The 63,975-nt window shown below is 56.2% G+C and overlaps 3 protein-coding genes across 9 annotated transcripts in view; all 3 read left to right on the top strand.

Moving 5' to 3' along the window:
• Positions 1 to 3,746: 3,746 nt before the first annotated feature.
• On the top strand, positions 3,747 to 14,458 carry KLC2 (kinesin light chain 2). Of its 6 annotated transcripts, none has more exons than XM_073351608.1 (16): positions 3,747 to 3,855; positions 6,630 to 6,831; positions 7,551 to 7,781; positions 8,013 to 8,085; positions 8,172 to 8,394; positions 8,919 to 9,006; positions 9,503 to 9,604; positions 10,716 to 10,889; positions 11,345 to 11,444; positions 11,675 to 11,724; positions 11,835 to 11,902; positions 12,242 to 12,350; positions 12,734 to 12,889; positions 13,269 to 13,393; positions 13,631 to 13,688; positions 14,293 to 14,458. In XM_073351608.1, the coding sequence occupies exons 2-16, from the start codon at positions 6,640 to 6,642 to the stop codon at positions 14,374 to 14,376; spliced, it is 1,833 nt and encodes a 610-aa protein (XP_073207709.1). In that variant the 5' UTR covers positions 3,747 to 3,855; positions 6,630 to 6,639; the 3' UTR covers positions 14,377 to 14,458. The 6 variants fall into 6 exon arrangements, with proteins under 6 accessions (XP_073207709.1, XP_073207708.1, XP_073207711.1 ...); XM_073351607.1 differs by having other exon boundaries at positions 6,630 to 6,879; XM_073351611.1 differs by lacking the exon at positions 3,747 to 3,855 and adding an exon at positions 4,893 to 4,968 and having other exon boundaries at positions 6,630 to 6,879.
• A 4,011-nt stretch (positions 14,459 to 18,469) lies between these two features.
• RAB1B (RAB1B, member RAS oncogene family) lies at positions 18,470 to 40,140 on the top strand. Its single transcript, XM_073351615.1, has 6 exons — positions 18,470 to 18,573; positions 31,947 to 32,019; positions 33,065 to 33,160; positions 33,401 to 33,496; positions 34,419 to 34,550; positions 35,470 to 40,140. The coding sequence occupies exons 1-6, from the start codon at positions 18,560 to 18,562 to the stop codon at positions 35,662 to 35,664; spliced, it is 606 nt and encodes a 201-aa protein (XP_073207716.1). The 5' UTR covers positions 18,470 to 18,559; the 3' UTR covers positions 35,665 to 40,140.
• A 7,851-nt stretch (positions 40,141 to 47,991) lies between these two features.
• CNIH2 (cornichon family AMPA receptor auxiliary protein 2) overlaps positions 47,992 to 63,975 on the top strand; it is a 19,499-nt gene continuing 3,515 nt past the window's right edge. The window contains exons 1-2 of one of the 2 annotated variants that reach the window (XM_073351616.1): positions 47,994 to 48,562; positions 55,048 to 55,116. In XM_073351616.1, coding sequence (XP_073207717.1) covers positions 48,482 to 48,562; positions 55,048 to 55,116 — 150 coding nt within the window. In that variant the 5' untranslated portion in view covers positions 47,994 to 48,481. Of the gene's footprint in view, positions 48,563 to 55,047; positions 55,117 to 63,975 lie in introns of both variants that reach the window. The other variant, XM_073351617.1, reaches the window with a different exon arrangement.

The raw sequence follows: 63,975 nt of genomic DNA, 5'->3' as shown, positions 1-63,975 counted from the left end.
GTTGGCAACTAGCTCTATAAACACCCTGCTGGGTGCACCAGCAATGCCACTGAAGTTCAGGAAGCTACATCAGGGATGTAACTGTCCCTAGCCACTGCAGCCAGAGGCCTAGATCTTCGCTCCCATGCACACGTACACACACACACAACTGTATCCTGGACAGCGGCGAGCATGGGAGCAGAGTGGACAAACCAATGCTGTGGCAGAACAGGCCAGTGCGACCCATGGCATGAGTAGGAGCAGGGAGGGGATTTTACTGTGTCTATGGCACTGGTGAGACCCACCCTGTAACAGTGCGTCCAGTTCTTGGGACCACATTTTGAAAAGGATGTTGAATAATTGCAGAGGATGCAAAAAAGAGCCGCAAAAAAATCTAGCGGGCTGGAGAAAATACCCGCCTGAGGATTTAGAGCTCAGTCTGTGATTGAGAGGTGACTTGGTTATGGGATATAAACACCTTCCTGGGAGAAGACACTGGGAACTAAAGGGTTCTTTAACCTAGCAGAGAAAAGCAGAACAAGAACCAATGGCTGGAAGCTGAAGGCAGACACATTAGAAATAAGGAACCAGAGGCTGATTAACGGAGTGAGTGGTGGATTCGTAATCTCTTGGTGTCTTCAAATCCAGACTGTACCCCTTTCTGGAAGAGGCTTTAGTCAAACACAAGTGATTGGGCTGAATACAGGGTTAACGGTGAAATTCTCTGGTGAAAACGGTGAAATTTGTGCTGTACATGAGGTCAGACTAGATCAGGGATGGGCAAACTTTTTGGCCTGGGCCACACTGGGGTATGGAAATGGTATGGCAGGCCATGAATACTCATGAAATTGGGCTGGGGTGCGGGAGGGGAATGAGGGCTCCGGCTGGGGGTGCGGGCTCTGGGATGGGGCCAGAAATAAGGAGTTTCAGGGTGTGTGGGGGCATGAGGGGGTTGGGATGCAGGAGGGAGCTCCAGGCTGGGACCGAGGGGTTCGGAGGGTGGTAGGGTGATCAGGGCTGGGGCAGGCGGGTTAGGTACAGAGGAGGGGTGTGAGGGCTCCAGCTGGGGTGTGGGCTCTGGGATGGAGCCAAACATGAGGAGTTCGGGGTGGGGGGGTGAGGGCTCTGGGGTGGGGCTGGGAATGAGGGGTTTGGGGTGCAGGAGGGGGCTCTGGGCTGGGACTGAGGGGTTCAGAGGGTGGGAGGTGGATCAGATGGGACAGGCTGTTGGGGCACAGGGAGGCTCGGGTGCAGGCTCTGGGCGGCGCTTACAGCAAGCAGCTCCCAGAAGCATGTCCCCCCTCTGGCTCTGAGGCGCGCCCAGGCGGCTCTGTGCGCTGCCCCGTCCACAGATGCCACCCCTGCAGCTCCCATTGGCTGGGAACCATGGCCAATGGGAGCTGCGGGGCAGTGCCTGCGGACAGGGCAGTGCGCAGAGCCATCTTGCCATGCCTCTGCGTACTACGTGGGAACTGGAGCGGGGTCATGGCGGCTGCTTCTTGGGAGCTGCACGGAGAGGGGCAAACCTCTGAACCTGCTCTCCGGCTGGAGTGGGGCAAACTCCTGACCCCGCTCCCCAGCGGGAGCTGAGGGCTGGGTTAAATGGTCTTACAGGCTGGATGTGGCTCGCGGGCCATAGTTTGCCCTCCCCTAGACTAGATGGTGATGGGGTCCTCAGTGACTGACCAAGGAGGTAGCAGGGAGGGGGTAGCAAACTCTGTTTTAGCCATGTTGAGCTAGACAGCCACAAGGTGATGGCAGAGACAGGCTGGGATTTCAGTGTGGACAGGAGGAGACAGGTCTGGAGCAGAGAGGCAGATCTGTGAGTCAGCAGCATACAGATGGTAGCTGAGATTTGTGTTTGCGGATGAGATTACCCAGAACTAAGGGGAAGAGGGAGGAGAGAAGAGGACCAAGGGCAGAGCCCTATTGCCCACAGAAAGCAGGAGAGGTGGGGTGGGGGGGATCTTCTGAAGGACAAACTAAAGGAATGATTAGAGAGTTAGGAGGGGAACCAGGAGAGGACAAGATTTCAAGAAGAGGCGCATGGCCAATGGTGTTGAAGGGTGATGAGGATGGAGTACTGGTTCTGAGCTTTGGCTGAGAGGGGGTCGTTAGAGACCAGGTGAGAGTGGTTTCATTGGAGTAGATGGGGTGCTATGGGGTTGCAGTAGGGCTAGGATGGAACTGGAGAGGAACTCTGCATGGTGAAATGTGGCCAGGGGCTGGCCTGTGTGCCAGGGCTGTGCTTTCTGCCATCCCTTCGAAGTCTGCCCAAATTTGGCCAGGTTATAAACCTTTGAAGAATTGCAGTTTGCACAGTAAACTTGCTAGAAGCTTTCCAGCTACATTCTGGGCAGATTCAGTCCACCCTGAGCAGGCTCCAGCCTGGGGGTGCAGGGCTTTCCCCATAATTGCTGCTCTGGGCTGCTGCAGGCTGGGTGCTGGAATTGAGAGCAGGGGCCCTGTCTTTCGTGTGCTCTCCATGACCTCCCTGCTCCCGCACCTGTCTGCCCAGACACCACAGAGGAGGAAGCTGCCTGATTCAAATGCAGAGGGGGCCAAGAGTTGGAGCGGGGGTGGGGTAGAGAGCAGGAAGTAGTACACTGGCCCAATGAGCTGGGGTGGTCGGGAGGAGGCTGAGGCTGGGAGGATGAAGACTGGGACTTGGACTGGCCTAGCCTGGCACCACAGGGTTATGACTCCTGCTTTTGATGCCACCATGCTGGGGCAAATGAAAATGCAACCAGGGGCTGTGGGTTGTGACGGGGACTAGGAAAGGAAGTCTGATAACTAGAGCCTGGGTCTGGCTCGCTGAGAAGAATGGTAGGGGGATGATGACCCAAGGCTGGGAAAGAGACAGGCCTGGGGCAGTTTGGAGGGGATGAGGCAGAAGTCTGTGCCCACTGAAGTACCCACCTCTTCAGAGCCCAGAAGGGAACCCGAGATCCGTGCACATTAATTTGTCTTCCCAAGACCCTGCTGAGGTGAGAGGGGGGTATTATCCCTGTGTACCACAGGGCAAGCTGAGGCCCAGACAGATGAAAGGCAAAAATTGCCACTAATTTGGAGTGCCCACTGGAGACAGCTAGCGCCTGGTTCAGCATTACTTGGCATTTGTGTGTGCAAAGCTCAGCTCCCGTGGACTTCTGGTGCAGCGGTGAGTGCTCGGCACTTCTGCAGATCAGACCCCAGGGGCTCAAGCCACACGGCCAGAGAACGAACACCACACCATTAGTGATCACTAAAGTCTGGATGAAGTGACTGGCCCAGCAGCCCACAGGAACTCGATGGCAGAGGCAGGGGCAGACTCCACCTGCCTGAATCATGAGCCCCTCCTTCCTCTCCCTGCAGCCCCCTGCCCCCTCCACTGCTCTGGCCAACTGCTGCAGCAAGGGGGGCACTGCCCCCCCCGGCCATCGTGCGCCTGGGTGGCGCTAGCCCGGTCCCGTAGGTAGAACCCAGGAGTCCTGGCCCGGCCTGGCTCCCTGAAACCCCCCCCCCCGCTCTAACCACTAGACCCCACTCCCTGCCCAGCGCTGGGGACGAACCTAGGCGTCCGGGCCCCCAGCCCCTTTCTACCCAGCTCCATCTTTCTTAACTGTGCACCGCCCCCCTCCGGACACCTCCCCTTTACCGCCCCCTCCCTTTAGCGCTCTGCTCCTCCCCTTTAAGGTGCTGGCTTTCTGCTCACCAGACACTAAATCGCCGCCAGCCGCTTCCCCTTTACAGCAGGCAGTGTGGGGGATCATGTGGTACGGCCGCGGAGGCTGCTGGGTAGCGATGGGGCGGGGCGGGATGGGGCTGGCGGCGGCTGCAGGTCGGAGCTGAGACCGGAGGGGAGAGAGAGAGAGAAGGGGGCGGAGCCTGCAGCAGGTAGGGGCGGGGCTACACGGGGCAGGACTCGGGTGTGTGTGGGGGGGTATGTCTAGCAGGGCGCTGGGGTCAGCCCTTGTTTGTCGGGCTGGGGGGGCTCTGGGTCCAGCGGGGACCGGGTGTGTGTGTTCCTGTGAGTCCACGGGCTGGACAATGGGGGGGCTCTGGGTGTGTGTGAGTCCACGGGGGACCTGGAAGGGCTGGGCATTGGGGGGGCTCTGGTTGTGTGAGAGTCCACGGGGGACCTGGAAGGGCTGGGCACTGGGGGGGGCTCTGGGTGTGTGTGAGTCCACTGGGGACCTGGAAGGGCTGGGCACTGGGGGGGGCTCTGGGTGTGTGTGAGTCCACGGGGGACCTGGAAGGGCTGGACATTGGGGAGGGGCTCTGGTTGTGTGAGAGTCCACGGGGGACCTGGAAGGGCTGGGAGGGGGACACATCTGGAATGGTCCCGGGCGGGGGTATTGCGGAATTTGTTCGTCTAGCGTGGTGGAGAGGGGCTGGGGGTCATCGCCTCTGGGATGGGCCTGGGTGGTGCGGGGAGGGGACTATGACATTTAGGGTTGGGGAAAGGGGACTCCACATCTGGAATGACTTCGCCAGTGCGGGGAGGGCGGTATTGGGGGATTTCTTCCAGATCTGGAATGACCCGATGTGGTACGGAGGGTGTTGCTCTCAGATCTGGAGTGGCCCCGGCTCTGGGGTATGTGTTGAGGGGAGAAGTGTCTGGCAGGGCAGAGGGGCTGGGGGGATTACACCATCTCTGGCCTGGCCCCGAGCCCTGTGGGGTGGCTTCTCCTCATCTGGAAGGGACCCAGAGATATGAGAGTGCAGTGGGGGAGGGTTACTGCACATCTGGAACGGCCCTTAGTGGTTTGGGAGGGGTGTTGGGATTACTGCACATCTGGAATGGTCTCAGGTGGTTTGGGGGTACTGGGGTGAGTTCCCCCACATCTGGAGGGTCTCCGGGCGATGCGCGGGGCGGGGGGGGGGGTTGTGTCTGCCCGGCCAGTGCCGAGGCCGCCGCTCCCCTCGCTCCGGCTGCAGGGGAGGCGGGGCAGCGGCACGGAGGGCGCATTGCGGACCAAGCGCGTCGGGTTGGGCAGCCGGGGGCAGGTGAAGGACGCGGGCGGGGCCGGGGCTGGGGCTGGGGCCGGGGGAGCGAGGGGGGCGCCCAGGGCGCGGCGGGTGGAGGTGCAGAGGGGCCCGGGGGAATTGCACGGGGCGCTGAGGTATAAGGAGGGTGGGAGGGGCAATCTCAGGGCCAGGGGAGCATGTCCTGGGGGGGCTGCGAGGTCCTCCGGGGTGGGTCCGGGGCGAGTCTCAGAATGACACCGGGGTGTGTGTAGGGGGGAGCTTGTCCCGCCGGGAAGCTCCAGAGTGCGCTGGGCGTGGTGATGGGGACTATGCAAGGTGTGGTGGGCAGAGAGATGCGGGATGTGCTGGGGCAGTTTCAGGGTGTAGTGGGGGTCGGGGGAGATGAGGGGAGCAGTGGGGGAAGTTTCAAGGTGCAGTGGGGTCGGGGGAGATGAGGGGAGCAGTGGGGGGTTCGGGGGGGATGGGGGGAGCAGTGGGGCAGTTTCAAGGTGCAGTGGGGTCGGGGCAGATGAGGGGAGCAGTGGGGGGTTCGGGGGGGATGAGGGGAGCAGTGGGGCAGTTTCAAGGTGCAGTGGGGTCGGGGCAGATGAGGGGAGCAGTGGGGGGTTCGGGGGAGATGAGGGGAGCAGTGGGGCAGTTTCGGGGAGCAGTGGGGGGTTCGGGGGAGATGCGGGGTGCGCTGGGGAGGGGTACCGTAACAATTTGGACAGTGAGGGTGCTGAGAGACATTGAACCAAACTAAACCCTCTGTATGATAGAAAAAACTTCAAGCCTGGGGGTGCAGTAGCACCCCCCCTCCCTAGTTCTAGCACCTAAAGTGCTGGGACAGTTTCCAGGTGCAGTGGGGAGTCGGGAGGGGAGATGGTGGGGGCAGCTGGGGGGAAGGTGGGGGCAGAGAACGATCTCTGTCTCTCCCTCCCCGAGGGGGGTGACTGGGGTCCCATTTTACCCCAGAGCTGTGCAGGGAGCTGCTGGCTGAGCAGCGCGTGCGGCCTGCACCGCATTGCGTCGCTATCGTCTGGGCCGCCGGCCCCCTGCTGGGGGAGGCTGGAACTGCAGCCGCGGAACCAGGGGTCATTCCAGAAAGATGAGGGAGCCCATGTACCATGATCACACTCCCCTCCCCAGCTGAGTGAGGCTAGAAATTAAAGGGACACAAGGGGCATCTAAGGAAGTTAAAGGGACATGGGGGGCATCAAGGAGTGGCATCTATTGGTTACATTTGGGAGTACAGGGGGTCAGGGTGGGAGTCAGGACTAGGGTTCTAGTCTAGCTTTAGGAGGGGAGTGAGGTCTAGTAGTTAGAGCAGGGAGGCTGGGAGCCAGGATTCCTGGGTTCTGTTTCCTGGTCGGGGCGGGGTCTACTTACTGGTTAGAGCGGGAGGGTTGGGAGCCAGGATTCCTGGGTTCTATTGCCAGGTCTGGGGAGCAGGGTGCGGGGCTGATGTCTACTGGTTAGAGCGGGGGGGCGTGGGAGGGGGCTGGGAGCCAGGACTCCTGGGTTCTGTTTCCATGTCAGGGGGTGGGGCGGAGAGAGTGGGGTTTAGTGGTTAGAGCAGAAGGGTTGGGAGCCAGGACTCCTGGGTTCCGTTCTGAGGGGTGGTTGTGCCAAGCCCCTGAATGCGTGTTGTGGGGAGTGTAGTTGGGCCAGGTCCCTGTCTCATAGCCCACTCCCCGCAGGAGCCCGGCCATGGCGACCATGGTGTACCCGCGAGAGGAGAAGCTGAGCCAGGACGAGATCGTGCTGGGCACCAAGGCAGTGATCCAAGGCCTGGAGACGCTGCGCAGCGAGCACCACTCCATCCTGGCCACCCTGCTGGACACCAGGAACTGCCTGGACAAGCAGCACGAGGCCAGTGCTGTGCAGGAGAAGTCCAGCCTGGTGCGCAAGTCCTTGGAGGCCATTGAGCTGGGGCTGGGGGAGGCCCAGGTGAGGCCTCCAGGGGCCCTGGCTTCCTGCCCCAGCTCAGGGATGTGAATTGGTTATAGTTGTTGGGGGTGGGGGTGCTGAGAGCCAGGATTCCTGGGTTCTGTACCCAGTTCTGGGACCTAGTGGGTTAGGGCTGGGGCTTTGAACCAGGACTCCTGGGTTCTAGTGCCAGATATGTCACTGGCAGAATGACCGTGGAGGCAAGTCCAGTTTCTCTCTGAAAAGAGACAGTCGTCCCATCCCATCCTGTCCCCCCGGATCAGATGTGGCCTGTGGGTAGTGTCAGGGCTCTTGGGGAGTTGTGATGGGGGGGGCAGTGGAGCCTGTGGGGTGGAGGAGGACAAGGGGTTCCTGTGGGGGAGAGGGAGGCTGGTGGTGGGGCAAGGGGAGTGGGGAGGGTGAGGGGGGGTGGAGGCTGGGGAATGCAGGTAGGCAGTGGCAGGTGTGGGGGCAGTGGGTGCCTGTCAGGGGGTGTGGAGGGGAAGCGGGAGGGCTGTAGTCGTGGGAGGCAGTGGATGCCGGGGGAGGGCTGTAGTTGTGGGGGGCAGGGGGAAGGGGGAGGGCTGTAGTCACAGTGGGCAGTGGATGCCGGGGGATAAGGGGAGGGCTGTGGTTGTGGGGGGCAGGCTGTGGTTGCCTCGGGGGCTTGTCCCCATCTCACATCCCCCCAGGTGATCATCGCTCTGTCGAGCCACCTGAGCGCGGTGGAGTCTGAGAAGCAGAAGCTGCGGGCCCAGGTGCGGCGCCTGGTGCAGGAGAACCAGTGGCTGCGGGACGAGCTGGCGGGCACCCAGCAGAAGCTGCAGCGTAGCGAGCAGGCCGTGGCACAACTGGAGGAGGAGAAGAAGCACCTGGAGTTCATGAACCAGATTAAGAAGTTTGATGACGACATCTCCCCCTCGGTGCGTCCCCCAGAGCCAGGACTCCTGAGTTCTCTCCCAGCTCTGGGGCAGGAGTGGAGTCTAGTGGGTTAGAGCAGGGTGGGCAGGAAACCAGGATTCCTGGGTTCTCTCAGCGGTTCTGTGAGGGCAGCAAGGTCTAGTGATTAGAGTAGCAGCGTGGGGCTAGGCTCCCACATGCTCCCCAGGCTGGCCTGGGAAAGCTCCAGCCCTGATAGCCTTCTTCCTGCCCAGGAGGAGAAGAATGGAGAGGCAGCCAAGGACTCGCTAGATGACCTGTTCCCCAGCGATGACGACCAGGGCCAAGGTGAGCTGCCCGGCTGCCAAGGTGAGCACTGCAGGGCAGGGGCTGGCTCTCTGCCCACGGGCCCTCACGGCCTCTCTCTCCTGCAGGGCCGACGCCCGGCAGTGGGGAGGCTGCGGCCCAGCATGGGGGCTATGAGATCCCAGCGCGGTTACGCACGCTGCACAACCTGGTGATCCAGTACGCCTCGCAGGGGCGCTACGAGGTGGCCGTGCCGCTCTGCAAGCAGGCACTGGAGGACCTGGAGAAGACCTCGGGCCACGATCACCCCGATGTGGCCACCATGCTCAACATCCTGGCGTTGGTGTACAGGTGGGGAATGGGACACAGGGCCTTTCACCTCTACGGGGCACCAGTTCTGACCTGGTGCCAGGGGGCAGGGATTGGGACATGGGGCCTTTCCCTTCTGGGTTGCACTGGCTTTGATCTGGTGCCAGAGGGCAGGGCCTGGCTGAGTCTGGGGAATGGAATATGGGGCCATTCCCTTCTAGGGGGCGCCAGCTCTGATCTGGCACCAGGGGGCAGGGACTGGCTGGCTTACAGGGGCAAGGAATGGGACAGGAGGTCTTTCCCCTCTAGAGGCACCAGCTCTGATCTGGCGCCAGTGAGAAAGTCCGCCCCGCCCAGTCTGACTGGAGTTTGGGTGGTCTCGGTTCCTGGCAGTACCCATCCCCTTTGGCCATAAATGGGTGGGCCTTGGAAATGGGGGTCTCTGCTAGGTTTGGACAGTGAGAGCCTCCCCCACCCCAGGGCTATGCTCAGGGCCCCTAGCCTCAGGGCCAGGCCTGGATGCCCGTAGCACATGGTTCTGACCAGGGACCATCCCCCCACCACAGGGACCAGAACAAGTACAAGGAGGCTGCTCATCTTCTCAACGACGCGCTGGCCATCCGGGAAAAGACCCTGGGCAAGGACCACCCCGCTGTGAGTGTGCCATGGCTGGTGGCTGGGAGTCACGGCGTCTGGGTTCTATCCCCAGCTGACAGAGGGGAGTCAGGCCTAATGGCTTAAACAGAGGGAGCTGGGACTCCTCCGGGGTTCTGTCGCCAGCCCTGGGAGGGGAATGGGGTGTAGTGGTTAGAGTGGAGGCTGGGAGCCAGGACCCCTGGGTTCTCTCCCTGGCTGGGATGGCGGGAGTGGGGTGTAGTGATTCGAGCAGAGGGGGCTGGGAGCCAGGATTCCTGGGTTCTGTCCCTGGCTGAGGGAGTGAAGTTTGGTGGCTAGAGCAGGAGGGCTGGGTGTTGTAGGTGGGTGGCTCAGGTCTGCACTGCGCTGTTACCCCAGACTCATCCCAGGGGCTGGGGGGCTGAAAGTGCCACAGAGCTTGAACTTTCCCTAAGCCGCACAGGGACCCTCTGGGGGGAGCTGTGGCCAGGAGCTGCTGTGCAGGGTGGATGATGACACTCCTCTGCCCCCGCAGGTGGCTGCCACCCTGAACAACCTGGCTGTGCTGTACGGCAAGAGGGGCAAGTACAAGGAGGCCGAGCCGCTGTGCAAGAGAGCGCTGGAGATTCGCGAGAAGGTGGGGGTGGTGCTGGGGGACGGCTGTGAAGGATGGGCTGCAGATCAGTAAGGTGGGATGGATGGAGGCTGGTGGGGGCTGGCAAGTGGGCGTGGCCATTGGGTGGGTCTGCGAGAGGGGATACAGTTGAGGGTGGGGTCAATGAGGGGGCTTGGAGGGACAGGCTGGGGGTCAGTGATAGGGTGGTGTCATGGGGCCGGAGGGTGGTACGGGCAGGGCAGCAGGCTGGGGAACCCAGGAGCAGGTGCAGTTGGGGGGATGGCAGGGCGGTGCAGCGTGATCTGGGCAGGGGCAGGGCAGGGGATCCCGTGTGAGTTGGGGGCAGAGCTGGGTGAGTCCTCAGGTTGCTTTTTGATCCCCTATCCCGGATCTACAGGATCTGGGCTGCACCCACAGCTCTTGAACAGTCTCTTGGAGAAACCCTTTAGCATGCCAGAGCCCAGGGGCCTCACTCTTCCTCCAGGGCATGCCATGCGGCCTCCCTGCCTGCCTGCTGAGACAGGCCCTCAGCTCCCCTGCTCCTGGTGGAGACTTGCCCACTCTACAGGGGTTAATGCACTGACATCATGGGTTCATGGTCTCCGGGATGCAGTGTGGGAAGCCCCCAGGTTAGCACAGGGAAAGGAAAGTAACGCCTGATGGTCAGCCCAGAGCCCAGCCAGGCTGCAGCGACCCCATTGCCAGGCTCTGTCGCTCTCCGACAGTCAGTCCTCAGGGGAGAGCGCCCAAGCCCCGTCCAGCAGCCAGCCTGTCTCCTCCCAGCCCTCCGGTCTCCAGCTGGGGTCTCTGCTCCTGCTTCTCTGCTGAGAGGCAGGGGACCCCTCCCTTGGTTGCTGGGGGTCAGTGTCCTGGCGATTGGGTTTGCCATTGTCTTGTTGGGTTTTCCCCTGGTTGATCTTTCATGGCCCTTTTAATGACCCATTCACTCCACTCGGACAGCTAGGTGATGAACACCCACCCCTGTGTCTCTTAGCCTGCCCTGAGAGCCAGCTTCATCCCTTCCCCTCACCCCGGGTAGCCAGGGAAAGGGCAGGGGAAACTGAGGCACACATAGGCTTTGTCAAATCTATTGCCAAAACTTCCCTCTTCATCATCGTCCCCCCGCCCCCAGGTGCTGGGCCGGTTCCACCCCGATGTGGCAAAGCAGCTGAACAACCTGGCGCTGCTGTGCCAGAACCAGGGCAAGGCGGAGGAAGTGCAGTACTACTATGGGCGGGCGCTGGAGATCTACGAGAGCCGCCTGGGCCCCGACGACCCCAACGTTGCCAAGACCAAGAACAACCTGGTGAGAGCTGGTGCCGAGGGCAGGCAGGCAGGCAGCCACCGCACACGCACGCTGGGCGGGGTAGGGGAGCCCGGACTCCTGGGTTCTAGCCCCTCCTTTGACTAGGTGGGATCATGTCCCATCCTTTCGGGTGCCTATGTTTCCCCCTGCAGATGGGGAAGGGCAGCATCTGCCCTTCCCCAGGGCTGAATGTGGGCTCTGGGCTTCTCAAGGGATGAGGGCAAAGGCCCCGTGGGAAGGCAGAGAATGCTGCCCCCACCTCGGAGACTGCCTGGCCCAGCCTCGCCCCCTTGTGTCCAGACTGGGCAGTGCAGGCCAGAGCTGGGTAGCCCAGAGGAACCACCAGGTGTGTCTGTGCCCAGCAGCTTGGACAGAGACAGCCCTCCATGCCCAGCCCTTCCTGCCCTCAGGGTCCCTGAGTAGACGCCCATGCTGACCCTGGCTCTGCCCTACAGGCATCCTGCTACCTGAAACAGGGCAAGTACAAAGAGGCCGAGGCGCTGTACAAGGAGATCCTGACTCGGGCGCACGAGAAGGAGTTTGGCTCAGTCAATGGTGAGTTGGGGGGGCTGGGGGGGGCACGCTCCCCTCGCAGTCAGGGTTGGTCCCAATGCCCCAGTATGGCACTAGGGGGCGCTGTGCTGCAGGGAGTGGGATGGGGCTCAGTTGGGGGGTCTCCTCTTGCAGTCCCATTCCAGAGGCAGCTGTGTCCCAGTGCTGGGCAGGAATTGATGGAGCGCTACTATAACCCGCCCCCCCCCCCCCTCCTCCGTCTGTCCCTGCAGGAGAGAACAAGCCAATCTGGATGCATGCAGAGGAACGCGAGGAGAGCAAGGTACCTGGGCATGGGAGTGCAGGGCTGTCGTGGGGACTGGGGGGACCCTGCCCTGGTTGCTCCCCCTGCACAGTGACTGGGACTATCCTGTGTGTCTGTGCCCCCCACAGGACAGGAGCAAGGACAGTGTCCCCTACAGGGAGTATGGCAGCTGGTACAAGGCCTGCAAGGTGGACAGGTGAGTTCAGCTTCCGGGGGGGCAACATCCAAAGCCCCATTGGAGGGTGGCAGTGCTCTCCTACACCCTGCCCAGCAGTCAGGCTCTGCCCCCTCACAGCAACTGTCTGGGAATTAGAGGAAGGGGGACTGGGAGCCAGGACTCCTGGCTTCTATCCCTGCTCTGGGGGTCAGTGGGAGTCTAGTGGGTTGGAACAGGTGAGGTGAGAGCCAGGAGTCCTGGCTGCTATCCCCAGCTCTGTCCCTGTTTTATGTTGATTGAGCCGTTTCCTCTGTGCACACAGTCTGCTCAGCACACTGTTACTTACTGCTCCCTTTGGGTCCCCTCTCCTGCCCACAGCCCCACAGTGAACACGACCTTGAAGAGCCTAGGGGCTCTGTACCGGCGCCAGGGCAAGCTGGAGGCCGCCGAGACACTGGAGGAGTGTGCCATGAAAACCCGCAAGCAGGTATCACCAGGTCCGGGGGAAGAGGGGACTGAACTGGTTTCCTCTAATTCCCTTCCCCACCCCACTTGGGAAGGAAGGGGACGTGTAGTGGGTTAGAGCAGGGAGCTGGGAGCCAGGACCCCTGGATTCTCTCTGTGTTGCAGTGTTCTGATCTCTGTCTCCCTCACAGTGGAATGATTTTAATTATTATTGAAATCAGGAAGCAGGAAACTCCCATCTCAGAGCTATGGATGGAACCCAGGAGTCCTAGCTCCCAGTCCCCTCCCACCCTTAACACAGGTTGCCAGGATGTCAAATGTCATTTTAAGGGGGTTCATTTTTAAAAAAAGAAGAGTGTCTTTCATTTCCCTGAGAACAATCGGGTGCTGCTGGTCTCCCCACAGGGCATGCACGCCATCAGCCAGACCAGGGTGGTGGAGCTGCTGAAGGATGGGGGCCGGTCGGAGCGCCGGCCCAGCCGGGAGAGCCTGAGCAACAGTGCTGCCAAGGCTGAGAACGGGCCCGAGCCCGCAGACGGGATGGGCACGGAATGGGCTGGGGTGAGAAACACGGCTGCAGCGGCAGGGATCAACAGGAAGGGCCACAATGCCAGGGACCACTTAGCATGGTATCTCCACCAGGCATCTTCCCCATCCCCTCCTCTCCCCAGTCAGCCCCACGGGGCCCAGCCCCCACCAGGCATCTCCCCCACCCCCAGGTCAGCCCCAGGGGCTCAATCGCCCCACCTCCTCTCACCCCAAGCAGAGCCATGGGGGGGAAATCAGGGGTGTTTGGGATAAGGGGGGAATCACATGGGGATACCCCCCACAGAACTCATCTCCCACCCCAGGGCCAGCTCCAGAGCCCTGCCCCAGATGGGGTGTACTGGCAGGGGAGTATCTGTCGGGGTGTCCCCGTGTGACTCGTCCTGCCCCCCAGGATGGCTCTGGAGTCCTGCGCCGGAGCGGCTCCTTTGGGAAGCTGCGGGACGCCCTGCGCCGGAGCAGCGAGATGCTGGTGAAGAAGCTGCAGGGGAGCAGCCCCCAGGAGCCCAGGAACCTGGGGTGAGTTCAACCCCACTATGCCGCCGCCCAGCTGTCTGTGTGTGTCTTGGGCGTCCCCTTTCCTCCCAGCCCTCCCTATTGGACTCTACCCCTCGCCAGCCTCTGCCCATGTGTGCCTTGGGGGGTGAGGGCAGGACTCCTGGGTTCTATCTCTGGGAGGATAGGTGGGGGAACTAGAGCCCAGACTCCTGGGTTCTCTTCCTGACTTTACTGGGACTCTGTTCTCTTCCTCTTCAGGATGAAACGGGCCAGTTCCCTGAACTTCCTCAACAAGAGCGTGGAAGAGTCGAGCCTGGTGAGAAGTGGGCAGGGGCAGAAGGGGGGACGAGCAGCTTGGGCCCCTCCCCTCTAGTTTGCCACCCTCCTCGTGCCCCCGCCTGCTGCCCCCAAACATTGTTGCAGCCCTGTCCCCTGGGGGCAGGTGCTGGTCACAACTGGGGGGAGGGAACCTTGTCATGCCCTTGAGCTGGGCCCCCCAGGTGCCGTGGGGATGCCGAACTCGGCCTATGCCCGGCCCCCCTGCACAGGGAGGGGAAGGGGCCACACGCAAACACACCCCTGGAGGTGTGGGCATCTGCCCGTAGTGGGAACTCCCTGCTCGGCCCAAGCACTTCTCTCCCCACTGAGCCCTTGTCAGCACTGACTTCCCCCAAGTCCCTCACCCCAGGACCATGTCTAGCTTACAGCCCTCAGGGCCAGGGGGTCCCACAGGTGCTCGGGTGGGGGGTGGGGAACTCTCTGAATGTTCCCCTGTATGTATGTGGAGGGGGAGAGGCAGGGTCACAGGAGTCCCCATCTCCTGCCTCAGGCCTTGACACCTTCCCCTGCCCAGCTTCCCCCTTCTCTAAGGGAGTGAGCCCTGACTAACCCCCCCCCCCCCCACTTCTCTGTCCCTGCAGCCAACCAGCAGCAGCCTCACCGAGAGCCGGGGCCTGAGCGCCAGCACTGTGGACCTGTCCAGACGCAGCTCCCTGCTGGGGTGACCCTGGCCCCCCACGGACACCCACGGACACCTCCACAAGCCCCGTGGGCCACAGTAGAGGAGACAACCCCTGCTGTTACACCTCCATTGGCTGGCTCCCCTCTCCACCCAGTGTGTAGTGACGGGGGAGGGCCGTACTCCCTGCATAGAGACTAGGGGCTCCCCACCCGCCGCGTGGCACGGCCTGGCCCCTCCTGCTCTGGGATCTCAGGCCACTCGCTCACATGCTGCTGTAGGGACAATTCCCTATTTGGGGGGGCACCCCTTCATCCCCCAGCCCCATCCCCTTAGCTGCCCCGAGCTGCCCTCACCCCTTGGGCTGGGGATCTGATGCTTGGATGGGATGGGGAGACTTGTCTGTGGGGCTGGTGGGGAAGTGTGGGGGGGGCGTTCAGGAGGAAACCTCTGGAACTCCGCTGCTGGGTTGGAGAAGGGGAGCAGGAGGTGAGTTACATCTGCCCTCCTCACTCCTGGGTCACAGATCACCTCGTTTTTCCTTTGTATTTATGTTTTGTTCTCAGGGAGTCCCCTCTGGTGGGAGCCCCCCTTTGCTCCATGCTGCCCCCAGACCGGCTGGGAAATCCCTCCCCCTTTGTCCCTTCAGATGCAGCTGCTGCTGCTCCTCAGTATCTAGCTCCTCTGAGCTGTCTTCCCCTCACCTTCTCTGCACCCCCCACCTACCCAGAATCCTCTCTGCCCCACAGCAGGGGGCAAACCCTCCTTACTGAAGGAGGCTAGCGAGTCACTACCGTCCCCCTGGTTTGCATGGTCCTGGTGCAAGCTGGTGACACCCCCCTCCCCGCCCCCCCAGCCTTTCAACACTAATTCCACTGCTTGGTGGAGGGGTCTCATTTCCTCCTAGCTAAAGCCTGCACCTTACGCTGGAAAACACTAGCCCCTCTGGGACCTGGGGGGCAGGAATGGAGATAGCGATGTCGCACAATTCATTTCCCTCTCCAGCCTGTCACATCTCTTTACTCTGCCACTGGACACAGGCATAGTCCCCAACCGCTGCTGTGCCTCAGCGGGGAGGGGGCACTGTTACTGCCCTCCGAGGGGGGCTAGGGGGAGAGGCTGCTATGGAAAATCTCCCCCTAACCTGAGAGGGGTCTAGCTAGGTCCCTCCTAATCCTTCCCTCACTGGGGGCCCCTGAGCCTTCACTGCTTCACCCACCTGCCTGTCCCCATGTTGGGGGACCATTGCGGGGTGGGGCACCTGCTGAGTTCGCTCTGGATTTACCAGTGTTGCTGTAGAAATAAAAGGTACTTCAAAATCTCTGTGTGGGGCTCTGCCTTTTTAGGATCTGGGGCCTTCCCCTCCAGGGGGTGCTGGGTCTGATCTGACCCCAGGGTGAGAGGATGGGCTGGCTCCAGGGAGGGGCATGGGACATGGGGCTGTTACCCTCTAGGAGATGCTAGCTCTGACCCAGTGCTAAGGGGTTATATTATTGGGGAATCCAGATCTGTGGAATTGGCCTCTGCCAATGCACCCTGCCCCCTTGAGCCAAGTCCGGCAGCCCCCCTAGGGGGCCCAGTTTTGTGGTTTAAGACCTCAGCTGCAGTTTCAGTCCTGAGCTTTTCTCCTGGAAGCAGGTTAGTGCCTCCTGACCCCAGGGCTCAGCCACCACGCACCAGGCCCCGCAGTGTGAGTTCAGCTAAGGCCAGCATGAGGCTTGAGAACTTTAGCACGTGGAGGACCTTGCTTTGCCCCTACCAGGGGAGTCATTTCCCAGCATCTCTCCACCACCAGTACAGAAGGGAAGGCTGTGATTGGCTCGCCATCTCAGGGCTCTGAGAGCTGGGGCTTGGAGAAAAGCACTTTCTCAGGTGCCCCTGCCTGCAATTTGAATACACTTACATAAATTTGCATATGGACAATGCCTGTCCCTACCCCAAACACAGAGATTTCCTTGTATTCATTCTACATGCTCCCAGTCCCCATTTGTCCCACAGTCACTGTCACCCCAGCCCATGCTATTGGGAAGCTCCCTCTGATTGGCTGCCTTTCCCTGGCCTCCTAGAGAAAGGAAACTAAGCTGGATATGCTGATGGACTGCAGCAGCCAGACCCTTCCCCAGCAGCCTTGGCTCCTCCCCCACCTCTAATCTAACCTGTGTGCCCTTAGCCCTTTTAATGGTCCTGGAAGCCCCCCTCCCGCCCTGGCTGCCCCTCCTCAAGGCCTGGCTCCCCCTCTCCCCAATCCCAGAGAGGAGTCAGGCTATTTGGGGGAAGGGAGGTGCCCTTGCCCAAGCAGGCCCCAGGGGGAATTTCCCCATCACTTGGCTATGGGAGTGCCCTAGCAATGGGATACTAGGAGGGTAGCCCCAGTGTGAGGGGTATTGAGGCCTATGCTGGAATTGCATGCTATCACTTTAAAGGCTCAGTAAGGGTTCCTGATTCTGCTTGCAGGTTAGGGGGATCTATAGTAAGCCTGCATGTGTTTGAGCAGAGTTGGTTTGCAGCTAGTCAGCCTACAGCAACTTGAGGTGAACTGGATCATTCTGGTTTTATAAGGAGCAGCCTGCTTCGTCTCTCTCTGTTGTTGGGTTTGTGTGTGTTTTCATTCTGATTTCTCAGAAATAAAGTAGCATCATGTTTCAATCTTCCGACAGGAATATTTTGTGTTTTCTTCTCCTTCTCTATCTGTATGCCATAAAATATAACAGGTGCCAGTCTGGGACTGCTATTCCCTGCTATGCTTTTTACAGTGACCCCTGTAAAGGCCAGGGCTGGAGTAGCCAGGAGTCCCCCTGGCCAGAGCTCCTGCTCCACACCTACAGCACCCCCTGGTGGGAGAGGCTGGGATCTCCTGCTCAGCCAGCTCTACTCCCCACTGTGTTTCCTGTAGGAGTATTCCAGATTGGAGTAGCCAAGAGCTCCCACCTGCTGCCATTGCTCCTCACTGAGAGAGGCAGCCCCTGGAATAGCCGGGAAGGAGCTCCCTGTACACCTAGTGCTCCTTTGCTTCTCCTGACAGTGCCCCCTGCTGGGAGAGGCCATGAATGGAGTAATTGTGAGCTGCCCCTGCAGCCAGTGTTCCTGTCCTGCTTCCAACAGCATCTAGACAGACAGGAAGTTGAGGGTCCACCCACGCAGTGATTGTTCTGAGTCTCTTTCTTCTATACCACTGCTCTGGAGGTTCCCTCTGGACCCCTCTGGTGGGACTTTAGGGGATGGGCACTTATGGCACAGAGTGTGGAGCTCTTGAGCATCTAAAACTGTCCACATGGAGGCTGTGTGAGGTCCCCTAGGATTACAGATGAACAGACACAGAACCAGAAGGGCCATCATTAGAAGAAACATCACCCAAGCCAGCCTGTCCCCAACCATTTCTGCAGCCAGCCCCACAACTAAGTACTAGGCCCAGGTCCTACTCTGTAGCACAGTGCTGCTAACAACCCCTAGAGAGGGCAGGAGCCTGTTGGAAAGAGAGATTGGAAGTGTTGGTTTCCCCTGCCTGTGATGCAAGAACAAGGGTGTGTTTCACTGAAATTAACTAGGGGTAACTGCAACAAAGGCTAAAAGCAATAGTGACTCACCCAACCAGTCATTGTGCGTGAGTCACAACCTCACTATTACCCTGACATAGGGCTAGAACCCAGCGGTCCTGATACCCAGGCCCTGGTTCTAACCACTAGACCCCCCACTCCTCTCCTCTCCTAGAGCTAGGGCTAGAAGAACCCAAGAGTCCTGGCTCCCGCCCCCTCCCTTGTGCTCTGCGGTCTCCTGGATTCTGAAGTTAGCTTGAACTGGTCAATAAACTACATCCCCCAGGGGTCTTTGCGGCTGAGGGCTTTGCGAAGGAGACACTGAACACGTGTCTGACAAAGAGTCCGGCAAGTAAACTACATATCCCGTGAGGGATTGCGTGTGTGGCGCCTGTGCACGGGACAAGCAGCGTCTGCACGGAGAGCGCGCGAAGCCTGGGTAAGAGGAACTACGCATCCCATAAAGTCATGCGCTCTCCGCACATGCGCACTTCCCCGCAGGTCGCGCGGACGCAGGGGAAGGGGCGTGGCCAAGCGTGAGCGGGAGACTACATATCCCAGGGTGCCGGAGGCAGGCCTCCGCACTTGCGTACTGGCGGTGCCGCCCCTGGGGTGGGGGGAGGACCGAGGGGGGTGTCGCAGGCCGCCGCCATCTTGTGAGTGAGGAGGAGCCGAAATCACCGCGGGGGCGCCGCCATGAACCCCGAGTAGTGAGTGCGCGGGGAGGGGCAGGGCCGGGACCCTCGTGGCTCAGGCGGACCGAAGCCCCTCGGGGCTGCTCCCTCACCGTGGGACCCTATCCCAGAGCGCTCCCCACAGCCCCCGCTGGGCCCTGAGCCGCTCTCGCCGGGGCCTTACAGCCCCGTAGCCCCGCCCCTGCTGCCCTTCCGGGGCCGCGGGGCGTCTCCTGCCGCCTCCCCCTAGCGTCCCCCGGCCGGGGTCCGGGCCCCCCGCTTCCCCTCCCCTGGCACTGCCCTGCCTCACTTGCCGGTCCGTTCCCCTCACCAGCGTCCCTGGGCCCCCCGCTCCGGCGCCAGCCGCGTGCTCGGCCCCTCCCTGGGGCGGCTGAGGGGCCTCGGGGGGCGAGACCCGGCTCCAGGGAGCTCCCTGCGGGGCTGGGTCCCTCTGCCCCGGCGCCCGCCCTGTCACTGGGTGTCTGCGGGGAACCCGGGGGGGTGGCGGGTCTTATCCTCGCCTTGGGGGGGTCAGTCCAGCCCTACACTGGGAGCTGAGGCAGCGGGGGGTGCGGGCGGTTTTGTAGCAGTCTCGTTCTAGAACAGTACCTAGGGTGGGCAAGGTTATTCCGGGCTAAAGCGCCCCACTCCTCCTTGCTGCCCGGGGGTAACTGTATGGGTGTAAAGCACCTGTACAGCAGAGTAACTCCAGCCACACTAGGGCCTTGCATTGCATTAACTAGACTGGTGTCAGTAAAGCAGGACAATGTGTACGTGAGCCCTGAACGACTGGCCTAGGGAGTCTGGAGAAGCTGAACCCAGGTCTCCCCTGTGCAGGCTGGCACCCTAACAACTACACCAGCTGTTCTCTCAAGGGCTGATGGGATTTCAGTCGGTGCTGGGACCCGTTCAGGCCTTGGCAGAGGAGGCCAGCAAGGGACTGGTTAGTGTCCACTGGGTTGGGGGACAGGTGATATAGATGGTTGCCCTCATGTGACCTGGGGTGAGACCACCCACACCCCAGTGTGTTTCAGGGGGATGGGCCACCAAACAGACATAAGATGTGAACAGCTTTCCACCATGGAGGCTGGCTGGAGCTAGTGGCCTGTAGGGGAAAACCCCATTTTCCACCTCAGAGCCAAACAGACCCCTTACAAACTTTGTTGCATTTCAGTGCAATTCTGTTGGGCTTCCGCCTTCCCCCATGAGATGGTGGTTCTACAGGGCAGCAACTTGGCTGCTTCAAGTGGACTTAGTGCTAATTATCACAGCTGCTTGTCAATAGCACAGGGAAAAAGTCAAGTTGATGCAAATCATAGGCATGCTTTGAATCCTTCTTCACTGAAGCTTCCACAGCAAGGGATGTGGAGTGCCCTTCCTACTAGGCTGACTTGGCACTGACTGAAATGGGAAGTGCTCTGACTGCTTCCAGAGTGTGTATGTGACTGCAGCTCTGGGGCACTTGAGGGAGCTCAGATGTGCCTCCAGAGGGGCCATCCCCTAAGTGGGCACACAGGAAAGCTGCATTCTAGCTGGCTGTAGGCAGAAGTGGGCAGAAGTCCTCGTCCAAATTGTCTGCTTGTTGGAGGGAGAAGGTGAAGGCAATGGCAACGGCAACCTGGTCAGCTCTGGGTTTAAATAATGCCCTGATCAGAGCAGCCAGGAGTTTGGCCTCATGGCCTCTCTGAACAGCCAGTTAGTGTTGATGACAGGTGGCTTTGTGGAGAGTGAGGCTTTCTGGAAAAGGAACTGCACATCTGGCTGGTGGCATTCCCTCTTGAGCTGCTAGGGGGCAAACTAGACACCCCACACACACATACACTTCTCAAGTAGCGCTGGCTGCCTTTCTGAATGAAGCTGTCAACACACTTTTCGTAGCAGGTTGTCAGAGCCAAGATCTGGCACTGACGGGCAGCTCCTGTGATTCTGCCTTTCAGATGAGACTTAGCATAGGTCCTGACTTCTTGGAGCCCAATACCCTTTCTCTTCCCAGCCTTTCTTGGGGCCATTCCATTTTTCTTCCTTTTAAATCCCTCTCCCTGAGTTTCAAATGGATACAGGATTCTGCTCTTGCTAGTATCTCTGTTGGCTGTTAAACAGCTGTTGTCTCCCACCCCAGAAGTGGTGGGTGAAGTGATGTCTGATATGGTGTGAAAGGCACCAGGAGCATAGGAACTCCAGAAGTGGGGGTTGGGGACAATCTCAGACTGAGCCAGCACTGTTTTTGCTGAATTTTTGACCTGTGTGGGTGCATTCTCTTGGATAGCTAGTCATGCTCCCCCACTAGGGACCGCCCCAAAGCATCTGTATTGAATGTATGTTGAATTAAAGGAAAAGTGACCGGAGATAGTATGAGTCAGGGCTTCCTGTCCCCTCCCCACCAGCAAAACACACTCATTAGGAAATGGCGCTCATGTTGCCTGCTGCCAGCAGGACTTGATTGTGTCACCAGGCTAGCTGGGCCAATGAGGAGTAATGCAGCCGGGCTACCTTATTCCGTTGGTCTGAGGTGACCGATGTAACAATTCTCCAATGCTGGAAGCACTCAAATGCCCCATAATTAATTGTGCAAATTCCTTTGGGAGCCCCTGGAGGTATCATGGGGATGGTACAAAGGTTTATTGGGCCATTTGGAGCAGAAACACTTGTGAGAGGCAAGGGACATGTTGGATACCCCTTGTGTAGAGACTCCAAGTAATCATGGAAGGTGTTGCTGTCTCCTTGCAGCAGCATCAAGCTGGTGGTGATGAGAGAGAGGTCTGTTCAGATGCACCCAATGGCTGTGGCAACTATCTCCGGTGCAGTGGTGACAGTGCTCATTCCTGCCTGCATTGTGCAGGCAACTAAAGTGTTGTACTGACAGCATGATGGCTGGAAGAGGCAGGATGGGATCTGAGGAAGGAGGAGTCATGGTAGCTGCTGAAGAGCTCTGGTTGGGGCTGAGACGGAGTCTGTTCCTTTTATGACAATGCTGATCCTCCACTGGGGGGGGGTGGTAAGGGAAGCTGGGCTCCAAGATTCAGTTTGGGCTGCTTCTGTACCTGAGCAATGCTGGGGGCAGTTAGGCACTCGCACTACATGGTGACCACTGACTGTTGCCTGGGTACTGACTTGAGAACTCCTGGAGCCTGGCTTCTGGGGATGACGAAGGGCCATATACGTATGGCTGGGCCAAACACTTGGCGCCTTAAAAAGCATGGTCGATATTGTTCCTGTGGTTCAGAGGGGGAACCAGTTGTGCCAGTGACATCTGTGCCTGAGGCTAGAACCCAGGAGTCCTGAGTGCCAGTGCCTGAGCCTTACCTATTGCTCTGTATTGTCTCAGAGGATTGTAAATTGCCCCATATCTGAAGGCTGGGACGATCAGCAAGGGGAAAGCATTGTTGAGGGGGCGTAAGGGGGCAGATAAATAAAGCCGGGGGAAGGGAAGTTTTGTATATTGGGAAGCCCTTCCTAACAGTGAAGTCTCTGGTGCAAGGAATCTCCACCCAAGGGCAGCAGGGGCATCACAGTACTAAGCCAAGCACTGAGGAGCCATTCTGCATGGGCTGGATGAGGTACTGAACTCTTCCTGTCACAAACTCCAGCTCTGCACAACAATAGGAGTCACTCAACCCCTGTGCTCTTGTGAAAGCAGTGTCATCTCGGCACACGTGGAGGGGTCTGGAGAGCAGAGTGCTGGGAGAATGAACCCCCTTAACTCCTGCTGGGTCTTTTATTTCGCACCACTTTTTTGTTCTTTGGGAGGAGGGGGCGCTTAAAGACCTTCCCAAGGCCCTGCCCCCTGTTGGACTCAGCTGTATAAAGCTTCCATTCTGGCTGGGTGTGAGTATTATTCCTATATAAACTGTCTCATGGGACAGTTCTGCATCTGGATCCCAGCTAGGCTAGGGTGGTGCTTGGCCCTGTGGGGTTTTGACATCCCAGCAGGTGTGGCTTCCTCCTTTGCCCTGGAACCTGTGTGGTCTGAGATCTCATAGTGATTGTTCTCTCCCAGACATATCTTCCCAAGCAACACCTTTTGTTTGGGAGGAAAGTGTGCCCACCAGCTCCAATCTGTGGATCTTTGCGAGTCCTGGTCACAGTGGCCTTCAGTAGTCTTTCAGTCCTCCCCCTGTCCTGCTATTACCAAGCAGAGCACAGCATCCCCTGCCTGTACCCCATGATGCTGTTGGTGCTGGAGTTAAGTTCTCTCCTGGCTTGCCTGTTGGACAGAATCATCAGCTAGGTTTCAATGAGTGGGGTGAGCTCCTGCTGCCTGCACAGTCCTGAGAGGAAGCATGAAAAGTGGAGGGGTTGCCTGGGGACACCTGAAAGCAGAAGAGGGTATTGTGGGATGAGAGCAGGATTTGGCTTGCAGTAGCTGAGGAGCAGGGTAGAACTTTTGTATCAATTTAGATGGAAAATGTGGGCCAAAGGTGTTAACATAACCCAGTCACTGTCCAACCTTAAACAGTGGTAAACAAGGGTCTGAATTAGGTATACAGAGACCTCAGCCTGCTTAGTACCATGGTGTAAACGCAATCACTGTTCTTTAAACCTTCTATTGCAAATACAGAAAAAGGAAAGTTAATACTTTATTTACATTTCAAAGGCTTTTAAATATTTTCATTTTAACAGCTCCCTTGGTCTTTCTCTTTAGCTGTAGAGTTTTAGAACACACAACCCCTTGTTTGACAGTTTCTTACATGGCATTAAAGATGGTGGTAACTGCCCTTTTGTGGGAAAGAAAAGTTAGTAGAGATGGGCTAGGACTGTTGCTGATAAAACCTGATCCTGTTTCTAAGACCAAACAAGACAAACACACAAGGGGAGAGAAGGACAGCAAAGCTAGAAAATGCAACTTCTGTCTTGGGTTATGTTTCACTTGCAGCCTCAGTGCTGTAGAAAGACAGGCACAGCACATGGTCTTATAAGCCACTCAAAGACCTGGCAAACTTGTATCAGCATAAAGCTGTCTAGGGCATTGCTTTTAGCTGCCTCTTTCTGGTCACAGGCTTACAGCTGTGTTGCAGAATATATAGTCTTGGCCAGCTGAGATGCTTATTAAACAGAGGACAAAAGGAGAATAAAATAGGGAAGGAAAAGGACACACGGAGTGGGGAGGGAGGGCTTAAAGTCACACATTCTTTTTGGTGTTTGAGATTCAGTTGAAGTAGTGGAGGTGGCAATGTTTGAGTCCCCCTCTCTTGCCCATTCTGATCAGGACATCTCTCAGATTAGGATGAAGAAAGTCAGAAGACGACACAGACAGTAGGGATGACAGCCAGGATGGTGAAGCTCACTCATTCCCCTTCTCTCACCTGTTAGTCGGCCAGCATCATGATAGCCATCTCCAGTTTTTCTCCCAAAGGGAGTGATGGATGGAATAGCCTATTCCTTCATTACTTTGTCTAATTAGACCTAATTTCTGACACCAGTTCTGGTTCACTGATTTCCAGTCTTACTGCTATCTTGTTTACCAGGGAATGATCTCAACACTGTTTTAGTTATCAGACTGAGTTAGTCCAAATGAAGAGGTGTACTTGGTCTCTCTTGCACCTTTTCCCATCTACACTTGTTATAGGCTGTTGTGATGTTTCATAAACTCACTTTCATAGCTGAGCTCACAAATAGAGTAAATTTGTAGGCCAGTTGTTACAACAGAACCCAGCTTGACATGGATCTGAGGAGCTTGCTGCCATAGTGGAGTGGGTGTGGTGTGGTTTTGAGGTAAGCCTGGGAGCAGGTCCCAGATGACAGGTGCTACAGAAGAGAAGGCTCAGGCACCTGCAGTGAGGGCTGCTGGGAAACAGTGTTACAGCAAAGCACTGTCTGCAGAGAGATGCTGCCCAGATTCTGTCAGCTCTGCTCACAAATACCTCTGCCCCTGCCAACATGTTGGTGAGGTATAGGGATGGGGAGCCATCCTTGCTGCCCCCAGCTAGTGGAGATGGGAGGACAGGGCACCAGTTCTCCCCAAGTCAGATGGAACAATGTGTCTGCAAGAGCAGTCAAGAAAGGGGTGGGTGTTGTGCTGTCACAGTAGCTCATATGTGGCTGGGTTCTTAGGGAAACACCTGGCTTCCCTAATACCTGTTATCAAAGGATCCTGCAGTCCTCAATGCTACCGAAAGGAATTAGCCCCTTTCTACTGGTGGGGAAACTGAGGCACAGAGGTGAGGACCCTACTCGCAATCATGCAGTGTAGGTGGAAGAGCTAGGAATAGAACCCAGGGCTCTCGTTAACCACTGAACTACACTCTCTCCAGAGACAGGCAGAGAGTCCTGATTTCCTGCCCACTGCTCTCCAGAGCTGGGGATAAAACCAAAGACTTCTGGCTACCAGCTTTTTTGATTAAACATCTGTCCCTGTATCCTGTATGTCTGATCTTCCTGAGTCAGCTGTGAAGTGAGTCTCCAATCTGGGCTTGGGGAACAAACTACTTCCATGCAGCAGACACCACTTCTCTTCTCACAATCCCTGTGCAGAGGGCTGTGGGAGGCAGCAGAGAAGTTGTCAGAGGCCTCACCCATTAGGTCTTCATACAGTTGCATACAGCCCTGGAGACCAGTCACACTATCTGTATAGCATGTGGGCAGAGGCTATCAGATAGCTGGGAGGGCTGGAAGTCAGGATTTGTGGGTTCTAGTCCCAGCTCTTGCACTAACTCATCAAGCAGCTGTGGTCAAGTTGCTTCCATCTCTAGACTTCTGTTTCCTCATTTTTAAATCTGAGCAGTAACTTCATGGGATGTTGAAGCTTGGCATGTGAACTGCTTAGCACCCCTTCATTGACAGGGCAGTGAAACCCCATGGCACAGGTTTGAATCCAGAACAGGTCAGTGACAAGCAAAATCTGTTCTACATAAAATGCATTGGTGTAGTGCTGAGAGACCCTCAGACCCAGCATTAATTTGAGTGACCTGCTCTGGAGTTGGCCTCATTCAAGTGCCAGTGGCCACCCTGCCTGAAAACACTGGAGCTGCTGTGGCCATGCTGGTACTGGGCTCCCTTGTGTTTGGCACTAAGACTTCTTAGAGCATATCCCATTGTTCTTAGCACTAGAGTCTGCTGAGCTGCTCTGAGTTCTTTAGTGAATTGTGGGACAACTGGCCTGTCCTTTCTGGGAAGGAGACTCGGGGAATGGAGGCATTGGAGGACTCGTGGTACTAGCTTGCACCCACGCTGCAGGGTGAGGTGTGCTCGCACGAGCTGTAGCCTACGTCTCTACAAGCCAGCCAGCTCAAATTGAAACCACCACACTTGAGGGGAATGGGTTTTTGTGTGAACAGGGCTTGAGTTAGGGACTGCATTTGCCTTGGAAGCCAAGTTAACTCTGCGGTGAAGTGGAACCCTCAGCCCAGCTTGTGCTGACAGAGGCTTCCACTTATAAAATCGTCCTGCTCCTGGCAGTGACCAGAATTAGTGCTGGCAGTGAGCCACTTTGTGTGTTTACACACTCTCCCTACATGGGCCTTGCTGCCGCAGGCACTGCACAAGGAAAGCTGCATCAGTTTAACACAGTGGTTCTCCAACTTCATTGCACCGTGATCCCCTTCTGACAACAAAAAGACTACATCACCACAGGTTGGCAGAGGAGAGGTGGAGCCTAAGCCCCACTACTCCAGGCTTCAGCTACAGCCCCAGGCCCCAGCAAGTGTAATGACCCTGGTGACCCCATTAAAATGTGGTCCCAGCCCACAGTTTGAGAACCACTGATTTAACATCAATAAGTGTAAGCTGGTTTTGTTTACTCAATGCAAACCCCTTTGTAGGCTGTCTGGTACTTATGTCACACAGTAGGCCAGAGTAGCTGGGAAGAAAGGGCCACAATCTATGGATCTTTAATATAAATCACTCTCAAAACAATCTAGCTTCAGCTGATGCCTCGTGACTGAAACAAAACTTAAGATTCAGAGTTAAGGCCAAAAGGGACAGTTAGATCCTTTAGTCCAGTGGTTCTCAAAGCTGGTTTGCCGCTTGTTCTGGGAAAGCCCCTGGTGGGCCGGGCCGGTTTGTTTACCTGCTGTAGCCACAGGTTCGACTGATCACAGCTTCCACTGGCTGTGGTTCGCAGCTCCAGGCCAGTGGGGTCTGCAGGAAGTGTGGACAGCATATCCCTTGGCCCACGCCGCTTCCTGCAGCCCCCATTGGCCTGGACCGGTGAACTGCAGCCAGTGGGAGCCACAATCCGCCGAACCTGCGGACGTGGCAGGTAAACAAATTGGCCTGGCCCACCAGGGGCTTTCCCTGAACAAGCGGCAGACCAGCTTTGAGAACCGCTGCTCTAGTCTGACCCTCTTGTATATCACAGGCCAGAGTGTCACTCAGTGATCCCTGTATTAAGTCCAATTATTTGGGTTTGGCAAAAGTACCTTCCAGAAAAGCATCCAGTCTGGATTTGAAACCAACACAGCATGGAGAATCTGCCACTTCCTTTGGCTAAAAAACTGGTGCCTTATTTCTAGGCTTTATAGATTAGATTTTAATCTAGAACTGTCAGTAAATGTCTTTCAGCTGACACACTGAAATCAACAAATCCGTTGGTAATAGTTGATATGACTGCGGGGACTGGGTCATGTGTGGGGAGCCTTCTGCATCCCTGCTGTCATAGGAGTGAGTGAGCTGGTCTGTGTCAGCAGAGTTCTGCTTCCTAAGGGCCAGCATCACCTGATCTCTGCAGAGGCAAAGTCTGGGGAGGCTGCAGCGCTCCTAGCCCAGTGGAACAGAGACCCTCCTCCAGGACTGCAAGGAGGAAGACCTGCCCCCACCTCTGCAGGGAGACCACCCCCTGCTGAGCAACTGCCTGGGGATGGCTCCCGTGCTCCTGACTAGTGAATGAGCGAGCAGGATTGGTGATGCCCAATCCCTGAAGGCACAAGGTATGGGAGTTGTTTCTGCTCACTGAAGAGGCCACCCCAGGCAGGAGCCATTCAGCAGTAGGGTGGCCTCCCCCCTTCAGCTGGACACAAGGACTCCTTAAAGCCCTGGCCAGTGGTGTCTGCAGTTCCCTACTAGGACCCCAGCCTTCCTCACATCTTGTGCCTGCAGGGATTGGGTGTCATGAGCCAGGTCTGTGGGCGCTGTCTCTGGGCAGGAGCTGTTTAGCAGTGGGATGGCCTCCCCCACAACCAGGGGCTTCTGCTCTGCTGGGCCAGGACTGCAGCCTCCCCATATATTGTGCCTCTTGGCCGCAGAGGGAACCCCCTGCCATCAACACTGCAGTAGCCCAACCTCTGCAACTGTGGGGGGGGGAGTTTAAAAATAGAAGAAAACTCTTAAATAAAAATTGTCAATTGGGGGGGAAAAGAAAATCCATAAAAATTGACTTCTGCCAGGCCTGCTTAATTCCAGTTTCAATGTACCTGGCTTTAACTTCCAGCAGTTTAACAAGCCACTGTAAAGCCAAATGTCTGTAGTAGGATTTGCACCAGTTTGTGGCCTAGGAGTCCTGGACATGGACCCTGTTATGCCAGGTGCTGTACAAACATAGTGTTGATCTGACTGGTATACATTTCTCATGTGGGTGAGGCTTTGAGTCTGGAGATCATAGACTCCAGTTTACCAGCACTCTTCTGAGCAGTTATTCCCTGGATCGATCTCTCTCTCTCTTGTTGCCAGCACCAGAGCTTCAGGGCTTACGTTTTATTATCAGTTGCTCTCTAAGAGTGGGTTGTGTTGTGAGGAGTAATGGGCCTTGATAGCCTAGCCTGGGTACTTGCAAGAGCCTATGAGGCTTGAAAAGGGCAGGTGTTAATTAGGGCTTGTGGTGAGTTGTGGGGGTAGCTGTCTCTGCGGAGCCTGGTGTGTATCCAGGGCTACCCTTGGCTGGTTCTTAATGAGCCTTTAGAAAAGGCTTGTACTGTATGCAATATAAAGCAGGGGTTGAATGTAGCAGGTGTACCCGACAGCCAGGCAGCCTCCCCAGGGGCAAGTGCTAGATCTGCACCAGGAGGGCAGGGTGGGAGCTGAGTCTAGCTCTGGGTGTGCAGAGCCTTGTTGCGTGTTCCTACTGCTCATTTGGGGGGGTACTGCATGGATTCAAACTATAGCTGTGTAATGCAGCAGCACTGAAAAGTGGGGCTGGGCAGGGTCACTACTTGGATAGGAGACCTCCGTGGAAAACCTAAGCTGCCACATGGGGTAGTGGTGATTCTGTAGCGGGTGCTCTCCGTCTGAGCAGGCACTGAATCTAGTGTCGTGGGGCTGAGCTCTAAGAAAGGGTGCTACTGGTCTCCACAAGGGGTGCTCTCCCCCTATGCTGGAGGTGCTGAGAGGGGATGCCTTTCTTCCTTCCTTCTCCCCCCCCCCCCCCCCCTCTAGATGTTGATGGCCTGGTAGCAACTCATTTTCCCCACAGTTCCCTCAATGCAATTGAGTCTGATTAACCTTCACTTCTGCCTGCACTGTCATGCAGCACTGGGCAGGGGCCAGGCCAGGGCTCCTGTGTAAACAGTTTGCCACAGTAATAGGTCGTCCTGCACCCTGCTTTGGGGTGAAGGATGCTATAGCTCTGTGTCACATGCTGTCAGGATGTAGGCTTTGTGACTGTGCTGAGCTGTGTTGCTGGTCAGAGGCCTCAGCTCAGCTGGCCAGTGAGTGAGGCAGAGGAGGGGCTGTACTTGGGATAGGTGCTACCATGTCTCTGGTGTTGTATGGTAAAGCGGTCTGTGCAGAGGCCTCTCAGTTCAGTTCCTCCTGGCTTGTGGTGTGGGTGGAAAGCACATGAAGGGCCCTGCTATTGCTAGTGGCAAGCTGTGCTGGGCAGTGAGTGGGGTCCAATGGCCAGAACCTCAGTCAGGTTGTAAAGGGCTGAATGTTACTCTAGGGCAGGTTATCCTTCTCGGTGATAAATCAGTCCCTCTCCACAGACAACAGTTGTTCTGCCTGAAACTGCGCTGGCATCCAGGATGGACATCCGGATGGAATTAAACAGAGGGCTGGGAGCCAAGACTCTTCAGTTCTTTCCCCAGCTCTGGGAAGGAAGTGGGATCTAGTAGCTGAAGCAGCCCAAGGCACAGAATGGGGGGCTCTTACTGTATCACCTCATCTAAGATTTGGGAGGAGAACCCAGGAGTCCTAGCCCCCTTCTGTGACCACTAGACTGTGACCACTAGACTCGCGTTGTGTGATTTACCTCAGTGCTCTGCAGCTTCTAACTTCCAGAGCCTTCTGAACTCTTGGATGACATGGAAGTCTGTTCTGGCTTTGCAATCCCTCTTAGGGCGCCTGTGTGTTGGAGCAGGGGACAGTCAGTCTGTCCCAGGGCTTGGTCTCTGTCTGGGATTGGGTTAGGCTGTCCTGAATGTATCATGAGCCTCTTCTGTTCAGGGATTTACTGCCAGTACCCCTAGCTGCAGTACTGGGGAGCAGCAAGAGTCTCCAGCTGGAGCTGGTTGGGGCTAAGCTGCTTTTGTGTTAATGTCCAGCCACTCAGCATCTCTTCCCATGAGATCTGTAGTCAGGCTGGCCATTGCAACCCCTTCCTGGCAACCCCATGTCACTGTCACCATGTGGGAAGTTCTGCTGCTGCCTTGGGTCGCAATGGCTGAGGGTGAGTTGCTGCTTGGTTGGGTCACCTCCTTCCTGTGCGAGGACGGATGGGTGGTACCAGCTTCATTGCACATGGCATTGCCATGGCAATGTATTGGGGTGATGGATTACACTTGCAGTGACTGGGATTGGGCTGTTCTGTAAATGGGTCTCTTCCCTTGCTGTGGCTACACTTACTGGCTCAGTATGGTGAGGGATGCAGAGAAAGTCACTGGAGACCAGAAATCTCTGGCTAGCATTTGAGGGGTTGAAGCTGTTCTGGGTGGTGGGTGACAGAGCAGCCTATAACCCACCCAGAGCAGAGGGCTGAAGTGGGGAATGGTCAGCTCACTTGCTCCTCGGAGATCGGACCTGGAGGCTTTGATCTGTTTGCTTCCCTCAAAGGGAGTTTAAAAACAGTCTGGAGATTTCCAGACCCTTTACTGCTGGGAGACCTTCTCTGATTGACTGCCAAGCCCTAGCTGTCCTTCTGCTAAGGGTCACCACTGACCCCCTCAGAATTGAATTTAGCAACCTTGCAAGTCCAGGATAGGAGCCCAGCTCCCTAGGATGGGCAGAGCTGAAGCTGCCTTGCCCCAGAGCACCTGCATTCTGTAGAAACCCAGCCCTAGAGGCCAGCACTGTGGTGCATGGTCCATGCAGGATTCTTAGGAAAGGCCCTCTTCCTTCCCCCTCCCTGGAGTTGACACTCCAGTTTGGGATCTCTGCTTTGCTGTAGGTTCCCCAGAACTGGGTGAGCATTTTGCTATGGGGGCAAAGGGCTGGCCATAACCAAGTGGGATCCTAAAACTTTAAATACCTGGGTCTCTGCTCAAGAGGTTTGAGAACTGCCCCAGTGCTCAGTGTCAACCCACAGAGCCACAGTGTGTCCTGGGGTGACTCCTCCAATCCCAGCAGAACCAACAGCACCAGCAGATATGTGGAGGCTCCCACATGGCTGTGTGGAGATCTAAAACCTGACTTAAAGGCAGGCTTTTGCCTGATCAAAAATTCTAAATCCTTGTGCTGTGGCTGCATTTCAGGGGCTGTGTGAAGGCCTTTAGGCTTGGCCTAGCTGAAAGGCCCTAGATGTAGGAATGGCTGGGTGATCACCTTTCTGGCCTCCAGCTCTGAATGGCTTCATTTGTTCCCAAATTCTTAATGTTTCCAGGATTTTTTAATGCCTTAGTCTCTGGGATCCCCTGAGCCTGCAACAAGTCTGTCCTGAGGGCCCTGTAGAGAGTTTGCCCCCACTCATGAGGCAGTCTAAGTACTAAAATCAAGCACCCCATGCTGTTTCCCTGCATTTCTGACCTCCACCATGGGCTGCACCCTGGAAAGTGGACCTCTCAAAATTTGGTTGAGAGGGTGACCCTGCTCTGTAAGATACTGCCATTGTAGGCAATTCCTAATAGACTGATCTGAATGTATAGTGTGCACTGATCCAAAGCAAGGGAGAGTGTTGGAATTGGGACTCCTGGCTTTTGTTCCCCACTCTGAGAGGGGGGAGTGAGCTCTAGTGCTTAAAGCAGGAGGGCCGGGAGCCACGATCCTTGGGTTCTAATTACATCCCCTATGGAGCATCTGATGCTCCCTGTTGTCTCTTGAACTCTGTGGGTGGCAGGGAGCAGAGTCCTGACTGCCCAGATCCGACTAAGGATCCCTGTTTAAAGAGCCCCCATGCCCTACACCAGAGTTGTTTGCCAGCACATACACTTTTCCCCACTACATGTACTCCAAGTCCTTGCCCGCTGGGGTTGTGGGAATGTGACCCTCTAATCTTCTTCAACTGGGAACACTCCCTGGTCTGAGCAGGGGAGAGGTCCCCAATTATCCACACTACTAAAGTCAGGAACTGTTCTGTTTTCCTCCTTCTCAATCTGTGTCTGTTTCAGCGATTACCTGTTCAAGCTGCTGCTGATTGGAGACTCGGGTGTGGGGAAGTCCTGCCTCCTGCTGCGATTTGCTGTGAGTGTCCCTGCCCTGTGCAGAGCCCCTCATGATCCAGTGGGCAGCTAGCCATATGGTGACAGGCTGGCCACATCTGTTCCAGAGCTGTTGCAGTGAGGTTGTAGTGTCTGAGATGTGGGTACTTGGGTCTCATCACCCTTGGGCATATTTTATGAAAACTCAAACAATCCTACATTGACCTAGTCAAATTTGCAAGCTAAAGACATTTAGGCCTGTCAGTGCTTGGCTAAGAGATTGCCACGCTGCAGAGAACAGCAGAGACGTAATAGGGTGCCCTCTTCCCTCAGTCTGACCCCAGTATCATGCTGGGGAGGAGAGTGCTGAGCAGCAGGGAGGGCTCAATAGGGACCTCTGTGCCCTTGTAGTCAGTGTTGCACCAGTGCAATGCTTGAGGACATTGCTATTGGAGGTGCTGCCTTTTGCAAGAGACCCAAAACTGGGGTCCTGACCCTGTGACACTGTCCCAAGAGGCTCTGTAATCACTCTGGTGTCCTGGTCAGTTTCCATCTTGAGTGATTATATTTGGCCTCCTGTAACTCCACATCTGGTTCCTAAACTTGCACATCATTGTGTGCTGCTTAATGGTCCCCATACCCCACCCCAGAGGTGGCTGCATATAGTCTTGTCTGTCCATAAAGCACTTTGGGGTGGGAATACCAAGCATTACAGGGCAGCTGAGTGGCTGGTGCTGCATGTCCTTTGGCAATGGGCAGGTACCAAGGAGTTGTCTTGCTAGAATGACAGTTGATTAAAATAGGCTTTTTAAATTGCAGAACCTTCCTGGAAGCTAAGCAGCTCCTGACCAGGATCTCCAAACTCCCAAAGCACTTAATAAAAGCCCCCTATTTAAAGAAATCCCAAACCCTCCTCTCTGCCCAGTACTGGGCTGACATCTGTTCACCTTTGAGTGGTGGCTGTTAATGTCTGAGGAATGTTTAGATTCAGGGCTCATGACCTTTCCCCACCACTGGAATTGGGTGTTGAAAAAGTTTCAGCACAGACCCCAGCTGCCCTGGTAATCACCTCATTCTGCACCCTCCAGGATGACACCTACACAGAGAGCTACATCAGCACCATTGGGGTAGACTTCAAAATCCGGACCATTGAGCTGGACGGCAAAACCATCAAACTACAGATTGTGAGTATCTGGCCCCTGGCCGCTGCATTGACCTCTGGGGACTGGCCCTGGAGGGCAGGGAATGGTATACAGGTCTTTCCCTTCTGAGGGTGCAAGCTCCTATCCTACACAAGGGTAGGGGACTGGCTGGCTTAGGAACATGGGGGAATGGAATACGGGGGGTTCCCCTCTAGGGGCTGCTGTCTCTCTCTAGAGAGGATTAATGGTCCACCTCCTCCCCTCCCCTCCCTTCTCTTGCAGTGGGATACCGCTGGTCAGGAGCGGTTCCGGACCATCACCTCCAGCTACTACAGAGGGGCGCATGGCATCATTGTGGTGTATGATGTAACAGATCAGGTAATGCTGCTCCAAGTACTCTGGCCCTGCAAATCCTCTGACAGCTCCCTGACCTCCCTGCATCCAGGGTCCCTCCAGGTTCAGGCAATGGGCTGCCTGCTGGGCACCTAGGGAGCCAGGACCCCTGGGTTCTGTCCTGTTTCCAGGACTAGAGCAGGGCTGTAAGAATGCCTCACTGTTGGTAGCCAGACCCTGCCTGCAGGGTGGCACAGTGGAGACCAGGCAGTCCTCCCAGAGTTGTTGGGTCTTGGCTGGTGGGTGTGGGGGGTTGTTGGGGAAGAGAGTGATCCTGATCACTATTCCCAAGTGACATCTATTCCTGCACCCTTTGATGTCCTTTGTGCTGGGCACTGCCCCTTCCTGTGCCAGTGGGGCATTGCATTCCTTCCACATCTGCCCCAGACATTGCTGATGCAGGTGTTGTGCACCGCTATGGCAGCAGCTACTCTGCTCTGTGCCAGCAGCTGGTGTACCCATGACTGGCCCATCAAGCAGGTTGCAAAGCCAGGCCCAGGGGGCTGCGCTGCCTTCTTTTCCATATTCACCTTGAAGATGGGGAATTGAGCAGTTTCTGAAGATGGCAAGGCTGGCAGCAGCTGCCTGGAGTAGGTGGGAAGGACATCAAGGTAACAGCATCTAAGAACAGTTGCTGAATGTGGGAAGGGCTGTACTGGTAGAGAAAGCACTGGGAGCAGGACTCCTGGGTTCTGTCTCCAGCTGCGCTGCCAACTCACTGTGACCCTAGTGCCAGTTGCTTCCCCTGTATCCATTTCCTGCCTATGAAATGGAGATGCACCCTTGCTGAGGGGTGCTGGGGACCTGCTCCCCACTGAGTGGGTGCTCTGAGCTGTAGCTGTAAGCATGCTGGCAGGGTGGCTGCGGTCCTGCTTTTGTCCAGCTGAGCCCACGTTCCCTGTTGCAGGAATCCTACAGCAATGTGAAGCAGTGGCTGCAGGAGATCGAGCGCTATGCCAGCGAGAATGTCAACAAGTTGCTGGTGGGCAACAAGTGCGACCTCACTACCAAGAAAGTGGTGGACTACACCACCGCCAAGGTGAGCAGGGCACAGCAAGCCCGTCTGATGCTTGTGGATAGCACTCCCCCTTCTGTCTCTGGCACCTCCGGCATCTGCCAGATGCTGACAGGCAGCAACTCTCAGGTGGGGCCCTAACAACTGAGTGGCCGTCCCCACTGCAGTATGTTCCTGCAGTACCAGGAAGCCCCACCAGGGGGCAGCACTTGTCCTATCAGATGCTTCCTCCCTGTCGTGCCTGGCTGTAGCTCAGAAGGGCTTGCTATTTGCCAGCAGTAGGGCTGATCTCCAGGGCTGTGCTGGCTGCCTCCATTCCCACTGCCAGCCGTGGGCTCAGGCTCCTAGCCACCTGCCTGGCTGGGGGACACAGGTGTCTGGGGACAGAACTAGGAGTGATGGGGTGAAACAGGCTAATTTCTGGGAAGTAGCAGTCTTCTCCTGTAAAAAGAAAAGGAGTACTAGTGGCACCTTAGAGGCTAACCAATTTATTTGAGCATAAGCTTTCGTGAGCTACAGCTCACTGTGGCACCAAGAAGCTGGGGATGTGGTTAGGATCTCCAACCCATCATCCAGAACACCTGGGTTCTATTGCTGGCTCTGGGAGGGAAGTGAGGTCTAGTTAGAGCAGGGGCCTCTGATTTATTTTTCCAGTTCTTCTACTCGCTTGGTGTGTCCCTTTTGGTAAATCACTTCCCTGGGGTGTGCTTTGGTTTCCCTATCTACTCTGGGGCTAATGACTGACCAGACCTACTGCCTGGGTGTTGGGGGTTTGAATGGTGCCTGTCTGGTTAGGGATCTCAGCACTGCCCCCTCCCCAAAGGGATGAGGGCGCTCCTGGGTAGGTGACTCTTGGGACAGGGGCAGCCCTGCCCATGTTGTGCCACAGATAGGAGAGGCCTTGCCAGTCTGTAACCCTTTCTCTTCCCCTGTCTTTGCTTAGGAATTTGCAGACTCCTTGGGCATCCCGTTCTTGGAGACCAGCGCCAAAAACGCCACCAACGTGGAGCAGTCATTCATGACCATGGCAGCTGAGATCAAGAAGCGCATGGGCCCTGGCGCCACCACTGGCGGGGACAGACCCAATCTCAGAATTGACAGCACTCCAGTCAAACCAGCGGGTGGAGGTTGCTGCTGAGGCCAAGGACTGAGGGGTGGGATGGGGAGGGGAGTGGACCGTCCAACCCAGTGCTGTCCAGCACCCTCCTCCTGTGGAGTAGCAACTTTCCCGGATGATACCATGCAGGGGGACGGGACCTCTCTGGTGGGGTGGTGGTTTGGGTTCTCTGCCTGTGTTAATTACTTACCCTTGTTAAGTGTGTGGTGGGGACAGACTGCAAGGTGTGCTCTCCCACCCTTGAGAACTTCCCTCTATGCAGCCTCTTGCCTTGGTCCTTGGTGCCCAATGGCTGGCAGGATTCCTGGCTCCTTCTCATGGGTTCTCTGCTGCTGCTCCCCTCCCCTTCCTGCTGGGTGCATGGGGCTGCCCCCATCTCCACCCCCAGCCTCTGCTCTTCTGCTGCCTGCAGTCCCCTTCTCTCCAGTTTCAGATATGGGGGGGTCTTGGATGGTGACAGGCTCACCCCCCTCTCTCTCTCTTCCTGGGAAGGTTCATATGTGGTTAAGGTTGAGCCAAGGCTGGCTGGAGCGGTTCTTCTGCCTGGTACCTGGTCTCCATGGGGCAGTTGCTTGTCACTAGCAAAATAATGGAGGTAGGGGCATAGGCTGCTCTGAACTGCTCAAGCTACTCTCTGGGTTGTGCCCCCTGCCTCCACTCAAGGGGTCTGTGTTGTCCTGGCTCCATGTCTTTTCTCATTCCTCTCACTCCCAGCAGCGCAGAGACTTCTGTTTAATCCCCTCTCTGCTGTAGTTTGGGGTCCCCTTTCCTCCCACTGCCTTGCTCTAGTTCAATATTTATACCCCTGCTGCAGACCTTCACACAGTGCCACAGAGTGGCTGTGACGCAGGGCTGGCCCAGGAACACTGAGTGGAGCCTGATACCGCCACTTCACCTCCATCCCTCAGTTTCCTCACCTCGCCCTGCTGAGGCTGTCTCCTAGTGCTCCTCAGCCAAGTGGGGCAGGCAGTTGTCCCTGGGCCACCCCATGCCAGGCCCACTGAATGTATTCAGGGTAGCATGGACAGTTGGGGGCCTTAGAACTGATCAGAGGCCTATGAGCTGCTTGTCCAGCCCCTTCCCCAGGGCTCTTCGTGGCTCAGGAGCTCTCAGCACCTCAGCCCTCAGGGGGGGCTAATGCACTGAGCAGCTGTCCTACTTCTGCCCCAGCTGGGAAGCTCTTATTCTTTCTGTGGGGCAAGTGCATGGGGGCAGCCCTCTACTGCTCAGCTCACCCCTCTGCAGCATCAGCCCTTCCCATTGTGACCAACCCCCAACCCTGGCAAGAAGGGGAAGCTGGGGCCCTGAGCGTGTGTCCCTTTGCTGTGCCCAGCCCCCCACTGTCTGGCCTGGCTCAGTCATGCCCGTTTAGGGTAGTGGGAGGAGCTGCCTGGATGGTTCATTTATTGGCTTTTTTTTTCCACCAGTGACATTATTTTAAAAAAAAAAAAAAAAAAAAATGGAACAAAAAAAATTCCAAAATAAAGGTGAGTGCCTCTGCAGGGAGGCTCCTGCGGCCTGCACCCTTCTTCTTATCAGCAGGCCTGCTGGGGTGTGCACCGCAAGAAAGGGGGGAGACACATGGGCTGGGCCAGGTGCCCCTCCCCCCTGGATCAGGCAGCCCTGGTACAGTGCAGGCACTGTACAGCCCCCTGCCTAGGGTCCCCCAGCTAGACTGAGTACAGCTGAGCTTGGGCACCTTCTGCCTCCTTTCCCCAGTGTGGCCCCCAGTCAGTTAAACTCTCCTCTCCCCCCGATCTTCCTTTCCTAGCTGTACCTGCTACTCTTGCTCCCTGGGAGTGCCCAGAGCTGAGCTTACCTGCCTGTGGCTGCCATGGAACACAGCAGTGTCCTTGGGCTGAGAGCTCCCCTGCCATTTTGGAAGACTCAAAGCTGGGGGAGAGGGGGACTGCATCCCCTTGACCCAGCTTTGTGTTCATTTTTAGAGCAGGGCAGGTGTACACCTGCCAAAGGGGTGGGGGGAGTAAAATCCTAATCCTGGGCTAGACTGTTGCAGTAGCAGGAGTGCTGGCTTGTTGCACTGAGCTACGGAGCTGGGCATGTTTTGGGGCAACTATCTCCCCCTAGCAGTGGGGTGGCATCTTGCTGGCTGGGAATGACTCCCTCTCCTGCTTGTCAGGTGCCTGTAATTCTTTCACGGCCATGTGTGGCCTCTGGGCCACTGCCTCACAATGGAGCAGGGGCAAGAGGACTGGATAACACCCCCTTTGGGAGTCCCCAGGGTTCTGTGTGCTTCTGTCTCTGTGCTATGGTGAGACCTGCTGGGGATAGATGTTACTGAAAGTGTGTGTGTGGGGGGGGGGGGGGGGGGTGGCGGCAGGAATTTGCTTTCAAGCCTTGCCAAGTTGTGGGGCTGCAGGAGGGACATGCAAGTTCACGTGAGGGCTGCTAAAGCCTATGGACACCCCCCCCCCCCATTTGGAGCAGTTCCTAGTTCTTCCTTGCAGGGACTAAGTCTTAGGGTGCTGCCAGGGTGGCCTAGAGAACTTTGGGGCTTGGCTCTGACTAGGCAAGATTCCCCTTCATTTACACACATTGTGTTGTACTCTCTGCCTACTATGTGGGCTGGGCCCAAGGCTTTGTATAGCACCTCTTTCTGGGGGTGAGAAGGGGGCTGTTCCCCAGGACATGCCACGTATGCTTCTGCTCACCTCATGTCTTCTGAGTTGGTGCATGGTACACCAAGCAGCTTGCCCCTCTGTGTGGACATGGCCCAGAGGGCTGTGGTGCGTGGCAGTGCCCTCTCTGGCCTTGGGTTGAGCCCCCAATCAGCCCCCACCATGGTGTTGGCTTGGACCACAGTCTCTGCACCAAGCAGCATAAATAGGATCCCTCTGTGGGGGGGTGGGGCCCTGGCCCATCACACCTCCGCGGCCCTGCCCGCATACCTTGCTCCTGCTCGCTGCTCAACTGTATCATACCTCCCTTGCCTTAGCTGTTTGTGCATGCAGGTGTTAGTAATCTTGCTAGAGCCCCTGGCAGGTTCTCTGATGCCATGGCCAGGGGGACAGTGTACAACCCTCACCTAGAGGAAATCACTGCACCCCCCCCATCTCCCTTAATACTAAGACCCAGTCCTGTCCTGGATTGTTGACTTGCTTCACTGTGGCAAGGGGCAGGGCTGGCTGAGGCTGTCAGAGAGGGGCTGGCTCAGCCCTGATTGGTGCCTGTGCCCACCTTGGGAATGAGCTGAGTGGGTGATGGACCTGCATCTGCCAACACTGCCTGGGGGAGGGGTCCCCATATGAAACTGGTTAAGTGAGGTATGGAAAATGAGCATCTTAGACTGGGCCCTACAATTGCTACTGCGAACTGTGGGTCTTCTCTCCAGGGTGGCTGTGGCTCCCCCCCCCCCCCACGCTGTTGGAGGAGAGTGTGTTCACTTTGCACTGGCTCCCTCGATGCTGGGGGTTGGATCTGCCTCCACAAGCAGCACCAACCTGGGAGGATCTGGGACAGGAGTTGGGGAATTAGGGCAGCAGCTGGGAGCCTGGTGGGAGGGGCAGGTCCTGCCTGGCTATCTGTCCCCTGTGTGGGGGCGTGGGTCAGAGAGCTGGGCCCCAGCTGGAGTACACCAGACTTGACGGGTGCATGTGTGCTGCTAATACCATCTATTTGCTAAGGGGCAACATTGGGCACCATCTCCCTGCCCCACCCCTGACCTGCAGAGGAAATAGCAGGTGCCTTTATTCAGCACAGGTTCAGCCAATGGTTGCTGGGGTGAGAGGTGAGGGTGGGCTATTTCTGCTGCTCAGGATGAGCCATTGTGTCCCCTGTCCACAGACCAATCCACTATTTTAAGCCCTTTGTTGTCAAGAAATAAGGACACTGCAAGGGCAGGAGAAACAGCAGCATGAGTTTGCCCAGCAGCAGGAATTCCCCCCTAAACACACCTGTGGGTATGCACACACCCTTGTTGCTGTACCTCTACATGAGGTGAGGGATCCCTGCACAAACACTCCCCATGCCCCCCCCCCCCCCTCCAGGGTGGCTGCATCTCCACACTAGCCAAGGGATCCTTGTATAACCAGCCTTGTGCCCTACCCCAGGGGCAGCTGGATCCCCATGCTGGGCAAAAAATCCCTGCATCAATAGCCCAGCACTTCCCTCCCACCCCCTGGGGTGGCTGCATCTCAGCACTGAGCCAGAGATCTCTGGATAAACAGCTTGCCAAAGGCTTTGGGGTGAAAGGTTTTGAAATATGGAAAATCTTGCTGTGAAAGTGTCCAAACTTGGGCCTATTTCTCAGCAGAGCTGGGCTGTGTGAAGCTATGCTGTTGAACCCTTTACTACAAGAAAGTCCAGTGGCCTTTTTGAAAAGTCCTTATATGGCTGTGGTTTACACCTGCCCTTTGAAATCAGGCTGCAGGTAGCCCTAGGGCCAGGGACCTGCCTTTTGATGTTTCATGGAAACTGGTGCCTGTCTGTCTGAGTTTTAAGCTGCTGAAAAGTTTCAGAGTAACAGCCGTGTTAGTCTGTATTTGCAAAAAGAAAAGGAGTACTTGTGGCACCTTAGAGGCTAACCAATTTATTTGAGCATGAGCTTTCGTGAGCTACAGCTCACTTCATCGGATGCATACCGTGGAAACTGCAGAAGACATTATATACACACAGAGACCATGAAACAATACCTCCTCCCACCCCCCTCTCTATTGTTTCATGGTCTCTGTGTATATAATGTCTTCTGCAGTTTCCACAGTATGCATCCGATGAAGTGAGCTGTAGCTCACGAAAGCTCATGCTCAAATAAATTGGTTAGTCTCTAAGGTGCCACAAGTACTCCTTTTCTTTAAGCTGCTGAAAATGGCCCTTTCCCCCCTGTGGTTGCTTGATCCAGCAGGATTTTGGCAGCAAGACTAGGAGGGTCAGCATTCACCAGCCCTGCCTGGGGCCTCTCTGTGGCATCTCACCTCTGACCCTGGCTGGAACGCAGCTACAATGGATCACCTTCAAAGTACCCTTTGGCCCAGGAGAATGCGCGCTGGGTTGGGAACCTGCTATACTAGAGTTGCTTATTGGTTGCTGTTAATAATTCTGTGCATTTCACAGCCCCTAGTTCAGCGTGGGGGGAGTGGGTAGTGTCTCTTTAAACACCTGGGAGCAGGCCTGCTGACAGCAATTCTGGACCTCAGGGCAGAACAGTCAATGGGTGTACTTCCTGCACGGCCAAGGCTTCCATGTGCCTGCCGGTGGCCTTCGCCACCATCGGTACCACCCTGTGTGCGCCTAGGAGCCCTGTGGCCTGCCCAGGGAATTTAAAAGGGCCTGGTGCTCCCAGGCCCTTTTAAATCATGCAGGGCCCTAGGCCATTGCCCCCTGCCCTGCCTCAGCGGCCGTGTCTGTGAATCCTCCCCTATGGCTTGCCATATTCTGTTTCAGACCCTGGCCAGACCAGCTGTGTGTCATGAGCTAAGCCTGGCATGTCGTGTGTAGTTAGTAAACAGGGCTGTCTGAATCCATGGTTCCTTCCTGTTACGCAGTTTGTGCAAAGAGCAAAAAGCACAGAGGCTTGTTATTAAGGGCCCACTGTGAGGTTACACACCCTATGAACAGTACCCAGACCCCATTCTCTGCCCATCAGAGCTCCCCTGCCACAGCTTGGTGCATAGTACCCACTAGCACTATGCTGGGTCATCAAAGCTAGCACAGACTGCCTGGGGCAAGCCCCCGGGCCCTGCTCCCTCCAATACAGCACCCCCTGGAGCCAGCACTGACTGTAAGGGGAGCGTGCGCCCTCCTGAGCCCCTGCCCTTCTCCCTGCCGTACAGTGTCCTCTAGCTCCTTATTGAGCATTGGGGTCAGCACTGACCGCAAAGAGAGGGGTGGTGCTATGTGCTATGCTAGAGGCTGCTCACAGGGGATAACAACCATCTCTGGCTGCTGGTTCAAGTGGTAGCAGTCTGGGTGACAATGCTGAAGAGACTGGGAAAGCTGAAATCCTATGGAGGGCACACAATTGAACAGTTTAGGGTTGCACATGAGAATTTTTTTTTCCTTTCAAAAATAAAAACTTGGGAAACTGCCTCTTCCCCCCCTCCCCCCATTAAAGCTAGGCTGGGAACTCAAGCCCTCAGGAGGTAAGAAATGCCACAACAAAGGCTGCCCCATTTACTCTGAACTCTGCCTGCCTGTGTCAATGCACTGAGGTCCAACTTTGACCATGTGGTCACAGGCTGCACCACCGGTGCCAAGTTCACACCATCAGTTGATCCTGCAGCTTTAAAAATAATCACTTGGGAGGTTCTTTCTCTTTCCTCTCACATCCCTGAACCTTTCAGGCTCATGTTTGTAAACCCTTCTCCCCTAAAAACTTTACACCTTGCAAGGTGACATTCTGCCAGCTTGTTGTGAGTCCAGCAAAGGTGCCCAACAGTGTGAGATTTGGGATAGATCCTGAGAGCAGGCACCACTGGATATTTGCCCCAGGGCCCTGCCTCGCTCCTTGCTGGGGATGGCTGGTATGAAGGAATGTGCCTGGTAGCAGTTCCTTTCTCTGCCATGTATGGTTCCATCTCTGTGCATTGGCAGCACCTAGACCCCAGGGCAGATCCAGGCCTGGGAATCTCCCAGAGAGTTGCTTGAAATTTCAGGTTGGGAGCGGGGGAGAAATGACCTTTCCTGGGGGAGGAGGGGTGACCTATTTCTCTCTCTTTCTCACTCACACCCACCCATCCCCTCTTTGTCGTTTCTCAAGTACTTTCCCAACAATTTTTATCCAATGTTTTAGCAAAAATAGCATTTTCCCTTCACCAACCCCTCCCTTCCCCCCCGATCTGGGTCAACCCCCCCAAAGCAATGATAAAAGTGTTTGATTGGAAAATGGGACAAAAATAGGGACCCTTTTGAACCTCACAAAATGGGAAATGATCAAATTTCCTGCTCCATTTCTGCAGCATTTCCCCCTCCCTCCATCCCCCAACTCTGAGCCCCACCAATTGCCTCATCACTCTCAAGTCCTTTTTAGGGGGAGGCCCATCACCATAGCATCAGGGCACCTCACTGAATTTAGTGTGTTTAGTCTCATACACTGCTGGGAAGGGTTCTTAGCCAAATTGTATTGATGGGAAGGTGAGATGCAGAGACATTCGGTGACTTGCCCGTGGTCGCCCAGGAATTGGGATCCAGGTCTCCAGGGGCTTAGGCTGGCACCCTACACCCTGCACCATCCTGTTTCAAGTTGCCTTCCCAGGAGAGTGGTGTGATCCCTGTTTTAGAGAAAGGGACCTGAGATAGTGACTCTGCCAAGGCCACACAGTGAGCCATGGCAGACGCAGAATTCAAACTCAGCCTTGCCGACCACATGGCCTGACTGCGAGAGCAGCCTCAGCTCCAGTTGATTCAGCTGCAGTGGTGAGCGCTCAGCACTTCTGCAAAACAGACCCCAGGGGCTCAAGTTCGGCACCAAGCGTGATGAACACACAATTAGTGACCACTGGTGAGCATTTTGCTTTAAGTGACTTGCCAGGTGCCACAGAGGCAGGGATAGATTCCAGTTCTCAAGCTCCCTTAACCACGAGACCCTCCTTTCTCTCCCTGCAGCCCCCTGCCTTTTTCCTTGCTCACCAGCCACCCAGCAGGGTCCAGAGAAGGTCCAGCTTGTGCACTGAATGAGGCAGGGGTGTTGTGGAAAAACTGTCTGTGATAATGTCATTAATGCCTGTAGTGTGATGCAGGAAGGCTAGAAATGTATAAATGCCTGGCCTAGCTACCTGCCCTATCTCCCCATGTGGAACTGAGGCACTGGAAGTAGGGGTGCAAGGGGTGGCAACACCCCTTGGCTTGAAGTAGCTTCTGTCACACACAGATTTGCAGTTATGTTCTTTGGCTTTCAGCATCCCTGTTATAAAAATTGTTCTAGGGCCCTTGCTTGGAACCCTGCAAACATTTAAGGGGCATCTGTGGGAGCAGAGGGAAGGAGCCTGGGGCTGGGATAGCAGGGAGCTGGGGGTGCGGGGTGAGATTGAGGGGCACCAGCGGAGCTGCGTGTGTGTGGAGGGGGAGCTCAGGGCTGGGATAGCAGAGGGCTGGGCATCAAGCTTGAGGGCACCAGTGAGGCCAGGGCCAGGATAGCAGGCAGCTGGGTGTTGAGATTGAGGCAGGGGTTGGCAACGTGTCCTCACATGGACACGAGTGTCCATGGTAAAAATGCTGAGGTCCATGGGGGCACTCACCTCGGGTGGCTCCCCATCTCTGCTGTTGCTGGTGAAGGCGCAGCCAGGCGGCTCTGCATGCTGCCTCCGTCCCCTGACCCAGAGCGCTGACTCCGTGGCCCCCAGCCCATTGGCCAGGTACCCTGGCCAATGGGAGCTGCAGGGGCAACACCTGCAGACAGGGCAGTGCTCAGAGCCACCTGGCCGCACCTCCATGTAGGAGCCGGAGGGGGGACATGCTGCTGCTGCTTCCAGGAGCTGCTTGAGGTAAGCACTGCATGGAGCCTGCACCCCTTCCCCTCTCCCACACTCCAACCCCCTGCCCCATCCCTGATCCCCCTCCCATCCTCTGAACCCCTTGATCCCAGCCTGGAGCACCCTCCTGCACCCCAAACTCCTCATCCCCATCCCAGAGCTTGCACCCCCAGCTGGAGTCCTCACACACCCCAACCCCCTGCTTCAGCCTGGCGCCCCCTCCTGCATCCTGAACCCCTCATTTCTGGCCCCACCCTGGAACCTGTACCCCTAGCACAGAGCCTGTACCCCCTCCCACACTCCACACCCCAACCTCCTGCCTCAGCCCAGAGCCCCCTCCTGCCCCCTGCCAATGTCCGTCACTAAGTCTGGTAATTTTGTCAAGTGTCCGTTGCACAACGTGGCAGTGCTGACCCATGGACTGAGGGGCACCAGCAGAGCTGGGGGGGTTGGTTGGAGCCCAGGGCTGGGCTAGCAGGCAGCTGTGGGTCACAGCAAGGAGACCCAGCCTTCTCCAAGCTCCCATTCCCCTGTCAGACAGGGCAGGTGGGGCTGGTGCGTTGTTCCCGCGCTCAGTCACAGACTGGTTCTGTACTGTGTTGTGGAGGGGAAGGCAGCCACCCGGGCTGGCGTCAGGTGTAAAGTAAAACAAAACTTGAATAATACATTTCATTCTAATTAAAATTATTGCTCATATGAATCATCATGTAATTACACCAGATTATGAATATTTAATTAACCCAAAAACATGCTCAGAAATCTGCAAACGAGTTCCCCACCTCCATATGAGGGAAATTTCTGATCTCTTCGAGGGGCCTAATGTCTGTGATATGGTGCCTGTGGCCCTCAATCCCTTCTTGCAGCCCAGATAGCTCCGCTTTGGGCCCCTTCCCATCTCTGCCAGTGCCCCTCAACCCCAACCCACAGCTCAACCAGAGCTCTGAGTCCTGACTAGAGCTCCCTGACGTCCCAGCCCTGGGCACCCGACTCCGCAGCTCTGCTGGTGCTCCTCAGGGCTCCAGAAGATTGGGAGCGATGAGACCAGGCAGCTGAGAATGGCCTGGCCTAGTGCCGTGCAACACAAATGCGGAGGGGTATGTGTGTTGGTGGACATGGCTGGGGCGTGAGTGTGTGTACAGGGTACATGTATATAAATTGTTGGGGCAGAGGGGGTGTATGTGTGAAGATTAGGGTAAGGGTGCTTGTGTATGGTTCATTGAGGTGTTTGTGTGTTTCCAAGCACAGTAGCGCTGCTACCCATTTGTCTGGCTATGCGTCAGTGCACCATGTGTATGGGGTGGTTGTGCAGAGTGTGTGTGCTTCAAAGGGGGTTGTGTGTTTAGAGACAATAGGAGTATTTGCAGTGTGACATTGCAGGTGTTATGTGTAGACAGGTGCTTGAGTGCATTTGAGTATGGAGGGAAGTTGTAGGGTGTGTGTGCATGTCCACATTCTTAGTTTCTATGGCCAGAAGGGACCCTGTCGTCATCTACCCTGACCTCCTATATAACAGACCAAAGGTGCCCTGAATTAATTCCTGGCTGAACTACTGCAGATCTTTTAGGAAAAACATCAGATCTTGATTTAAAAATTACCAGTGATGGAGAATTCACCACGACCCTGGTAAATTGTTCCAGTGGTTACTTCCCCTCACTGGTAAACATTTGGGCCTTATTTCTAGTCTGAATTTGTCCAGCTTCAACTTCCAGCCCTTGGCTATTGTTAGACCTTTGTCTATGAGATCAAAGAGCCTCTTATCAAATTTCTGTTCCCCCTGTAGGTACTTACAGACTGGGATCAAGTCAACCCCTTAACCTTTCTTCATTAAGCTTAATAGACTGAGCTCCTTGAATCTCTTGCTATAAATTTTCCAATCCTTTAATCATTCTCTTGGCTTTTCTCTGAACCCATGAACACTCTTATCCAATTTATCAACCTCCTTCTTGAATTGTGGGCACCAGAACTGGACACAGGATTCCAGTAATGTTCACAATAGTGCCACATATGGGGGTAATAGAACCTTCCTTCTCCTACTCCAGATTTCCCTGTTCATCCATCCTAGGATCTCATGAGTCCTTTTGGCCACAGCATTGCACTGGGAGCTCATGTTCTGCTGATTATCTTCCATGACCCCCAAGTCTTCTTCAGAGTCACTGCCCCCAGGATGGAGGCCCCCATCCTGTCAGCATGGCCTACAGTCTGGGTGCCTAGATGTATAACTTTTCATTTGGCCATCTTAAACAGCATATTGTTTGCTGTGCCTGGCTTACCACTGTGTGTGTATGTGTCTGTACAGTGTTTGCAGAGTGTGCGTTCGTGTGTACAGCATCTGTAGAGTGTGTATACAGATCATAGTGAGGGGGTGGGCAGGTGGGGCTGATGTTTCTGTAGTGTAGTTGTGGTGTGAACAGCTACACAACCTACCATACTCAGCTCCCTCCACAAAGCAGCCCCCACACATGTCAATCCCAGTATCCTCCACTCTCTCTCCTTGCAGTTCCCCCAGTCTTCCCACCCCAGTATTGCCATCCCCTCAAGATCCAGCTGGTATCCCCTCTCAATTCCCCATGCCCCACCCCAGGGATTCCCTCCCCCCATTCCTGCCCCTCCTGGGAACCCAAAGCAATTAATGAAATAATGGAGAGAGGATCCTACTGGTGCGTGATGGAGGAGGATGGACCAAACCCTGACAGCATTGACCAGGGAGACGCCCCGCACTGAATCCCCCTGCAGGTGGCACAGGCTCCACCCCACAACCCAGCACAGACACACACACCCCATCTGACACAGACCCTGTAGCAAAGATTCCCCCTCATTACCCACCTGCCCCTGTAGAGAGGCAGGAGGCCAAATGGATGTTTGTGTGTGCAAACATATATGGAGCCAGGCAATTACATGTCCTGCCCCCTGGTTATGGTTTTCTAAAGCCAGTCCCTTTGTGCACACAGCCACACCACTGTCTCTCCCATGCACACTTCCTTTTCTGTCACATTCACACACACACCCGCCCTTCCTTCTCACACTCACCCCTCCCAGTCTCCCTCATCTCTCTTTCACCCCTTCTCTGTCTGTCACACACATCCCCCTATCCCTGTCTTTATCACTCACATAAACCCTTTGGATCACATTCTCTCATCCACACAGTCCTCTCCCCAACCTCTCCCAAACACCCACCCACCCCATCTCACCCCACCTTTTGTCTCTGTCTCTGCTCATATCCCATTGTCTGTCTCACACCCCCGCCCTTTCTCTCACATACACCCTCTCACACACTCACTCATACACACACTTCTTTCCCAGCCTCTCTCTAACACAGACTTAACCCCCCCACCCATCTCACATACCTTCTTTGTCTCTGTCTCACACACCCCCCTACCCCCCTCACCCACCCTTTGTCTCACACACCCCCTCCTCTGTCTCTTGCACACTCACACCCTCCTTGTTTCCCTCCCCCTCCCCACCCCCCCACAACATTCACCATTGTCTCTCTCACACAGCCCCTTTGTCTCTCATTCTGGCACCCCCCCTTCCATCTCTCCTTGTCTCACACACACTCCCATTCCCCTAGCCCCTCTTTATCTCACACACACCTCGCTCTGTGTTTCACACACCACTGTCATTGTCTCTGCCTCAAACCCTTTGTCACACTCAGAGACCCCTCCCTGTCTCACACAGACTACACCTCCGTCTCACCCATACACACTATCCATTGTCTGTTTTATACCCTTCCTGTCTCACACTCCGACCCCCTCATACTCACACCTATCCCTGTCTTACACCCTCACCAATCTCCCTGTCTCACCCCCTCTGTCTCACACCCCCATCTCACTCATACTCACATCCATCCCTGTCTCACACACTCACCCCCTCCCTGTCACTCACCCCCTCCGAGTCTCATACACTCACCCCCTCCTTGTCTCACCCCCTCCCTGTCTCACCCCCCCGTCTGTCTCTTACACACTCACCTCTCCCTGTCTCACACACACTACACCTCCGTGTCTCACCCATGCACACCATCCATTGTCTCTGGCTCACGCCCTCCCTGTCTCACGCTCATAGCCCCTCACACTCACCCCACCCACTCCCACTCCCACTCCCCCCTCCCTGTCTCACACTCACACCCCTCTCTCTGCCACACTCACACGCGGTTGCGCTTGCGCCCCGGCTCCTCCTCCCGGCTGGTTGCGAGCGGGGCCGGGGTTGGCAGTCGCGGCGGAGCCGGTCGAGAACCGGAGCAGGGAGCTGAGCGGAACTGAGGCGGGTCCCCGAGCCATGGGGCCCCGGGCTCCGCAGCGCTCCTAGGCGGGCGGGTCCGCCCGATTCCCCACGGCGGCGCCCCGAGCTCATGGGCGGCCGCACGGGCTGAGACCCCACGCCGGACGGGCTCGGAGGGACCCAGGCGTCCTGGCACCATGGCGTTCACCTTCGCCGCCTTCTGCTACATGCTCACCCTGGTGCTGTGCGCCTCGCTCATCTTCTTCGTCATCTGGCATGTGAGTGCGGGTGGAGGGTGGGGATCGGGATGGGGGTTCGGTGCTGGGGGGGGGTCGGGATGGGGGGATCCGGGCTGCGGGATGGGCGTGCTGGGAGGCTGCCCGTGTCCCTGTCAGGCCGCCTCCTCTGCCAGCCAGGCCCCCCGGAGATCGGGCCGGGGGCGGGGGGGATCCACCCCGTTCATGCTGCCCCGTTTCTGGGGTTCGGGCTTGTCTAGCTACTTGCTCCCCCCGCCCCCGCGTCTCTCGGTCCCTGGCTGACAGGCTTTGCCTGAGTCTCCGCTTTCAAGAATAGCAAGAACCGTGAATAATTCTGCAATGAAAGAGAGACCGAGAGTTCCGCTCTGCCCCCCGTCGCCCCCTGCCCCCATCACCCCGACACCGCACCAGCCCCAGTTCCCATCGCTCGGCTCCCCTTCTCACCAGCCCCTTGGCCCTGCGCCCTGGCTGCCCGGTACCAGTTTGGGGGTTGCTCCCCAGACCGGGCTGCTGGGAGGCGTTGGGCCGGACCGGGGCTCCCGTCAGTGTGTGTGTGTGTGTGTGTGTCTCTGTGTGTGTGTGTGTGTGCGCGATGCTGGTGCTGATATGGAGCCGACGTAGCTAAGAAACCCAGGGTTGGGGGGGGGGCCTGCCTGCGCTGCCCCCAGAACCCCTAGCCCCACCCCCGTCGTGGCTCCCCACTGTGTCCCAGCTCCCCCGGGTCTCCCCAACTGCCTCCCACCCCCCTCCCGGTCGGATCTTCCCCAAACACCCTCCCCTCCGCAGCCCGATCCCTCTCTCCCAGTCCCAACCCCCTCCCGTGCAGGATCCCTCCTGCCCCCAGCCAGATCCCCCGTGGATCCCCCAAATTGCCCTCCGCTGGATCGCCCCCCCCCGTTTGTTCCACGGCTGCTGCATATCCCGGGCTCCCCGCGATGTAGCCCCCCTTCTCTCTCAGCCGTAGCTAGGGAACCCGGCGCTGGTTGCCATGGGAACTACATCTGTTTACAAGATGGGCTCTGGGTATCAATAACAGGGTGGTGGGTTTAACTCCTCTGGTTCTGGGCGGGAGGTCTCCCCATCGCTCCCCTTCCTAGCCCTGCACCCCCAGCTCCGCCAGTGCCCCTCAGCCCTGCCTTGCAGCTCCCCCTCCTACCCTTGCCTCGGTGCCCCTCAATCCCCATCCGCAGCCCCCTGCTATCCCAGCCTGGGCTCCCCCACACGGACACGGGTCTGGCTTGGCTTTCCACTGCATAGACAGCCTGGGCCTGTCTCTCCTGTATCCCAGATTACTGCCTCCTCATCCCTGCCCCCTCCCCATGGGCATCACAGCACAGCTGTGTCATCCCCCTCCTTGCCCACCCCCCACCCCCAGAGTGCCCAACTGCTTTGGCACTTGCCCCTGTCATGGGAGGGCTCCAACCACAGCTGTCTGGAGCAATGATCTTTGCAATAGTCAGGGATGAAAATATGGTTGTGGGTGTTGGGAGTGCGGGGCACCAGCAGGGCTGTGGGGTGGGGGAAGCCCAGGGCTGGGATAGCAGGGGGCTACAGGAGTGAGGGGCCCCAGCTGTGTTTGGGGCATAGGATGCATTTGAAACAGGGACCACTCCTGACCCCTGGCCAGAGGGGTCTGTCCCTGGCAGCAACGATCCAGGTGGGTCTGGGAGCTGCAGGCTGTCAGCTATTTCCTCCCCTGGTGCTGAGATGCAGCCACCTCTGGGGTGGGGCACAGGGGCTGTTTATACAGGGATCCCTTGCCTGGCACTGAACTGCAGCCACCTCAGGGGGGCAGGGTGTGTGTGTGTGTGATAACAGGACAGTGTCACACAACAGTTTAGGACAGAAAGTGAAGCAGAATCCTGTCTGTCTGAAGAGTGCCCTAGGAGGACACAGGAGTAGGGCTGGGTGTGAGCTGCATTTCCCATTTCATGGCAAATTCCACAAATTCAACATTTTTTCCTGGAACAGAAGCAAAATATTTGGAAATTTCCCACAAAAGGAAACGACCCCCCCCCCCACCTCCCCCAGGCATTTGGGGTTAATGGAAGCGTCTGGTTCCCATTTCAACCTTTTCCAACTTTTAATGGTTTTCTATATAAAAACGATGAATTTCGTTCTGAAAAGTCATTTCAAAACCCACTGCCAAACCTTTTCATTCCAAAAACGTGCAAACAGGCCCGTCGCGTTTGGCCAGAAATGGCATTTTTATTAAGAAACAGTCCGAGGAAAAATTTCAGCTCCAGTCAGAAGCAAAAGGGAATGTACCAAACAGAGTGTGAACAGAGCCCCTGACATGTAAGGATTTTGTCCTGCCCCGCTCCCTGCACTACAGCGCCCCCTGCGGAGCCCCCCCTCACTCTGCGCCCTGCAGTACAGCGCCCCCTGCGGAGCCCCCCCCGCTCCCTGCACTACAGCGCCCCCTGCGGAGCCCCCCCTCACTCTGCGCCCTGCAGTACAGCGCCCCCTGCGGAGCCCCCCCCCCGCTCCCTGCACTACAGCGCCCCCTGCGGAGCCCCCCCCTCTGCTCCCTGCAGCGCCCCCTGTCCTGCCCCGCTCCTCGCGTCGCAGCACCACAGTGGGGTCAGTAATGACTGCGAGGAGGGAGTGCCCCCTCTTGAGCCCCCTGCTCTGCTCCCTGCAGCACAGCGCCCCCTATTGAGGCCCACCCTGCAGCACAGCGGTGGAGGCTTTAGGGCGGGATGTGGCCGGGGTTGAGCCCTGGGAGCAGCTGTCCCAGGCGGCTGTGGGGATGGAGATAGGGGCTGCTCTGTGCCTTGCTGGCCCCTGTATCTAACCCCCCAGGGGTCCTGACAGTGAAGTTGTGTCACTGCCAGTGCTTAATTTGTGCCAGGGCTGAACCCGGCACCCTGGGCTTGCTGCATCAGTTACAGATGGAAAGGAATTGTTGAGCCCCAGCACCTCTTTCATTACAAATTAAGCACTGGTCACTGCCCGGCCCCCCCCCCCGCCCCGGCCATTAACACCCTTCTGTGCTCTGCCCCAGGGCCACACAATGGCCCATCCAGCCCAGTATCCCTCAGAGGTGTGCTGAGGGGGAGCTCACTGTGGTGCCCTCCTTCCTTTCTCTGCTGGGGGTCAGGGGTTTGCATTGAACTCCAGCACCCCACAGATAAGTGACCTTTCCTCCCTGAACATGCGGCACATCCCATAATACTTTGAGTGCTGAGGGGGGCCCTGCCCCATTCCCTCGCTGCCCCCACTTGAGCCCTTGGGAACCATAGATTCCCCTCCCCACCCAGCAGTGGAGGGTAAACTGAGGCAAGGGGGTCAAACAGCTTGCACAGTGGTATGCAGGGAATCTGCAGGGGAGCCAGGAACAGAACCCAGGTGTCCTGAGCCCCAGCCCTGGGGCCCCCACTCCCCTGTCAGGGCCTGGCCCCTGCAGGGGCTTGGCTGCATGGGAGAGCCCATATGTGTCTGCACATTGCTTTGCTGGGTCTCCTCAACCAAGCTCCTAGCAGAGATGGTGCCCCCCTGTAATTCCCACCCCCCCCCCAGCAGTAAGCAGCCCTCTTGCCACCGGGGAGCCCAGAGGCTGAATAGTTTCCCGGACTCGAGGCAGAGTCCTGGGGGATCCTTGTGTGGAGGGAGGGGCAGGAGTGCTGGAACAATTTGTATAGTGGGGGTGCTGAGAGTCATTGAACCAAATTGTAAACCCTCGATAGAATGGAAGCCACTTCAAGTTAGGGGGTGCGGCAGCACCCCCGCACCCCTAGTTCCAGCACCTTTGGGGGGGGAGCTCCCCCAGCCAGGGCTCCTCTCTCAATAGAAGGAGTGAATTGCTCTGGATGTCCCCTGATCCTGCCCTTCCCCAGGCTCAGAACCCAGGTGACTGGGATCAGGGACCCAGGCGATCGGGGGGACTCAGGCGATTGGGAATCAAGGTGCCTGACCCCTCGGAGCAGCAGGGAAAGTTCGTCCCGCGCACTCCCCCCCTGCTGGAAACCATCCTGTTGCCCCGTGACCGGCTCTCAGGCGGCCAATGGTGGGTGGGTCACACTCTGGTTTCTCTCCCTCCAGTTCTGGGCAGGTGCTGGGCGTGGGGGAAATGGAGGGGATGGAGTTTGTAGCCGTGCAAAGCCAGTGTACCTCAATCCTGACCTGCAGCCCCCCCAGCTCTGCCAGTGCCCCTCAATCCTGACCCACAGCCCCCCAGCTCTGCCGGTGCCCCTCAATCCTGACCCCCAGCCCTCCTGTTCTGCTGGTGCCCCTCAATCCCAATCCCCTGCTATTCCAGCCCTGGGTTTACCACCTTCCCACCCCCACCCCCAGCACACACTGACCCCTAATCTCCCACACTGTGCCTGTCACAAAATTATGTCTGTCCCAGCACAAGCTGGAGTGTTGGACCCTGTCTAGGGCCTGGTATGTGCAGTGAATTTGTGGGATCTCAGCTTCATTCTGTGTGGGGCAGGCACCCAGCCACAGAGAGCAGCAGCTAAATGGTCCAGCCAGCCACCTCGTTACCCCATCCCTGGCTCCCTGCTCCCCCAGCTGGCCTTGCAGGCTGTTCCTAGGGCTCCGATTATGGGGGGAGGATGCTGAAGCAGAATCCCTCCCCTGCCAGGCACAGAAGCCACGTGTGAGGGTTGCTAAGCAACCCCGACAGGCGCCTGTAGTCCTCATTGTTGCTTTGACAGGTACCAAGTGCAGCTCAGATCTGACTGTGGCTGGAGAGGAGCCCAGGGCTGGGTTAGCAGTGGGCTCTGGGCTGGGTTGGGGGGCACCATCAGAGTTGTGGGGGTGGAGGAGAGCCCAGGGCTGGGTTAGCAGTGGGCTCTGGGCTGGGTTGGGGGGCACCATCAGAGTTGTGGGGGTGGAGGAGAGCCCAGGGCTGGGTTAGCAGTGGGCTCTGGGCTGGGTTGGGGGGCACCATCAGAGTTGTGGGGGTGGGGGAGAGCCCAGGGCTGGGTTAGCAGGGGGCTCTGGGTTGGGTTGGGGGCACCATCAGAGCTGTGGGGGTCAGGGGATCCCAGGGCTGGGCTAGCAGGGGGCTGAGGGTCAGGATTGGGGGAACCAGCAGAGCAGAATTGTGTGTCTCAGCCCATCACCTTGATGAGTCTCTGCTCTGAGAGCCCAGAAACTGGTGACGGGAGTAGCTGGGGCTGGGGCACATGCCAGGGAGCCAGGAGGCTCTGGGTGCTGGTAAGTGGGCCTGAGTGTGATGGACCTGGACATGCTTAATGTGGGGGGAGGGGGCAAACTCACAAGCAGGGGCTCTGGAAGGGGGAAGGGAATCCCCCAGACACACCTGCTGGAGACCACGGCAACAGGACTGAGCTCAGGCTAGTGACAGAAACATCTCCATTTGGGAAGGCCGGGGGGTATCGGCTCTGATCCAGGCTGGGGGCTCCTCCAGCCCCCCACTGTCTCACACCGGATCTCTCCCAGCCCCCGGAGGATGGGGAGGCAGTGGCTGAGTCACCCCATTTGGCTGGGGCTCCGGGGCTGGCTGTTCCGGAGCCGGCTGTGCTGGCAGGAGCCCAGGAAAAGCCATGTGGAGTCGGGGGAGGAAACAGGACCCCCCAGGGAAGCTGGGTCTCTCCACATCCTGCTGGGAGCTAACTTCCCTGGTAACGCTTGGGGGAGGATGGATCCAGGCTTTCAGGGGGCAGATGAGTTCAGGGGGCTGGAAGCCAGGACTCCAGGTTCCATCCCAGCTCTGTCAGGGGAGTAGGGGCTAGTGGTTAGAACAGGGAGGGGCTGGGAGCCAGACTCCTGCTCTGATCCTTGATATTTTTATTATTGATATGGAAGTGCAAAGCAGCAGAGACTGGTGAATTCCTGTCCGCTTGATCACTTCTGGGGAGTTTATCAAGCAGTGACTGTTAGCAGTAGGGTCCGTCTGTTCCTTCCCACCTCCTGTATCCACAAACCAGCCAGTCCCCTGGCCCTGGGGCTGGATTGGAGCCAGCGCGCCATAGAAGGGAAAGCCCCATGTCCCATTCTCTAGAAGGGCTAGAGAGGAAGGGTGACAGAATGGGGAGCTGAGAACGTGTATGTGTGTGTGAGGGGGTCCGGCTGGGTGCCCCAGTGGGTGGCACTGCAGATGCTCCTCTCTGGCTTTATCAGCCCTCAGTTGGGGTCACCCCGTGCAAATTGGCAGGATGGGGTCTGATTTGCATACGTAAATAAGATTGTGTGGGTTGGGCCAGACACTGCCTAGGTGATCATGTCCTCAGGCAGCCCCACCATGGGCTTGTGTGACCCCCCCTCGCCTGCTTCCCCCGGGGCGACCCTCCTGGGAACTCCCTACCCTTCCCTCAATGAATGGGGGAGCCCCCATGGGAAGGTCGGGGGGATGGATCCCTGTATAAACAACCCCTGCACCCCACCCCAGAGGCAGCTGCATCTCAGCACTGGGTAAGAGATCCCTGGATACACTGCCCCCATGTCCCACCCCAGACTCAGCCGTGTTCCAGGGCTGGGCCGGGAGTATCTGTCTCTCTCTGCAGCTGTCTCTGACCCTGCTCCCCCCACAGATCATCGCCTTTGACGAGCTGCACACAGACTTCAAGAGTCCCATTGACCAGGGGAACCCGGCAAGGGCAGTAAGTCAATAGATGTGATGGGAGAGGTGTGTCTGTCTCTGTGTCCGTCTGTGTCTGACCCTCCCCCTCACCCACTGCCATGCCCCCCCCCCATGTCGCCCATGTCATTCCTATATTTCTTAAATGTGGTGTCCACTCAACCGTCCTCTGCCATGAATGAGTGACAGTGCCATGAAGGGTGCAGGGCTCCCAGACTCCTGGGTTCTATCCAAGCTCAGGGAGGGGAGGGGAGTCTAGTGAGTTAGAGCTGGGGGGCTGGCAGGACTCCTGGGTTCGCTCTCGCTGGCTGTGCTGCGCTGAAGTTTGTGTCACTCAAATGTTTTTTCGGAAGGTCCCAAAGTTCCCATCAGCCCCTGGGGCTGGTCCTCTGGGGGGGTGTCAACACTACTCTGGGGCTGGGATTTCAACAGGCTTCCAAGGCTCTGCACCAAACCACCCCCTCCCATCCCCTCACCCCTCTTCCTTTTCTACCCCAGTACCCCACCCCCTCCTTCTCTCCTCATCACACCCCTGGTCCAACCCCACTGCTTGTTGCTTTTTCATCTCTCTTTGTCTAGTTTGATCCAGCTGCATCAGTGCTGGGTCCCCTCCATCCCAGTCCCCAATCCCCCCGCTAGCCCACCCCTGGGCTTGCGCTCAGCTCTGCCGATGCCCCTCAGTCCTGACCTGCAGCAGCCCTGGATCCTGTTCCCTCCATGCTCAGCTGATACTCTTCAGTCCCAACCCCCTGCTATCCCAGCAGCAACCATTCAGATGGGGGTCAAGGTGCGGGTGGGTTCTGGGAGCTGACTGTGCTCAGGCGTGGGGGTCGAGGAGCTGTAATTAAAGGTGCTGCTGACAATCACTAAAACTGCCCCTCCCCACCAGCAATGTTCCCTCTAATTTTTCACAGGCCGTGTGTGCAAAAAATTTCTTCTGTGCAAATTTTTGTGTGCACGGTGTTTCACCGTGTGCGTGGGGTTTAGGATCTGTGTGAACACGCACAGAGCAGAGGGAACAGTGCCCCTCAGGGTTTGCAGGGGCGGAATAGCACCCTGGGGCCTCGAGAGGGGAAGGGGCTTGCTATGGGTCACAGTGAGTCAGTAGCAGACCTGAGGAAAAAACCCCACTCCCACCCCAGAGCCAGGGATAAAACCAAGGAGTCCTGACTCTCCCTCTCTCTCCTGCTCAAACCCCTTACACCAGCATTTCCCAGGGGGTGGGACCCAAAATTGGTTGGCGGAATGTTTCAAAGGGTCACGTGGCAGCTCCTAGCCCATGGGGCTGGCTGGGCTCTCCCTGCTCCACGCACTGCAACTTCTGCAGTCCCAGCACCCCTCAGGTTTGGCCCAGCCACCCAGACAGGCCAAATCTGAGTGAGTGGCGGCCCTGTAACCCCATGAGCCAGGTCACAACTCCACCCACACACATTTGGTCCAATCAGGTGGGCGGGGCCAAACCTGAGCCACGCCGCAACCGCCAGAGGTTGCGATGCCTGGCACTACCCAAGCCAGCACAGGAGCTGCTGCTGTGGGGTGAGTGCCATGCAGTGCCCAACCTCGTCCTGAGGGCAGGAGCTGACCGAAACCCCCCCCAAGGCCTCCGCCCCCCCAGACTATTTACTGAGTCGCGACAGGCCATAAACTTTTACAAAGGGGTCCTGAGCCCCCAAAAGTTGTGAACCACTGCACTAGACCCTCCCCTCCCTTCCAGGAGTGGGGGATAGAACCCAGGTGTCCTGGTGGGTGGCGAGCCCTGACTGCTGCCTGTGTGTCGGCTGCAGTAACAGAGTTGCTGGGAGAGGAATTCAGGTCACACAGAGCTGTTTATATTTAGGGAAATGGAGTGGGAGCGATGGCCCCAGCTGCAGTCCCTGGCTTGGGGCCCCCGAGGTTGCTGGGATTGACTCTGCCCAGGTTAGGCACAGTGGAGGGGACAGATGGGCCAGGTGAAGGAATAACTCCTCATAGGGCAGAGTGCTCCCTGTCTGTGCAGCCCAGAGCCCTGGAGTCAACCACCTCCCTGCTCGCACACAGCATCTGCCTGACTGATGGGAAACTGAGGCACAGATGGGGGAGGAACTGAATCAGGGTCATGCAATGAGTAGGGATGAGAAAGGGAAATAGAACCCAGAAGTCCTGGCTCCCAGCCCTCCTGCTCCAATCCTAGACCCCACTCTCACCCAAATTCTATTCATTAACATTTCAGTACTGGAGTAACCTCATTTCATATCTGATACCAGAATCCAGGCCCAACCCCAGTGCAGCCAGGGGTGACTCCGGATATACCTTGTGGGAGCTGACACCAGAATCTGGCCCCGACCCCAGTGCAGTCAGGGGTAACTCTGGATACAACCTGTGGGAGCTGACACCAGAATCCGGCTCTGACCCCAAGTGCAGTCAGGGGTGACTCTGAATATGCTCTGTGGGAGCTGACACCAGAATCCGGCCCTGATGTCAGTGCAGTCAGGGGTGACTCTGGATTTATCCCAGGTAACCAACATCAGACTCTGGCCCACACTCCATCGCAGGCAGATGGTGACTTTGGATTTACTCAGGCTCTCAGCTCAGAATCTGTCCCTAGCCCAATTGCACTTGCTGACTCTGGATCAGTGCTTAATTTGTGCCAGGGCTGAGCCCCAGCACCTCTGGGCTTGGCAGTGCCGAGCCCCAGCACCTCTGGGCTTGCTGCATCAGGTATGAATGTAAAAAATCGCTTGAGCCCCAGCACCTCTTTCATTACAAAGTAAGCACTGCTCTGATTGACCGGGGGAAGCTGAGCTCAGAATCCAGCCCTCATCCCGTTGCTGTTGCTGGGTGACCAGATTTACCACAAGGGAACTGAGATCTGGGGGCCACTGGGGGCTGGCGGGGATGAGATGGGGGTGAAGAAGGAGGGGAAAGAAGGAGCTGGGGAAATTGATGGGGATGGGTTCTGGGGGCTGGCCTTGCTCAGGTGGGGGGGAGGGGTCACAGCAGAGTGAATTGTGGGGTCTGGCTGTGCTCAAGAGGGGTTGAGCAGGTGGGGGGACCTTGCTGTGTGAGTCCTGCTTGTAAGTTTGCCTTTCCTGTTATCGATCCAGCCAGGGTTTGGGGTTCACTGGGTGGCAAAAGGGAAGAGACACTGAGGTTTCAGCCCCCCCAGATGAAGCTCAAGTTGCTTCCTGTTCTCTGCAGGGTTGGTAGCAGTGTGGGGAGCCCAGGGCTGGATAGCAGGGACTGCGGGTTTGAGGGGCTCTGACAGAGCTGTATGGGGAGCCCAGGGCCGGATAGCAGGGGCTACGGGCCAGCACAGGGATACCAGCAGGGTGTCCAGGATTCCAGAGCTGGAATCCTCTCAGGCTGAGTCTCTGTTGGAAAAAGCTGCCATTTGAAGTCTCTGTCGCCCAGTCTCAGGGTTTGATCATGGCATTTGGTGTCTTAGGGCATGTCTATGCTACAACCAAACACCCGGGTTGGCCCCTGTCAGCTGACTCAGGCTCATGGGGCTCCCTCCCTCCTCACGGGGTCCCAGAGGCCAGGCTCCAGCCTCAGCAGTTTCATAGCCCCTCAGCCCGAGCCTCGCCCACCTGAGTAAGATGGCATGGCCTAGCTATGTGTTTTTTATTGCAGTGTAGACATGCCCTTAAATCCCCAGCTCCCAGAGTCCTGGGATCTTCTGAGAATCGTGGCTTTCATATATAAACCCCCCCAGAAACTTTCTCTCCCTTGTGGGGAGAAGCTGGGAACTGCCTCCTGGAGGCACCCCACAGGCACTGAGCCAATAAATACAAGCCCAATGGCACATGATTTCAAAGCTAGTCTCCTGGTTTTGGGGCCCCACTAGCTTCGGGGTTTATGCTGAAGAAACTGGAAATGTAAATGTTCCCTTTCCCCTCACGGGAGCACAAGTGGAGCCACTGCTCTTGAGCTCTGTCTATGTAGGGGCTAGTATTTGTGTTTGTGCAGGGCTTAATGTCTGGGGTTTATGTGGGGTCTTGTCTGTGTTTGTGTAGGGCTTAGTCTCACTGTTTATATAGGATCTTACAAGACCCTTGACTTGCGTATTGTACAAGCCCTAACTAAGGGCACACATTGTGTCAGACAATGATGTGAATGATGGAGCCTGAATCCTCTTTACAACTTGGGGGGGAAGGAAGTGGGGCCCCAGAGGCCCTGGGATTTGGGCTCCACCTTCATTTTGGACTTTCTGCAAACCCTAGCCCTATATAAGGGCAAGGAAGTGTCTTCATGGCTACTTGCACCCCCACCCCTGATCCCAGCTCCAGCAATAACCCGACACACAAAACTAATTCCCAGAGTGGGTATCCATGTACACACCCTCCCCTCCCCAACCACAAGCCCTCATTCACCTCCCACAGCTGAGAATAGAACCCAGGAGTCCTGGCTCCCCTCCTCCCCCACACCCTGCTCTAACCACAAGGTTCCTAGATTATAAAGCCAGAAGGGACAATTGTGATCATCTAGTCTGTCCTCCTGTATAGCCTGTTCCAGTGTCTAATTAAAGCGCTGGGGCAGGTTACTTGGGGAGGCAGTGGAATTCCCACCAGTGGAAGTTTTTAAGAACAGGTTAGACAAACACCTGGCAGGGGTAAGCCAGGTTTATTTGGTCCAGCCTCCTTCAGGTGGGTGGCCTAGATGACCATGTTAGGTGCATTCCAGCCCTACATTGCTATGATTATATAACACAGGGCATATGACTTCCATGAATTAACTCCTGGTTGCACTAGAATAGAGCAGATCTGTTATCAAAATATCCCATTTTGATTTAAACATTGCCAGCGATGGTGAATCCACCACAGCCCTGGATAAATTGTTCCAACGTTTAATTACCTGCACTGTTAAAAATGTAGGTGTCTTATCCCTAGTCTGAATTTGTCCAGCTTCAACTTCCAGCCCTTGGCTCTTGTTAGACCTTCGGCTGCTCTATTGCAGCTCCATTATCCAATTTCTGTTCCCCACGTAGCTACTTCTAGCCTGTGATCAAGTCACCCCTTAATCTTCTCTTTGTTAAACTAAACAGATCGAGCTCCTGGAGCCTCTGACTCTGAGGCATGTTCTCTAAGTCTTTAGTCATTCTCGTGGCTCTTCGCTGAGCCCTCCAATTTATCAGCATCCCTCTTGCATTGTGGTACGAGAGCTGGATGCAGGATTCCAGTAGTGGCCACACCAGTGCCACACCCGGAGGTAACAGAACCTCCCTTCTCCTAGTTGGGATTCCCGTTTACACACCCCAGGCTCGCATTAGCCCTTTTAGCCACGGCATCGCACTTGGGAGCCTGTGTTCAGCTGATTAGCCGCCATGAGCCCCAAGCCCTTGTCAGAGTTCCCTGTCCTGAAAGTATGGCCAGTGTTCTTTGTTCCTAGAGGTGTATGTTTACATTTGCCCATATTACAACACACATTGTTTGCGTGTGCCCAGCTTACCCAGGAAGCCAGATCGCTCTGTATCCGTGACCTAACTTCATTATTTATTACTCTCCCAATCTTTGTGTCATCTGCAAACATTTCATGATGATTCGATGTTTTCTTCCAGGTCACTGATAAAAAGGTTAACTCGTGTAGGGCCAAGAGCTGATCCTTCGGGACCCCACTAGAAACACTCCCATTCAGTGATGATTCCCTGTGTACAGTTACATTTTGCGACCTAGCACTTAACCAGCTTAACCCCATTTAATGTGTGTCATGTTGGGTTTGTATTGTTCAAGGTTTTGAATCACAATGTCATGCAGCATCACATCAAATGCCTTACAGACGTCTCAATATATTACATCAGCTTTATTACCTTTATCAACCAAACTTGGAATTTCATCAAAGAATATACCAAATTAGTTTGACAGGAACTATTTTCCATAAACCCACGTTGACTGGCATTAATTATATCACACTCCTATAATTCTTTATTAATTGAGTCCCATCATATCTGCAGCCCCATGTCTTGCCTGGGATTGATGTCAGGCTGACAAGCCTATAATTACACAGGTCCATCCTTTGGCCCAGTTTAAATACTGGTGCAACATTAGTGTTCTCCCAGTCCTCTAGAACAGGGGTTCTCAAACTTTTTCTTTCTAAGCTCCCCTCCCCGTCCCCCCCAACATGATATAAAAACTTCACAGCCCACCTGTGCCACAACAACTGGTTTTCTGCATATAAGAGCCAGGGCCTATGTTAGGGGTAGCAAGCAGGGCAATTGCCTGGGGCCCCATGCCACAGGGCCCCTGCAGAGCTAAGTTGCTCAGGCTTTGGCTTCAGCCCCAGGTGGCAGGGATCACGGCCCTGGGCTTCAGCCCCAGCCAGTGGGACTTTGGCTTTCTACCCTGCGAGTCTAATGCGAATCTAGGCCCCAGCGAGTCTAATGCTGGCCCTGCTTGGAGGAGCCCCAGAAACCTGCTCGCAGCCCTCCCAGGGGGCCCCAGACCCCTGGTTGAGAACCACTGTTCTAGAACTTCCCCAGTGCTCCAAAACGTATTGAAAAATCAACCCTAATTGTCCAGAGAGCTCCTTGGTCAGCTCTTTTAATACATTTGGATGCAAGTTATAGGGCCTTGCTGATTAAGAAATGTCCTAAGTGGCAAAAAAAACAAAACTTGCCGCCGAACGGGGAGGCGGAGTGATGGTGCAGCCGAAGAAGAGTCGCGTCCCCGCCGCCGAATTGCCGCCGAGCGCGAAATGTGCTGTGACAGAGCGGCCGCCAAATTCCCGCCGCTGCCGAGGGTGGATTGCTGCCCCAGAGCCCGACCTCCTGCCGCCTGCTTGGTTCTCTGGTGCCTGGAGCCAGCCCTGACCTTAACTTTAGTAGACGCTGTTTAACATCCTCCGGAATTACTATTGGAATAGAAAGTGTTTCATCGCCATCATCATCATATGATATGAACACTCTATCTGGCTTTCTCTCAAATACAGAACACAAATAGTTATTGCATACTTCTGCCATTTCTACATTAGTATTGACAATTTTGCCATTTCCATTTAGGAATGGACCAATGTTGTTTTGTTCTTAACATTCTTGAAAAAAATTCCTTCTCATTGTCCTTAACTCTGCTGGCCAAACATCACTCCTTGTATCCTTTTGCTTTCCTTATTAATTTTCTACAATTCCTAGCTTCTGATTTATATTCATAGAATCATAGAATCATAGAATAGCAGGGTTGGAAGGGACCTCAGGAGGTCATCTAGTCCAACCCCCTGCTCAAAAGCAGGACCCATACGCAATTAAATCATCCCAGCCAGGGCTTTGTCAAGCCGGACCTTAAAAACTTCTCAGGAAGGAGATTCCACCACCTCCCTAGGCAACGCATTCCAGCGTTTCACCACCCTCCTAGTGAAAAAGTTTTTCCTAATATCCAACCTAAACCTCCCCCACTGCAACTTGAGACCATTACTCCTTGTCCTGTCCTCTTCCACCACTGAGAATAGTCTAGAACCAGCCTCTCTGGAACTACCTCTGAGGTAGTTGAAAGCAGCTATCAAATCCCCCCTCATTCTTCTCTTCTGCAGACTAAACAATCCCAGCTCCCTCAGCCTCTCCTCATAACTCATGTGTTCCAGACCCCTAATCATTTTTGTTGCCCTTCGCTGGACTCTCCCCAATTTATCCACATCCTTCTTGTAGTGTGGGGCCCAAAACTGGACACAGTACTCCAGATGAGGCCTCACCAATGTCGAATAGAGGGGGACGATCACGTCCCTCGATCTGCTCGGTATGCCCCTACTTATACATCCCAAAATGCCATTGGCCTTCTTGGCAACAAGGGCACACTGCTGGCTCACATCCAGCTTCTCGTCCACTGTCACCCCTAGGTCCTTTTCCGCAGAACTGCTGCCTAGCCATTCAGTCCCTAGTCTGTAGCTGTGCATTGGGTTCTTCCGTCCTAAGTGCAGAACCCTGCACTTATCCTTATTGAACCTCATCAGATTTCTTTTGGCCCAATCCTCCAATTCATGCTTCATGGCTATTGACTTCCCTTCTCTCCCTTTTGTATCTATCTGTCTTGTTCATTTATTGTAATGAACTGCCCTCACTTCATCTCTAAGTGAGGTGGGTTCTTTCTTGATTGTGGCTTTTTAGGCTTCTATTAAAATGTTCTTAAACAATTCCTAATTATCATTCACATTTTTCTCATTAAATTCTGCCTCCCAGCTGATTTGGTTCCTTTTAGCTTTCAGCCTTGTGAAACGAGACCTTTTAAACATAAGTTAATATATTGCTAGTTTGGGGTTTATTCTGTTTATACGTAACAAATGTGATCAAGTCATGATCGCTTGCATCTAAGCAACAACAAATTTTTAGTTCTGTGCTCAATTCCTCTTTATCTGTCCAGATGAGGTCTAATATAGAATTCCCTCATGTTGGATGCAACACTCTGAGCTAGGAAATTGTCATTTATAACTGCAATCTATACTATATAGAAATTCCAAGGATGCTTTCGCACTGACAGCAGGAGGCCTCCAGCAGATGTCACTCAGATTGAAGCCCCCATGATCACACTGTTCATGCCCCCTCTACTCATTAAAAACAGGTGTGGAAGGAGCCAGGCATCCTGTTCTCTAGTGGATTTGGTGGCATGTAGAAGACACCATCTAGTAACCAATCTATTGCTTTATCTGTTAGGACATTGATCTATAAGCATTGTAGCTCATTTGCTTCCTAGCTGTCGGTGACTCTGACACGCATAATGCTATATTTGACACACCCCTTGCCTTTTTGCCCACTTGATCCTTCCTAAATAGGCTATAACCATTGATTTCTAACATTCCAACCCCACTCCCATCCCAGAGCCAGGTATAGAACCCAGGAGTCCTGACTACCAGCCCCTCCCACCAGGCTTGAACACCCCTCTCTGTTCCTGCCTCACCCCCTTCTTTCAGCCCTCCCCTGTGC

Source organism: Lepidochelys kempii, chromosome 7 (genome assembly GCF_965140265.1).
Source record: "Lepidochelys kempii isolate rLepKem1 chromosome 7, rLepKem1.hap2, whole genome shotgun sequence".
NCBI classification, from domain to species: domain Eukaryota; kingdom Metazoa; phylum Chordata; order Testudines; family Cheloniidae; genus Lepidochelys; species Lepidochelys kempii.
Note: the sequence above shows the minus strand (reverse complement) of the source record. Positions and strands in the feature narration are given on the sequence as shown.

Coding starts and splice junctions, on each gene's coding strand:
- KLC2 (XM_073351607.1), top strand. CDS start 6,640: ATGGCGACCATGGTGTACCCGCGAGAGGAGAAGCTGAGCCAGGACGAG. Junction 8,086..8,171: donor CGATGACGACCAGGGCCAAG/GTGAGCTGCCCG, acceptor TCTCTCCTGCAG/GGCCGACGCCCGGCAGTGGG. Junction 9,007..9,502: donor TGGGCAAGGACCACCCCGCT/GTGAGTGTGCCA, acceptor CTGCCCCCGCAG/GTGGCTGCCACCCTGAACAA.
- RAB1B (XM_073351615.1), top strand. Junction 33,161..33,400: donor AAACCATCAAACTACAGATT/GTGAGTATCTGG, acceptor CTTCTCTTGCAG/TGGGATACCGCTGGTCAGGA. Junction 33,497..34,418: donor TGTATGATGTAACAGATCAG/GTAATGCTGCTC, acceptor TCCCTGTTGCAG/GAATCCTACAGCAATGTGAA.